The sequence below is a fragment of the Bufo bufo genome, chromosome 1 (genome assembly GCF_905171765.1).
Source record: "Bufo bufo chromosome 1, aBufBuf1.1, whole genome shotgun sequence".
NCBI lineage: Eukaryota > Metazoa > Chordata > Amphibia > Anura > Bufonidae > Bufo > Bufo bufo.
The window spans coordinates 143,510,331-143,582,419 of NC_053389.1; the positions used below are offsets into that span (position 1 = coordinate 143,510,331).

The following is a 72,089-nucleotide window of genomic DNA, read 5'->3' on the forward strand; positions in this document are numbered from 1 at the left end:
CTGACAAAAGACTGAAAGTAAAATGGCGACCAGATCAGGTCTATTTATAAGGTAGGGGGTATGTTCATGTGCTAAAACTTTTCAATTGGCTGTCCTGCACCACCTGATGGATGTGTCATGGGTCAAAGTTCTTTACAATGTAAAAGAATATGGCAGGCGCGAATATCGCCATATGTTCGCATGTTCGGCGAACAGCAAACACGCGAAATTCGCCGTGAACCGACTGCCGGGCGAACCGCAAGGCCATCTCTATTTATCATCACTACCTCCCCAAGTCGGGAGTGGGTAATTGCCACGTGCCTGCTGCCTTCCTTGGACGCTTGTCCTTTAATAACTTGTCCCACCCTCTCTGGGTGGTTCACAATTAGGAAAAAAAAGGGGCAAGGCAACAACAGCCAATCAGATTTCAGCTATTGACCTCCCTTTAATGTGGTATCCCTTTCTCAGGCTTCCTCTCCAGCATCGAACCCTGATTCCCCGTTACCCGTGATCACCATGGTAGGCGCAGAAAAGAACATCAAAAGCTGATAGGGCAGACATCCAAATGGATCGTCACCATCACGGGGACGTGCAATCGCCCAGAGGTTATCTAGAGTCACCAATGCGGCAGCAGGCCCTCGTCCCTAAGGTTTTAGATGGTCAGATCAGCAGGACCTTGCTCCAAATGATTTGGAGCAGGCCATCAATCATCATTTTTCAAGGGTGTGTATGATGTCCTCCTTTATATGTAACAAAAGGTGTTTTGGAGTGCCAGTTCCTTGTAATTTTTGGCAGCCCTTTCACTTAGTGCATAGGCTTTATGAGTGTAAGAGTCCCACTACCTGACCAATTGTACCACAATGTAAATGAGGCCCTCCTTTATGTGATATACAGGCTGTTTTGGAGTGCCTCTTGCTTGTAATTTTTTGCAGCACTTGCACTTTATATACAATTTAATATATAGGAAAGAACAATTTTTCATGTGAAATAGATTTTTTGGGGGGTTTTGTGCGTATTTTTTGTCTGTAAAAGTGTCGTACAACTCGGACAACGTGCTCGATCATCACTAATATCTATACATAGTAATTGAATCTCTCCTCAGTTGTCTTTTTTCTAAAGTGAATAACCCTAATTTTGAGAATCTTTCAGGGTACTGTAATTCCCTCATTCCCGTAATTACTTTAGTTGCCCTCCTCTGAACCCTCTCCAGCTCTGCTATGTCTTCCTTGTTCACAGGAGCCCAGAACCGTACACAGTACTCCATGTGTGGTCTGACTGCAGCGTCCCACTACGTGTGTATGGGCACTGCTTAAAAGCACTTTTTACATTATTAAAAGCATTAGGTTGTAATGTATAACTTTGCATTTGTGTATCTGCAAAATCCCTGTTAACAGGCCTATTAGGTGTAATTTATACATCCCACCACTATATGGGGATAAAGTTCAGGTCCTATATATATATGTCCAGGTCAGGCCTAGTGAGAGAGATTAGTCCAGATCCTAGTTGGAAAGATGTAGTCAGAGGAGAGAGCAGATCTGAGTAGTTCAGATCAAATTAGTGGGAAGAAAATGTAGAGTGAAGACTTCGCAACACAGATTAGTGAGTGGAGCCAACTTCGCTAGTAGGTGATACTCAGATGTGAGGCGCAGAAGAGCATTTTCCTTCTGTGGCCGGACTATAGACTTGCATCCCTGACCAGTAGGAGAAGAGTTTGCCTCCCTGGAAAAGAAACAAGCATTCCTAGGAATTCATCAGTGATAAGAGCCATTATTGAGGGCCACAGACACCTTTGCATGGTGGAGGTTTTATAGCTTCAGGCAGCCACACCAAACTTCTAAGAGACAGTTGAATTTTCCTGTCCAAAATATTCAGCTTGTAGGGAAAGACAAGGAATAGGATCCAGCACATCTAAAGAAACCAGGTACACCTAACCCACTGCTCCAAAGCCAGGAGACCTAAACAGCCTAAAACAGTGGATTTGCAGAATTAACTCTGTACCATGTAGAGACTACATATTTGTACTGCTGCAACCAAAAGACATCCAAAGTAAAAGTTGTGAGTTGCATCTTACCACTGTCTACCTCATTATTACTACCTATGGTTGTACCACCATTAACGGTACTGGCGTCATGACAAAAACCATCAAGGGACTCAGCCGCAACAAGCACCCTAAGCACCCCTAACATTAAGGGCGCCTCAACCACCATCTTGGCTGATGCTTCCTACCACAGAGTGTGCCCCGGAGGATTTCGTGCTGTCCACCTCAACACTGTGCTGCCAGCCCAGGGAGGCTTTCTGCTAACCGTGAGTAAACTGATGAACTGTGTGTTATATCATTTGGCCTCTCATCGGTCCACCGTGCACCTCACGTGCTGCCCCTGCAACTGGCTGGCTGCATAACTTTTTATTGGCGTCATGAACAGGATATTAACCCTTGCGCCATATTTGAGAGACTGTCGCATGTGAATAAGCCCCTTTATTTGCTTGAGAGACTTTTGCTTAATGTGCGCTGTTTTGGGGTCCAGAACTGTTCAAATTGATTGCAAAGTATATGGAGGTGCTATACAAGTCCCCAGCATCAAAACCGCAGTGCCAAAAGTGAGAAAATTCAACATGCACTGTATGGAGTTCGGCGCCATCACCTTTCCTGATATTAATCATCCAACAGAGTTTTGTGACTTTTTATCACTAGAAAACAGCTGTGGCAGATAATGAAAAATTCTCCCATCATTTTTTTGCTAAGTAGAAGGTAAAACCAATTCCCCCAAGGAAAATACACAGTTCAGTGTTATATATTCATCTTTATTACAATGTTGATTTAAAACACATAACTAGAAACCTCATAATATGGCATGATGTCCCATGTAATCAAACCAGGTATTGGAGCTGTTATCAGTCCATAGAATCATTCAAGATTCAAAGAACCAAATAGCCAATTGTTTAACAATTTTTTTTTTGTAAGGCCATATTCACACGACCAGGGGATCTTCAAAGCCGCAAAACATGGGCATCGTCCGTGTACACTCCGCATCGCGGACCTATTTACTTCAAGGGGTCCACAATTCGCAAGATGCAGTGAAAATTAGAACATGTCCTATCTTTTGTGCATGGACCCAGAAGCACACAGAACTCACGGAAGCCCTTCCATTTGCTTCTGGGTCTGTGCCTCAGTGCCACAAAAGATAGAACATGTCTTCTTTTATAAGACCACTTAGTCATGCCTTTGTTCTGAACACTGTTGATTAGTGTCTAGAGAGACAATATCATTAAACTCTTACTCAATAAATTTTTGAGATAAAACAAAGTATTTTCAAAGATGGACTGTCCATTAGTTTTAAAACAGTAAGTAAATTAACAGGAGCTTCTTTCGAATTCTATTGGTCAATAAAGTAAGCCTTGTTTGATTAGTCAATCGGTTCTCCCCTTGTTGGTATGTGAAAAAATTAGTTTTTTGCTTCTGTCAGGGTAGTACAGTATGCATTGCTAAAGTTAACTATACTTTTCTATGTCTGTGAAGGTTCTCATTTATCCCCAGAGAATTCTTGTACATTCACTCAGAATTGAGAAAGCTCATGGAAGAACGAGTGAAACGTTTTAAAGAAATCTACAGTAAGTCCAGTTGCCTTGATTTATTCTTTACAGATATACTTTTCTATGAACATTTTATTTTCAACATTGAAAGCTATGTGTGATGCACAGTATGCCGTTCTATGTCTTACAGTGGCATATATCAGAGCCCTCCATTAGAGGTATATGTTGGGAAATCCTCCAGATTAATACCTCTAATGGATTGCTCAAATGGGAGTACGGGCTCATGCACACAAACGTATTTTCTTCCTGTGTCCGCTCAGTTATTTTTCCGGACCATATGTGGAACCATTCACTTCAATGGGTCTGCAAAAAAAACGGAAGTTACTCTGTGTGCATTCCGTTTCCGTATGTCTGTATTTCCGCATTATTGTCCACATTACGGATAAGGTTAGTACTGTTCTATGAAGGTCCCACTGTTCCGTTCCGCAAAATACGGAATGCACACGGATGTCATCCTTATTTTTTGTGGATCCTGCGCACCACAAAATACATATGGTCGTGTGCATGAGCCCCAAGTTGCAACTCAGACCTAGTTCTTCCTGTGAGCGGCAATAAATATGACGCCCTTATGGTCAAGTAGGTCACTCACAGATGTCCTCTCCCTAACCTTACAGCAATCAATAACAAACCCTTCTCCCTCTAGAGCTTTCCTGACAAAATCCTCATTATAGCAGAAAGCATGGAACTTCTCTGTCCCAACTGTAAAATATGTTATTTCTAAATCCCCAAATAATATGAGGCGTCCGCCAGGTTTCAGTAACTTTGTGAACCTCCTGAGATATGTGATGTAATCATTTTGGTCTCTGCTGATAGCATCTAAAAGCCACACACTGATGATGCAATCCGCAGGTGGTAAGACTATTGGATCCGTCATATTTTCTTTAGAATAATCACATTTAACTACATGTTGAAGTGCCAATCTCACTTTTTCTTCTTTGTCTTGCAATGGTTCACTGCAGAAAATAGGAAAAATGGGTAAAGTGTCCTACAGTCAACATCAATAGGACAACATAGTCCAGACAGTAGTCTGGACTATTGTCCACCAGTACTAATAGGCTAGAATTCAACCAAGGATAGTGAAGAAGTATCTTGCTTATAATAGACCCTTTCAATTGCATCCATAAATATACAGGACTTTATGGATGATAATTAATGTTGAGCCAAGGGAAGCATCCGAAGTGGAATTAAGTCTGAATTTTAGGAAAAATGTGATTCTAAATGAAGCTGAATTTCCTTGCTCTTTGTGGTAACGTATTACCACTTTTAACGGCTGCTAGATGGGTGAAGTTCTGTCTAAACAGTAGTGTTGAGAGCAAATATTCAAATAGCGAATATTATTCGCGAATATCGCCACTTCGAGAATTCGCAAATATTTAGAATATAGTGCTATATATTCGTTATATTGAATATTCAGCATTTTTTTCCATCTGGCTGCCGTGCCAACCATTTTCTCCAGTCTCAAGAGAAACTCATGAAACTTCTAGCAGCTTGCAAAATCTAGCCAAAGTGACCCACGCCTGTATTTCGCGTTACGAAATTGCATTTAACGATTTATACACTGCATTTTTTTCGCATTCAATAAAATAATCTCGAATTCTCGAAATTCGCGAATATATGACAAATATTCAACAAAATATTTGTGAAATACCGCTAATTCGAATATAGCCCCTGCCGCTCATCACTACTAAGCAGCTGTTAAAAATGGTCCCATTGATTGATAGGCTGAATGGGGTTTTAGCAATTTGTGACAAATTAATTCTTAACTAATCATCTATAATGATAATATAAAAGTAGAGATGTCGATTTTTATAATGATTCTATAAACTGATCATGAATAGACTACCATTTGAAAAATGAAGGTACTTAGAAGGTACATTGCCTAAGCGTTTCTTAGATCTGCTGCTTCTTACTGTATCTCTTGTATACAGTCAGGTCCATAAATATTGGGACACCACAATGGATTTGAAATTAAACAAACAAGATGTGCTTTAACTGCAGACTGTCAGCTTTAATTTGAGGGTATTTACATCCAAATCAGGTGAACGGTGTAGGAATTATAACAGGTTGCATATGTGCCTCCCACTTGTTAAGGAACCAAAAGTAATGGGACAATTGGCTTCTCAGCTGTTCCATGGCCAGGTGAGTTATTCCCTCATTATCCCAATTACAATGAGCATATAAAAGGTCCAGAGTTCATTTCAAGTGTGCAATTTACATTTGGAATCTGTTGCTGTCAACTCTCAAGATGAGATCCAAAGAGTTGTCACTATCAGTGAAGCAAGCCATCATTAGGCTGAAAAAACAAAACAAACCCATCAGAGAAAAAGCAAAAACATTAGGCGTGGCCAAAACAACTGTTTGGAACATTCTTAAAAAGCCAAATGCTTCAGAACTCATTGGACGACGCTTCATAGTGTAGATGGACAATGACCCAAAGCATACTGCAAAAGCAACCAAAGAGTTTTTTAAGGGAAAGAAGTGGAATGTTATGCAATGGCCAAGTCAATCACCTAACCTGAATCCGATTGAGCATGCATTTCAATTGCTGAAGACAAAACTGAAGGGAAAATGCCCCAAGAACAAGCAGGAACTGAAGACAGTTGCAGTAGAGGCCTGGCAGAGCATCACCAGGGATGAAACCCAGCGTCTGGTGATGTCTATGCGTTTCGGACTTCAGGCTGTAATTAATTGCAAAGGATTTGCAACCAAGTATTAAAAAGTGAAAGTTTGATTTATGATTATTATTCTGTCCTGTTACTTTTGGTCCCTTAACAAGTGGGAGGCACATATGCAAACTGTTGTAATTCCTACACCGTTCACCTGATTTGGATGTAAATACCCTCAAATTAAAGCTGACAGTCTGCAGTTAAAGCACATATTGTTCGTTTCATTACAAATCCATTGTGGTGGTGTATCGAGCCAAAAATGTTAGAATTGTGTCGATGTCCCAATATTTATGGACCTGACTGCAGATACAATCAGGGGCGTAACTACCATGCGACTGCTATGGGGCCCAGGGCAAGAGGGGGCCCAGTCATAGTATGGATTATCTCCTCTTCTACTGGAGGTGAAAACTTGATCTGGACTCTACCCTCTAAAGGAACAACTTTTAGCAAATAAGGCAGTGGACAAAATGGTCCAAGGGTCATTGAAAAGGGTGTAGGCAGAAAGCCTTCTGTCCTGTGTTGGGGGCCTGGTTTGATCCTTGCTATGGGACCCTTACTTTTCTATGTACGCCACTGGATACAATGATAATGGTAGTAGGAGAAATACTTCACCTGACTTCTTCTGTGTCTGCGTGAAGTTTTGTGGCATGGCCCCAGTAAAATGCCCCTGTACGTGTGTCAGCCCATCTTTTCAGCTCCATGATGCATCTGTTACTGGCCTTCAGCACTATGATGTTATTGAAAAACTCACAGGCTGAATATAGATGATGAATTACAGAACCAAGACTAAGGTCAATCAGTATATCACCTTTAATATGACCTGTAGAAAAAAATTTCCACATATGAAATACTAATATGATTATCTCACATAGATATTCTAGATTTCAAAGTATTGTTAAAGTAACTTGTAGTAAAATATGAAAAAATGGGTTGGTCAATAATCAAAAATTTGAGAACAACAGCACAGATATTACTCAAATGTTATGTGAAGGTTAGTTATTGTGCATACAGTCAGGTCCATAAATATTTGGACATCGACACAATTCTAACATTTTTGGCTCTATATACCACCACCACAATAGATTTGAAATGAAACGAACAAGATGTGCTTTAAGTGCAGACTGTCAGCTTTAATTTGAAGGTATTTACATCCGAATCAGGTGAACGGTGTAGGAATTGCAACAGTTTGCATATGTGCCTCCCACTTGTTAAGGAACCTAAAGTAATGGAACAGAATAATAATCCTAAATCAAACTTTCACTTTTTAATACTTGGTTGCAAATCCTTTGCAATTAATTACAGCCTGAAGTCTGGAATGCATAGACATCACCAGATGCTGGGTTTCATCCCTGGTGATGCTCTGCCAGGCCTCTACTGCAACTGTCTTCAGTTCCTGCTTGTTCTTGGGGCATTTTCCCTTCAGTTTTGTCTTCAAGTGAAATGCATGCTGAATCGGATTTAGGTCCGGTGATTGACTTGGCCATTGCATAACATACCACTTCTTTCCCTTAAAAAACTCTTTGGTTGCTTTTGCATTATGCTTTGGGTCATTGTCCATCTGCACTGTGAAGCGCTGTCCAATGAGTTCTGAAGCATTTGGCTGAATATGAGCAGATAATATTGCCCGAAACACTTCAGAATTCATCCTGCTGTTTTTGTCAGCAGTCACATCATCAATAAATACAAGAAAACCAGTTCCATTGGCAGCCATACATGCCCACGCCATGACACTACCACCACCATGCTTCACTGATGAGGTGGTATGCTTAGGATCATGAGCAGTTCCTTTCCTTTTCCATACTCTTCTCTTCCCATCACTGGTACAAGTTGATCTTGGTCTCATCTGTCCATAGGATGTTGTTCCAGAACTGTGAAGGCTTTTTTAGATGTCGTTTGGCAAACTCTAATCTGGCCTTCCTGTTTTTGAGGCTCAACAATGGTTTACATCTTGTGGTGAACCCCATGTATTCACTCTGGTGAAGTCTTCTCTTGATTGTTGACTTTGACACACATACACCTACCTCCTGGAGAGTGTTCTTGATCTGGCCAACTGTTGTGAAGGGTGTTTTATTCACCAGGGAAATAATTCTTCGGTCATCCACCACAGTTGTTTTCCGCGGTCTTCCGGGTTTTTGGTGTTGCTGAGCTCACAGGTGCATTCCTTCTTTTTAAGAATGTTCCAAACAGTTGTTTTGGCCACGCCTAATGTTTTTACTATCTCTCTGATGGGTTTGTTTTGTTTATTCAGCCTAATGATGGCTTGCTTCACTGATAGTGACAGCTCTTTGGATCTCATATTGAGAGTGGACAGCAAAAGATTCCAAATGCAAATAGCACACTTGAAATGAACTCTGGACCTTTTATCTGCTCATTGTAATTGGGATAATGAGGGAATAACACACACTTGGCCATGGAACAGCTGAGAAGCCAATTGTCCCATTACGTTTGGTCCCTTAACAAGTGGGAGGCACATATGCAAACTGTTGTAATTCCTACACCGTTCACCTGACTTGGATGTAAATACCCTCAAATTAAAGCTGACAGTCTGCAGTTAAAGCACATCTTGTTTGCTTCATTTCAAATCCATTGTGGTGGTGTATAGAGCCAAAAATGTTAGAATTGTGTCAATGTCCCAATATTTATGGACCTGACTGTATATTGGTGGCAGGGCCGGTTTTAGACAAAGTGCGACCCTGGGCAAAATTGAAAGTGGGCCCCCAAATCCTGAAATATTGGACTAGCAGTTTGACAGAACTTTGTAGGCACGGACAGCGGTTGCAACCACAGCAGCTGAGTATAGAATGCCACATCAACTCTCTTTAGCCTTTCCACTGTAAACTGCTGGTCCTACAGCCTCTTTGGGTATGTTCACACAGAATATTTTCTGTGCTAAAAAAAACCTAATGCAGAATCTGCATCAGTTTTTTTTTTATGTTTTTTTTTTTACTGATCTTATAAAACACTTTTTGATGCAGTTTTGGCGTGGATTTGTATTCCTTCCCATTGAAAATTCTTGACATGGACTCTGCGTTATGAATGGCCAGGGCACTTCTGTTTTTCCATGGTGCAGTATATAAAACCACAAGCTGAAAAAAAGGGGTTGTCCCGTTCGGGCCTCTGAAGTGAGGGGAGAGCACAGTGTGCATGCATGGTCATCCTCCATTTTGCTATGAGTGTTCTGATAATAGCTGATCACTGGCTCTCTTATTTTTCGAAATCCCATAGCAGTGAATGAAGATAATGCTGCGCATGCACACTGTTATGGGGGATCTGTGGAGGACACACTGTTATGGGGGATCTGTGGAGGACACACTGTTATGGGAGATCTGTGGAGGACACACTGTTATGGAGGATCTATTAATGACACACTATTATGGAGGATCTGTTAATGACACACTATTATGGGGGACCTGTGGATGACACACTGTTATGGGGGACCTGTGGATGACACACTGTGCCCTGGAATCAGACGGAGAATGGACACAAGGAGTTCACAGAGAGGCACAGGGGGTCACACAGGGGGGCCACAGGAAGCACACACAGCAGGAACAGGAATCACACACAGAGGGGGCACAGGGAGCGCACACAGTGGGCACAGGGAGCTCACACAGCGGGCACAGAGAACATACACAGTGGACACAGGGAGCACACACAGCAGGCACCGAGAGCACACACAGTGGGCACAGGGAGCGCACAGGAGGGGGCACAGGAAGTGCACAGGAGGGGGCACAGGAAGCGCACAGGAGGGGGCACAGGGACCGCACAGGAGGGGGCACAGGGACCGCACAGGAGGGGGCACAGGGAGAACACATGAGGGGGCACAGGGGAAACACAGGTCAGTGACCATCGGTAGTTGAGGGCAGTGCAGGGCTGCTACAATGACATTGTAACTCCAGCAGCCCTGCACCCCCTCCACAGACACTGCTGCATGCTTCTTACTAGATGGACTTACCAGGTGCTTTAATAGGAGGGTCACTTTTATGGAGTTTCTACTCTAGGGGTGCATCAGGGGGGCTTCAAATGGAACATGGTGTCAAAAATACCAGTCCAGCAAAATCTGCCTTCCAAAAACCGTATGGCATTCCTTTCCTTCTGCGCCCTGCCGTGTGCCCGTACAGCAGTTTACGACCACATATGGGGTGTTTCTGTAAACTACAGAATCAGGGTCATAAATATTAAGTTTTGTTTGGCTGTTAACCCTTGCTTTGTAACTGGAAAAAAAAATGTAATGGAAAATCTGCCAAAAAAATGAAATTTTTTAATTGTATCGCTATTTTCCATTAATTCTTGTGGAACACCTAAAGGGTTAACGACGTTTGTAAAATCAGTTTTGAATACCTTGAGGGGTGTAGTTTCTAGAATGTGGGTGGTTTCTATTATGTAAGCTTCACAAAGTGACTTCAGACCTGAACTGGTCCTTAAAAAGTTGGTTTTTGAAAATTTCTGAGAAATTTCAAGATTTTCTTCTAAACTTCTAAGCCTTGTAACGTCCCCCAAAAATAAAATGTCATACCCAAAATGATCCTAACATGAAGTAGACATATGGGAAATGTAAAGTAATAGCTATTTTGTAGGTATTAATATGTATTATAGAAGTAGAGAAATTGAAACTTGGAAATTTGCAAATTTTTCCACATTTTGGACAAATTTGGTATTTTTTTATAAATAAAAATGAATTTTTTTAATTCCATTTTACCAGTGTCATGAAGTACAATATGTGATGAAAAAACAATCTCAGAATGGCCTGGATAAGTCAAAGCGTTTTAAAGTTATCACCACATAAAGTGACACTGGTCAGATTTGCAAAAAATGGCCTGGTCCTGAAGGTGAAAATGAGCCCGGTCCTTAAGGGGTTAAAGGGAAATTCTCAAAAATGTGCCCTGCTGTAGCCTAGGAAAATTTTTATTTTAGGCCACGGGAGTATGGGCCATAAAAATTAGGCATTCACCTGACATAAAATAATTTGTGATTATGTGGCTCGAGGTACATTATGCGGTCATTGGATATCAATTTTACTGCAGGCCAGTGGAGTACAGGCCCCAAACATTAGGCATTCACCGGACAGAAAAGATCAAGTGATTATGTAGCTGGAGGTATATTAGACGGTCATTGGATATCAATTTTACTTCAGGCCAGTGGAGTACAAGCCCCAAACATTAGGCATTCACCGTACAGAAAAGAACAAGTGATTATGTGGCTGAAGGTACATTAGGCCGTCACCGTATAACAATTTTACTGTTGGCCAGTTAGATTACAGGCCCCAAAAAATTATGCATTCACTGTACAGAAAAGATCAAGTGATTATGTGGCTGGAGGTATATTAGACAGTCATTGGATATAAATTTTACTGCAGGCCAGTGTAGTACAGGCCCCAAACATTAGGCATTCACCATACAGAAAACATAGAAGCATAGAATGTGTCGGCAGATAAGAACCATTTGGCCCATCTAGTCTGCCCAATATACTGAATACTAGTGATGAGCGGCAGGGGTCATATTCGAATTCGCGATATATTTTGCTAATATTTTATAGAATATTCGCGAATTTGAATATTCCTTATATTCTATGATTTTTTTTACTCGAAAAATCGACAATGTAATGATCGCGTAATATGCAAATTTTCGTAATGCGAATTTTTATAATGCTAATTTTTATCGGAAATTTTTCAATTGCCGAGAAAATACATGATTCCTCCCTGCTTCTTGCTTGTGGGCCAATGAGTCATAGCACTATATCGAATATATTAGTTTTTTAAAATATTCATAATATTCTAAAACAAGAATATATAGCAATACAGCGAATATTCAAAAAAACAAATGTAGAGCAATTTAGCTAATATAGTGCTATATTCTATTTTTTTAATAGTAACTATTAGACAAAGAAGATTATAGCACTATATTAGCAAAATTGCTCTATATTCGTTTTTTTTTTTGAATGTTCGCTATATAGCTATATATTCTTGGTTTTAGAATATTCCGAATATTCAAAAAAACTAATATATTCGTTTTTTCGAGTATTCGGAATATTCTAAAACAAGAATATATATCAATATAGCGAATATTCGGAAAAAAATAACGAATATAGAGCAATTTAGCTAATATAGTGCTATAATATTTTTTTTCAATAGTTGCATTTTTTTTCCAATCTGAACTTCACATGAGAAAAAAAAGATTATAGCACTATATTAGCTAAATTTGCTCTATATTCGTTTTTTTCGAATATTCGCTATATTGCTATTTATTCTTGTTTTAGAATATTACGAATATTCGAAAAAACTAATATATTCGATATAGTGCTTAGATTAGTTTTTTAGAATATTCATAATTTTTCCCATTTAAAGTCATGATTCCTCCCTGCTAGAGTTGAGCGAACACCTGGATGTTCGGGTTCGAGAAGTTCGGCCGAACTTCCCGAAAATGTTCGGGTTCGGGATCCGAACTCGACCCGAACTTCGCCCCGAACCCCATTGAAGTCAATGGGAACCCTAACTTTTCGGCACTAAAAAGGCTGTAAAATAGCCCAGGAAAGGGCTAGATGGCTGCAAAAGGCAGCAAAATGTAGGTAAATCCCCTGCAAACAAATGTGGATAGGGAAATGAATTAAAATTTAAAAAAAAAAAAATAACCAATATCAATTGGAGAGAGGTCTTCATGTCACCCACCAATGGAACAGGCCACTTTCAGATATTTAGGCCCCGGCACCCAGACAGAGGAGAGAGGTCCCATAGCAGAGAATCAGGCTTCATGTCATAGCAGAGAATCAGGCTTCATGTCACCCAACTCTGGAACAGGCCACTGTGAGATATTTAGCCCCCGGCACCCAGACAGAGGAGAGAGGTCCTATAGCAGAGAATCAGGCTTCATGTCATAGCAGATAATCAGGCTTCATGTCACCCACCACTGGAACAGTCCACTGTGAGATATTTAGGCCCCGGCACCTAGACAGAGGAGAGAGGTCCCATAGCAGAGAATCAGGCTTCATGTCATAGCAGAGAATCAGGCTTCATGTCACCCACCACTGGAACAGGCCACTGTCAGATATTTAGGCCCCGGCACCCAGACAGAGGAGAGAGGTCCCATAGCAGAGAATCAGGCTTCATGTCACCCACCACTGGAACAGGCCACTGTCAGATATTTAGGCCCCGACACCCAGACAGAGGAGAGAGGCCCCATAGCAGAGAATCAGGCTTCATGTCACCCACCATTGGAACAGGCCAGTTTACGATATTTAGTCCCCTGGCACCCAGACAGAGGAGAGGTTCATTCAACTTTGGGTTGCCCCGCAATGTAATGGTAAAATTAAAAAAAGAGGATTGAATGAAGAAGTGCCCTGGAGTACAAGAATATATTGTTAAGGAGAGGTAGTTATAAATGTCTAATCTGCACAAGGGATGGACAGGTCCTGTGGGATCCATGTCTGGTTCATTTTAATGAATGTCAGCTTGTCCACATTGGCTGTGGACAGGCGGCTGCGTTTGTCAGTAATGACGCCCCCTGCCGTGCTGAATACACGTTCAGACAAAACGCTGGCCGCCGGGCAGGCCAGCACCTCCAAGGCATAAAAGGCTAGCTCTGGCCACGTGGACAATTTGGAGACCCAGAAGTTGAATGGGGCCTGTAACGGAACGTCTAGCACCCCGACAGGGTACCTCCGTCGATATATGCTCCTAGTGCTTCCAGAGGACTCCAAGCACTCCACTTGACACCGTACGCACTGCAGACCCCACGAACCGCCGAAGCTTGGTGGAGGTCTCGCCGTCTCCTACCCACCCTGGACCTACGACAAGGCTCCAGGCTCCAGTGGGTGAACCTCTCCTAAATCCAGAGACAGGAACCAGGAGCAAGCTCTTACAAGAGCTTATACTCAGGGGAGTATTGTGATATAGCGTGTAGTTATTCCATCCCCCAAACATGAGCCAAGACTTCATGAAGGTATAAAACAGCAACTCATTTATTGAGGGCTACCCGCCCGTATTTATGCAGGTCCCCATCTGGTGGACACACCCCTAGTGGACCAGAAGGAAGACTGCGACACAGGACAGATATGCAGAAACTCAGGATACACAGACACAACACATCCCCACAATGCATCATGGTTTCCTCCTCTCTGCCCTGGAGACACCCGAGGAGTAATCCAATTATCTCTCAAGACAAAGGGAAATCGCCAATACACATGTGGGGACAACCGGACAGAAATCACCACCCAAACACACAATGTCACACCCCCACAGCAAACACAGACATTTAACATATTCCCAGATAGCTCAAGTCTGAGTGCATATCATTAGGTGAATGGCACTCAGAATACACAAATACAATACAATTAGCTATCTGGGTACCCTCACATAACAAAATACAATTGCAAAGACAGATTTAAGCTGTGTCTGTCTGCTTCCTTAAAGTTAGCATGGGCCATAATCCTGAGGCAAGAGGCTGATAAACAGGCCTCTCCAAAACCCAGTGGCGAGGTTGGTTTCGCCACACATCTCCCCCTCCCAGGGAAGACTAACCAGATACCTGACCTCACGGTCAGTACCTGAGTTAGTCTGGCAGTCCAACCACAACCCAATACTGGACCTGTTGAATTTTGGGGCCTGGCTCTGTTTTGTATGTCCCCAGCTGTTGAGTGGGCATCTGCGACTCCTTGCTTCCTTGTGGTTCTCTAGCTTGGAGCTGTAGGTACTTGGTGGGCAGAGGCCGACTGCGCTCTGCCAGATGCCAGCTCTTCCGCTGGGGTAGCCAGTGGGAAGTCCGGCTCTGGAGAGGAGGATAGGGGAGGGCCGAGGCCAACTGTGTTCTGCTCAGATGCCAGCTGTTCCGCTGGGATGGGGTCAAGGAATCCTACCCCCAGGACCTTGTCGCGGATCAGCTGTGGAGAGGAGGGATCGCTTACCTCCTCCTCCTCCTGGCATTCCTGCGGGGTTGGTGGGGACTCTGTACCGGCCGGCCAGCATCCCGGTAGGTCTGGTGCAGAGACTGCGGTCCCATCTGCACCATTGGAGTTAGGGGTGCTGTCCCCCTGTGGTTGGGGAGAGAGACCGGTTGTCTCCTCTCCCTGCAAGGTACACTGCCGCTGGGGAATGGAGACGATGCTCTCCTCTCCCTGCAAAACATACTGCCGCTGGGGAGCAGGACCAACTGTCCCAACTCCCTGAAACTCCGACTGCCGTTGGGGATCTGGGCCGACTGCCCCGCATCCCTGTAGAGCCGGTGGAGAGATCTTGGTCCCATCTCCACCTGCCATATGGGTTTCCCCCCAGGACCAGTCTATGAGGTCCCCTACCTCTGTAGCTGGTATTGAAGCAGGGGATACTTCAGTCGGGTCTTCCCAGCTGTAGGGTTGTAGGTCTGGGACTGCCACCCAGCTCTCTGGCAGTGTATATTGGGGCCGAATTGAGCTGAAGAGGTATTGGTAATCCTGCTCCAGCTCCCACTCCTTTGACACTAGAGATGCCAGGTCTTGTCTCACCTCTCTCGCTGTAGCCCAATCATGCATAGCCTCCCTGTGGTCAAAGATATCCCAGAACCGGGACTCTCCAGCATCTCCAAACTCCGGTTCTGCGAAGGCCTCAAACAACAGGCCAGGGCCATCATAATCCCCACCCTCGGGTCTGTCGTGCTCAGCCATCCAGGGGGAGTGCCGAATCACCTCCCACCAGAGTGCCTGGTAGGCGTTGTCTAGCCAACGCTCCTTCCATACCAGGCTCTCCAGTTCTGTCACCCACTCATCCAGGGGCTTCTCTCCCAGAAGGGGCATTCGCAGCGCCACTCGCATCTGCAACTGCTGCTCCTCACTGGGGAGACTCTCACCTCGCCGCCGCTGGGCATTTTCCAGGGCATCATACCAGACTTCCTTTCTGTCTGCATCCCTGTAGTCCGCGGCTGCCTCCTCCTCCTCGTCATAGAACGCTGTCCGAAGACTAGCCGATTCCATCCTGCTGTAGCCAGGGGCGCTGTATGGATACTAGCGTTGCCCTCAATTTAGTAGATCCACAAACGGTGTCTCCGAGCTGCTTCTCCTCACACTAGGACGCCATCCCACTGCTTGCCACCAATGTAACGGAACGCCTAGCACCCCGACCGGGTACCTCCGTCGATATATGCTCATAGTGCTTCCAGAGGACTCCAAGCACTCCACTTGACACCGTACGCACTGCAGACCCAACAAACCACCGAAGCTTGGTGGAGGTCTCGCCGTCTCCTACCCACCATGGACCTACGACAAGGCTCCAGGCTCCAGTGGGTGAACCTCTCCTAAATCCAGAGACAGGAACCAGGAGCAAGCTCTTACAAGAGCTTATACTCAGGGGAGTATTGTGATATAGCAATCCCCAAGAGTGTAGTTATTCCATCCCCCAAACATGAGCCAAGACTTCATGAAGGTATAAAACAGCAACTCATTTATTTAGGGCTACCCGCCCGTATTTATGCAGGTCCCCATCTGGTGGACACACCCCTAGTGGACCAGAAGGAAGACTGCGACACAGGACAGATATGCAGAAACTCTGGATACACAGACACAACACATCCCCACAATGCATCATGGTTTCCTCCTCTCTGCCCTGGAGACACCCGAGGAGTAATCTAATTATCTCTCAAGACAAAGGGAAATCGCCAATATACATGTGATGACAACCGGACAGAAATCACCACCCAAACACACAATGTCACACCCCCACAGCAAACACAGACATTTAACATATTCCCAGATAGCTCAAGTCTGAGCGCATATCATTAGGTGAATGGCACTCAGAATACACAAATACAATACAATTAGCTATCTGGGTACCCTCACATAACAAAATACAATTGCAAAGACAGATTTAAGCTGTGTCTGTCTGCTCCTTTAAAGTTAGTATGCGCCATAATCCTGAGGCAAGAGGCTGATAAACAGGCCTCTCCAAAACCCAGTGGCGAGGTTGGTTTCGCAACAGGGCCGAACCATCAGTCAGTACATGGAGGGGTGTGCACACGTACTGTTCCACCATGTTAGTGAAATGCTGCCTCCTGCTAACACGTTCTGTATCAGGTGGTGGTGCAGTTAGCTGTGGCGTGGTGACAAAACTTTTCTGCATCTCTTCCATGCTAACCCTGCCCTCAGAGGAGCTGGCCATGACACAGCTGCGTTGGTGACCTCTTGCTCCTCCTCTGCCTTCGCCTTGGGCTTCCACTTGTTCCCCTGTGACATTTGGGAATGCTCTCAGTAGCGCGTCTACCAACGTGCGCTTGTACTCGTGCATCTTCCTATCACGCTCCAGTGCAGGAAGTAAGGTGGGCACATTGTCTTTGTACCGGGGATCCAGCAGGGTGGCAACCCAGTAGTCCGCACACATTAAAATGTGGGCAACTCTGCTGTCGTTGCGTAGGCACTGCAGCATGTAGTCACTCATGTGTGCCAGGCTGCCCAGAGGTAAGGACAAGCTGTCCTCTGTGGGAGGCGTATCGTCATCGTCCTCCGTTTCCCCCCAGCCATGCACCAGTGATGGGCCCGAGCTGAGTTGGGTGCCACCCCGCTGTGAACATGCTTCATCCTCATCCTCCTCCACCTCCTTCTCATCCTCGTCCTCCAGTAGTGGGCCCTGTCTGGCCACATTTGTATCTGGCCTCTGCTGTTGCAAAAAAAACTCCCTCTGAGTCACTTCTAAGAGACTGGCCTGAAAGTGCTAAAAATTACCCCTCTTCCTCCTCCTCCTCCTGGGCCACCTCCTCTTCCATCATCGTCCTAAGTGTTTTCTCAAGGAGACATAGAAGTGGTATTGTAACTCTGATAACGGCGTCATCGCCACTGGCGATGTTGGGGGAGTATTTGAAAGAGCGCAACAGGGCACACAGGTCTCGCATGGAGGCCCAGTCATTGGTGGTGAAGTGGTGCTGTTCCGCAGTGCGACTGACCCGTGCGTGCTGCAGCTGAAACTCCACTATGGCCTGCTGCTGCTCGCACAGTCTGTCCAGCATGTGCAAGGTGGAGTTCCACCTGGTGGGCACGTCGCATATGAGGCGGTAAGCGGGAAGGCGGAAGTTACGCTGTAGCGCAGACAGGCGAGCAGCGGCAGGATGTGAACGCCGGAAGCGCAAACAGACGGCCCGCACTTTATGCAGCAGCTCTGACATGTTGGGGTAGTTGTGAATTAACTTCTGCACCACCAAATTCAGCACATGCGCCAGGCAAGGGATGTGTGTCAAATCAGCTAGTCCCAGAGCTGCGACGAGATTTCGCCCATTATCGCACACCACCAGGCCAGGCTTGAGGCTCACCGGCAGCAACCACTCGTCGGTCTGTTGTTCAATACCCCGCCACAACTCCCGCGCGGTGTGGGGCCTGTCCCCCCAAACATATGAGTTTCAGAATGGCCTGCTGACGTTTACCCCGGGCTGTGCTGAAGTTGGTGGTGAAGGTGTGTGGCTGACTGGATGAGCAGGTGGAAGAAGAGGAGGAGGAAGCCGAGTAGGAGGAAGAGGCTACAGGAGGCAAAGAATGTTGCCCTGCGATCCTTGGCGGCGGAAGGCCGTGCGCCAAACAGCTCTCCGCCTGGGGCCCAGCCGCCACTACATTTACCCAGTGTGCAGTTAGGGAGATATAGCGTCCCTGGCCGTGCTTACTGGTCCACGTATCTGTGGTTAGGTGGACCTTGCCACAGATGGCGTTGCGCAGTGCACACTTGATTTTATCGGATACTTGGTTGTGCGGGGAAGGCACTGCTATCTTGGAGAAGTAGTGGCGGCTGGGAACAACATACTGTGGGACAGCAAGCGACATGAGCTGTTTGAAGCTGTGTGTGTCCACCAGCCTGAATGACAGCATTTCATAGGCCAGTAGTTTAGAAATGCTGGCATTCAGGGCCAGGGATCGAGGGTGGCTAGGTGGGAATTTACGCTTTCTCTCAAATGTTTGTGAGATGGAGAGCTGAACGCTGCCGTGTGACATGGTGGAGATGCTTGGTGACGGAGGTGGTGGTGTTGGTGGTACATCCTCTGTTTGCTGGGCGGCAGGTGCCAACGTTCCTCCAGAGGCGGAGGAAGAGGCCGAGGCAGCAGCAGAAGAGGTAGCAGGGGGAGCCTGAGTGAGTTCCTTGTTTTTAAGGTGTTTACTCCACTGCAGTTCATGCTTTGCATGCAGATGAATGGTCATGCAGGTTGTGCTAAGGTTCAGAACGTTAATGCCTCGCTTCAGGCTCTGATGGCACAGCATGCAAACCACTCGGGTCTTGTAGTAAGCACATTGTTTGAAGAACTGCCACGCCAGGGAACTCCTTGAAGCTGCCTTTGGTGTGCTCGGTCCCAGGTGGCGGTGGCCAGTAGCAGACGAACTCTCTTGGCGGCGAGTGTTCTGCTTTTGCCCACTGCTCCCTCTTTTGCTATGCTGTTGGCTCGGTCTCACCACTGCCTCTTCCTCTGAACTCTGAAAGTCAGTGGCACGACCTTCATTCCATGTGGGGTCTAGGACCTCATCGTCCCCTGCATCGTCTTCCACCCAGTCTTCCTCCCTGACCTCCTGTTTAGTCTGCACACTGCAGAAAGATGCAGCAGTTGACACCTGTGTTTCGTCATCATCATAGACGTTCTGAGGTGGTATTCCCATGTCCTCATCATCAGAAATGTGACATGGGGGGATGATGGCTGACATGGGGGGCTGATGGATGGGGGCTGATGACTGACATGGGGGGCTAATGGCTAACATGGGGGGCTAATGGCTGACATGGGGGCATGATGGCTGACATGGGGGCATGATGGCTAACATGCGGGGCTGATGGCTGACATGGGGGATCTGATCTGAGGCATTGGGGGTCTATTTTTTTTCTTATTATCCTCCTCTAAAACCTAGGTGCGTCTTAGAGGGTGAAAAATACGGTCCTTAAACCAGCGATTGTCTGAATCAGAGAGAAGATACCAGGACCACACAGAGGAGAAGCCAGCTGCTGCAGACAGGACCAGGGCCAGGGGAGCTGCGAGGGGGGGTACTTCTGCATGCGTTCTGTATTTTTCTCACACCCATCAATTGCAAGGGCTGTTATCGTCTGAAAGTATGAAAAAGAATAGGACTTGCTCTGTAATTTGCAGAACAGTTGCAAAAATGCAGCCTCAAAGAAATGAATGGGTCAGAAAATGGCGGTTGTGTGCATGCGCTATTTGCCTTCTTATGGTTCTTCATAGATTTTTTTATTTTTATTTTTATTGTGCCTTTTATTTTGCTTATTTTTAAGCCATATTTACATAAAACATGAAAACCTCTCACTTGGCCGAACTATTGGAGCATTATAGCGTCTGTATTATAGCTGCAACAAACGGACAACAATGGGTCAACTGAACCATAGAGTTCAACTTCTGCGGTGGGGGCGCCAAAATGTAGCTTCACTTGTTTTGGCAAAAATCCTTGCACCGACCCTGCATTCAACGTACAGAAAAGATCAAGTAATTATGTGGCTGGAGGTATATTAGACGGTCATTGGATATCAATTTTACTGCAGGCCAGTTGAGTACAGGCCCCAAACATTAGGCATTCACCGTACAGAAAAGACCAAGTGATTATGTGGCTGGAGGTACATTAGGCTGTCACCGTATAACAATTTTAAGGTGGCCAGTTATATTACAGGCCCCAAACATTATGCATTCACTGTACAGAAAAGATCAAGTGATTATGTGGCTGGACGTATATCAGACGGTCATTGGATATCAATTTTACTGCAGGCCAGTGGAGTACAGGCCCCAAACATTAGGCATTCACTGGACAGATAAGATAAAGGGATTATGTGGCTGGAGGTACATTAGGCGATCGCTGTATAAACATTTTACTGTAGGCCAGTACAAATACATGTCAAATACATATGTTTAACAGAACTAAAAATATAAAATTGGATTAAAAACATGGCTAACAAATCCCCCCTCTTGAATAAACCCCAAATGATAATAGGTGAAATTCGATAACACGTGGTCGTCACAGGTGTTGAATTTCACCGAGGCCCCAACAATTAGACATTCACCGTATAGAAAAGATCAAGTGATTATGTGGCTGGAGGTATATTAGATGGTCTTTGGATATCAATTTTACTGCAGGCCAGTGGAGTACAAATTGGTACCCGCACCTGTTTCTCTGTGGGTGGAAATTCCTCTGCCAGCGCCCGCAACAGCAGAATGCAGCATCTCTCGCAGCAAGGCCTGGAAATGCTGCATTCTGACAGCCCTCTGTGATGCTGGTAACATGTCTGACATTTTGTGTTTGTACCGGGGGTCTAAGTACGTTGCCACCCAGTACAGGTCCTTGCCCATTATGCTTTTTATACGGGGGTCACTCTTCAAACACTGGAGCATGAAGGCCCCCATTTACACTAAATGGGAAGCGGTGGAGCACCCTGGTTCCTGCTCATTACCCAGGAGAATTTTGTCCTCGGTCTCCTCCCCCCAGCCACGGACAACACAAGGGATCCCAGTCCCCCTCATAGCCTGCTCTTCTTGCTCCTCCTCCTCTTCCCCCCTGCCACCATCCTCTTCTGACTCCTCTGCATACTCCTGCTGACTTGTCTCAGATGGCGTAGCCCCCACTGAGAATTCATTAAGCATTGCAACTTCCTCATCTTCCAGCTCCTGCTCCTCGACTGTTTGATCAATGACACAACACAATGCACACTCCAGAAAGAAGGCGTAAGGTACGATGTCACTGATGGTGCCCTGGCTGCGACTGACCAGTTTGGTGATCTCATTAAATGGCCGCATAAGTCTTCATGTGTTGCGCATGAGCAGCCACTGGCGTGGTAAAAAGAAACCAAGCTCCCCAGAACCTGTCCTGCTGCAGAGTTCATACAGGTAGTCGTTAATGGCACGTTGCTGCTGGAGCAGCCTATCAAGCATATATAAGGTGGAGTTCCAGCGCGTCTGGCTGTAACAAATCAGACTTCTGAAGGGCAAGTGGTGTCGCCGCTGAACATCAGCAAGGCGAGCCATGGTCGTGTAAGATCTTCTAAAATGGCCAGAGATTTTCCTGGCCTGCAGCAAGACGTCCTGGACCCCAGGGTATTTGGCAAAGAATCGCCGCACGACTAAGTTCAGGATGTGTGCCATGCACGGCACGTGTATCATTTTGCCCTTTTTCGGCACGCTCAGCAGATTGGCACCGTTGTCGCACACCATTTTACCAACTGTAAAATTGAGCGGGGTTAGCCACTGATGGGCCTGTGACCGCAGAGCTGAAAGCAGTGCAGGACTGGTGTGGCTCTAGGCTTCCAGGCACAACAGCCGCAGCACAGCATGGCAACGTCTCAACTGGGACATCGAATAGGTTCTGGGGAACTTGGGGGGCGCAGCAGAAGAGGGGGTAGCAGTGGAAGAGGAGGAGTCAGCCGAGGAGGACAAGCAGGATGGAGTAGGAGGAGGAGAAGAAGAGGCAGGACTGCATGCAATCAGTGGCGGTAACACCAAATCCATACGGGTGCCACGGGTTACATGCTTGACAGCCATCAGAAGGTTCACCCAGTGGGTAGTAAAAGTTATGTACAGTACCTTCCCTGCCTGTGTTTTCTAGACCACATGTCTGTGGTCAGATGTATCTTGGCACCAACACTGTGTGCCAGAAATACATTCACTTGCCACTGAACATGGCCATATAGCTCTGGGATGCCCTTCTGGGAAAAATATCCAGCGTCATCAACTTTTTATGTTCGAACATTTGGGCCACGGAAGCCTGCTATTTGCCAGATGATTGCGACGACGGCACAGTGGAAGGTAGAGTGGAGGACAAATGGGAGGATAGAGGAGAAGATGTAGGACGTGGAGTGACGGGAGTGTGGCTTTGTTGGTTCTGACGGTGTTGCCTGCACTGGGCTCTGTGATGGGAGGCCAGGTGCCTGTCACGACCATGGTTATGGTTGTGACTCTTTGGTCACATGCAGTTGTCAGCCGTTTGTTCTATGTTGTCAACCACAGGTGAGGGCTCTAGGTTTGTTGCCTCACGTGTGGTTGCCATTGGCAACATATGGTTGTTGGCAGTGTAGCAGATGGAGCTGGTGGCTAGGCGGCTCGTTGCCTCTGGCAACGTGTGATTTTAAGTGTTCACTTTCTATGTTTGGTGTTAGGGAGTTTGTTCTGTGTACACTTCTCCCTTAAGTGACACTTACCTTGTATGGTGATGAAAGGGTTAACTCCTTTCCTGGTGTGTGAGGGTGTGGCTGCTTGGGCTATTTAACTCCTGCTGGAAGCCAGAAGTCTGAGGGGTACTCCTGCCATGCTTTATGCTGGAGTCATCCTCCTGGTTCATTTACCATCTGTCCAGTGAGGGCCACCCTTGTGGTCATAAAAGTTATGCATGATGTTAAGTTGATGTTGTTTTCCTTTCTATGTTTTTTTGCAGCTATGGATGTCCTGGTTACCTGTGTGATTTGTGGTGTGTGCTGTGTCCTTAGTGTTTGTGTGGACAGCAGTACTGGTGCATGGGTTCCAGTCAGCGAGGCTGTGGCAGGTAGGTTTGGAACTGGTGTAGTTCACCTGCCATATCCATATGTCTGTATATGTCCCCCCTTCCTTGCAGCTTGGCCAGTGAGACTCCTGTTCGTCCGTGTCTTGGAGGAACAGGTCGTCTTACCCTGCTCCTAGTCCAGGGATATCCTGAGGGCTAGTAGAGACCCTAGGTTCCAGAGTATGAGCCCTCCTACCATCTGGGTTGGCTCATACAGTTAGGAGTCAGGGTCAGTATTAGGGAAGCAATAGGAGGTGACCTGCTCCCTGATCCTGTGGTCCTGGCCTAGCAGCTACCCTATTCCATAACATTGCACGGATAAGGGTTTCCCCCACTCTCATCCGTGACAGTATGACCACAATGGCTCCTTGCTTGGATCAACCTTCGAAAGAGGGTGCAGCATGTCAAATTCAAAAAAAGGGCCGGGTCCTTAAGGTGAAAAATGGCAAGGTCCTTAAGGTGTTAATCAGGGTAAATAAAAAAACATTCACCCTATTCATTTGCTTGCGGAGAGGCCGTCACGGCCATCTTGATTGAAGAAACTGCGCAATATCTTGCATGATGACGTGATGTCGTCATCAGCTCCTAACGCTGGCTGGGTGCAGTGGTGTGGTGATGTCACATGTCACTGCGCACAAGATTTTTTTTTTGTTTCTTCAATCAAGATGCTAACGACGGCCTCTCCGCAAGCAAATTCGGATTCATGGCAAATTTTTCCTGAAATTCAGATCGAACTCAATACACTTCGCTTCAATTCACTTAAGACTTGTTGTAAGGCACATAAATATGCTATTTTCCTAACCTTAACCACTTCACATCCGGGCCATTTGCCCCCTTCCTGACCAGGCCTAATTTTGCAAATCTGACATATGTCACTTTATGTGGTAAATTGGTAATAGCTTTGGAACGCTTTTACTTATCCAAGACATTCAGAGATTGTTTTCTCGTGACACATACTTCTTGATATATTTGAGTCATAAATTTGAGTCAATATATTTCACCTTTATTTATGAAAAAATCCCAAATTTACCTAAACTTTTGAAAAATTCACAATTTTCCCTGCTTTTAAACCAGAAAGTGATTCCTCATAAAATATTTATTACTTAACATTCCCCATATGTCTCCTTTATGTTGGCATCATTTTGTAAATGTCATTTTATTTTTTTTAGGATGTTAGAAGGCTTAGAATTTTAGAAGCAATTCTTTTAATTTTTAAGAAAATTGCCAGAACCTACTTTTTAAGGACCAGTTCAGGTCTGAAGTCACTTTGTGGGGCTTACATAGTGGATACCCCCCATAAATGACCCCATTGTAGAAGCTACACCCCTCAAGTTACTTAAAACTGATTTTACTAACTTTGTTAACCATTTAGGTGTGCAACAAGAATTAAAGTAAAATGGAGATCAAATTGTAAATTTCACTTTTTTGGCAGATTTTCCATTTTAATAAATTTTTTCTTTAACACATCGAGGGTTAACAGCCAAATAAAACTCAAAGGACTCATTTTTTGCGGGATGAGGTGACAGTTTGATTGGTACTAGTTTGGGGGGCATACGCTTTTTGATCGTTTGGTGTTGCACTTTATGTGATGTTAGGTGACAAAAAATGGCTTTTTTGGCACAGTTTTTATAAAAAAAAATTTACGGGGTTCACCCGACGGGTTAGGCCATGTGATATTTTTATAGAAATGGTTGTTACGGACGTGGCGATACCTAATATGTATACTTTTTTAATTTATTTCACTTTAACACAATAATAGCATTTTTTAAACAAAAAAAATATGTTTTAATGTGTCCATGTTTTGAGAGCTATATTTTTTATTTATTTTTTGAGCGATTTTCTTATGTATGAACTCATTTTTTGTGGGATGAGTTGACGGTTTTATTGGTACCATTTTTTGGGACAAATGGCTTTTTGATGACTTTGTGTTGCACTTTTTATGATGGCTTTTTTTGACACAGTTTATAATTTTTTTTTTATCATGTGTATACGGATTGGGTGGATCATGTGATATATTTATAGAGCCGACCATTACGGACACGGCAATACCAAATATGTCTATTTTATAAAATGTTTCTATTTTTAACTTTTTTTTTATTCCTTACTTTTTTTTCTTTTTTTTTTTACATGTGAAACCTTTTTTTATTTTTATTTTTTTTATTTTACACTTTGCGTCCCCCATAAGGTCATACAAGACCTCTGGGGGACATTTAACTTCTCTTTTTATTTTATTTTTCCCACAATTGATTTCTCCTGTAACTGGGGCTGACATAGTAGCCCCAGTTACAGGGGAAATACATCCCCCCAGAGAGGCTGTACAGCACTATACAATGCTGTACAGCCTCAGTGCAGGGCTGATAGAGGTCTGTAGAAGACCCAACAGCTCCTACACTCTCCCGTCATAGTGCTTCCTGATCTGTACACACAGCGCTCATTGAGTGCTGTGTATACAGCGATCTAGAAGGCAGTGACACCTGGGAACTGTCCCTGCCTTCTCTCTGGGTTGCCCTGCTGTTACTGACAGCGGACAACCCGCTCTGCAACTGCACGATTAAAGTGCAGCTGCCATCTCGGAATGGACGTCCAGAAATGTCAATTCAGAGATAGAGATCCACCTCCCGGATGTTTATAGTCAACGGGCAGACGGGCAGACGGGAAGTGGTTAAAAAAAAGAACTGTCTGGAGATATCTTGACAAGGATTTCAGACTAGTAGTTTATATTTTCACTAAGATTTCAAATGCTGTCTATTCTCTGGAATGTAAAACATGTGTTGTACAGCTTTGATCTTATTCCACCCTGCGCCCCACAAAAAAAAAAATATTTGTGTTAAAATGGCAGAAAAATAAAAGAAATGATGTTGCAGATATCTGATTTTCATGTTTTGTAGCAGCTGTAGCTGTGTTTTAAGGCAGTAAGTGCAGCTAGAATGTACTGCCAGGCGCACTCAGCTACAGCTCCTCACTTCTCACTCCCTGGATGACAGCTTTCCCTGCCTTTCCCCATTCTACACAATTTATTCATTTTTTTTCCAGCTTTTCCCTTTTCGGAAGTTTGTAACTAATAATGTACAAACTAATTAACTTATCCACATATTAATATCTCTGTCATTAATGATACATGAAAATAAAATTATAATTGGTGGATTATTTTTTTTTAAATAGATATTTGTCATTGAACAGTAATTTGTTGAAATTTAAGCTCTAAATGATCAAAAACAGAGAAGAGTTTAGACAGGTCAAAAAATGACAGTAGCACCAAACAGAAATTTGTAAATAATAATTTAAACATAATTGCCTACGCATTTGAAACTTTCATGTTTTCTGTAGTTCTGGAGATTACAGAATGGAAAACAATAATCCTACTAAACTCTTAGACCCTATAACCATCATTATATTCAATGACCAAAGCTTTACTCTGCTCTCTCTAATTGATTCACTGGGGCAATATAGTTAACCCTCCTGATATCTCTCATCCCACAAGATTGTTTGTCTCATTTGTTTTTAGCTATTTAGAATTCTGTAAAGTTAATTTATATACTGTGAAAGCAAGAAAAGTGTTTAGTATGAATATAGCTATGCATTAAAAGTAAGAGAAAACAAGAATTGAAAAATACATACCCTCTGTGAATGTTTTTTTTAGATTTTCAATGGGAAATACTAAGGAATCCTCTGCAAAGATCATTTCAGGACTATCTGAAAAGTAATTCTCCAGATATGATCTGGAATCAAAATCATGTTCATGACAGAGTTTATAGTTACAGGAATCCATAATCTAATCTTGTCACAGACTTATTCTACACTGCTGTTTAAGGGCTTTATATAATGATGAAGAATCAGTTGACCAAATATGTAGAGTAGGAATGATTACTTATCACATGTGACACAGTGAGAGGTTTGGTCTGGTAAAACAGGTATTTTCCTCCCAGCATGTGCTGCTGGGCTGATTTACAGCCAGGAAGGTCAAATACCGGACCAGATTTAAAATGCTCGGAAGCCATGTCTCTGTGTTGGTATCTGGGAGCCTTGTGTCTGGATGAAGGCTTGTTACCTGTTTGGCATAAAAACAGGTTGGTGCTGCTATGAGCAAAGAGACTCTTTGAGGCAGAATTGCCGCATGATGTGAATTACCACCACCACAAGGTGACTTTTTGTTTGAATATGACTACTTGTTCTGTCACTTGCCTAAAGTTTGAATAAAACACTGAACTGTTTGATCCAAAGAACTTGTTGTTGCCTCTATGCTGTGTCCGCTAATCCTCTCTACCAGAGCAAGTCCCCACACACATCATGAGTTTTCTTCATGAGACAGTCATGGTAATGTGAAATAATGGAACATCAATGTTAACATAGTAACATACAGTTAGTTCCATATATATTTTTCAAATTTTTGTTCTGTGCATTACCACAATGGATTTTGAACAAAACAATTCAGATGCAGTTAAAGTTCAGCTTTAAAGGGAACCTGTCACCGGGATTTTGAATATAGAGCTGAGGACATGGGTTGCTAGATGGCCGCTAGCACATCCGCAATACCCAGTCCCCATAGCTCTCTGTGCTTTTAGGGTCTATTCACACGTCCGTTTTTTCTTTCCTGATCTGTTCCGTTTTTTGCTGAACAGATCTGGACCAGATCTGGACCCATTCATTTTCAATGGGTCCTGAAAAAAATCAGACATTGAGCTGTCCGTTTTTTTCCAGGACCCATTGAAAATGAATGGGTCCAGATCTGGTCCAGATCTGTTAAGCAAAAAACGGAACAGATCAGGAAAGAAAAAACGGATGTGTGAATAGACCCTTATTGTGTAAAAAAAACGATTTGATACATATGCAAATTAACATAAAAGAGTCATATCTTACTTGTGTGACCAGAGAAGAGTCATATTTTCAAGCTCTGACTCATCTCAGGTAATTTGCATATGTATCAAATCGTTTTTTTTTTACACAATAAAAGCACAGAGTGCTATGGGGACTGGGTATTGCAGATGTGCTAGTGGCCATCTAGCAACCCATGTCCTCAGCTCTATACCCAAAATCCCGATGACAGGTTCCCTTTAATTCAGTGGGTTGAACAAAATTATTGCATAAAAATGTGAGGAACTAAATAATTTTTTAAACTCATACTCTTCATTTCAGGGGCTCAAAAGTAATTGGACAAATTTAATAATTGTAAATAAAATTTTAATTTCTAATACTTGGTTGAAAACCCTTTGTTGGCAATGACTGCCTGAAGTCTTGAACTCATAGACATCACCAGACCCTGTGTTTCTTCCTTTTTAATACTCGGCCAAGGCCTTTACTGCAGCGGTTTTCAGTTGCTGTTTGTGGCCCTTTCTGTCTGAAGTTTAGTCTTTAACAAGTAAAATCCATGGTCTATTGGGTTCACATCAGGTGACTAACTTGGCCATTCAAGAATATTCCACTTATTTGCTTTAATAAACTGCTGGGTTGCTTTGGCTTTATGTTTTGGGTCATTGTCCATCTGTATTAAGAAATGCCGACCAATCAGTTTGGCTGGATTTGAGCACACAGTATGTCTCTGAAAACCCCAGAATTCATCAGACTGCTTCTGTCCTGTGTCACATTATCAATAAACACTAGGGACCCAGTGCCACTGGTAGCCATGCATGCCCAAGCCATCACACTGCCTCCGCCGTGTTTTACAGATGATTTGGTATGCTTTGGATCTTGAGCTGTACCATGCTTTTGCCATACTTTTTCTTTCCATCATTCTGGTAGATGTTGATCTTGGTTTCATCTGTCCAAAGAATGTTCTTTCAGAAGTGTGCTGGGTTTTTAAGATGTGTTTTAGCAAAGACCCATCTAGCCTTCTTATTCTTGAGGCTTATGAGTGGCTTACACTGTGCAGTGAACCCTCTGTATTTACTTTCATGCAGTCTTGGAGAGTGTTATTGGCTGTTGTTAAGGGGTTTCTCTTCACCATGGTAATTATTCTGCGATCATCCACCACTGTTGTCTTTAGTGGGCGTATAGGTCTTTTTGCATTGTTGAGGTCACCAGTGCTTACTTTCCTTCTCAGGATTTACCAAACTGTAGATTTTGCCACTCCTAATACTGATAGAGGGGATTAATATACTTACTTACACCACATATTGATTGAGGCCTGCGATACACCGGCTTCCACCAAATATTAATTAAGGGTTTTGAAATACCAGCTTCCAGCAAATACTTATTAAGGGGTTCTATATAGCTGTTTCCACAAATACTGCTCTTCTTTTTTGAAAATGAAAAGCAAAGGAAGAGGCAGGCCATTCCGCAGGGGTGGTAGGGGTCGGGCAGGTGCACCAGGCCGGAGCTTAAGTGGGAAGTTGGAGAAGGTGGGTGCAATTACGTCGAAGGATGCACCAGAGTTGGTTGAGTGGCTCACTCAGCCTTCCGCTTCTGCACCCTCCTCATCCTCTGTATCTGCACCCTCCTCACTCTCTGCTGTGTGCACCACCAAAGACACCACCACCACCATAGCCCCACCACTCGAGTCAGAGGAATTATTTTCCCATCTTTTCCAGAACCTTACAGATGCGCAGCCATTCTTCGCTTCGGATGAGGAAGAGGAGGTAGCAACGGCCGCCACCCAGCGGTCTGACGACAGTACCCAGATCAGCCCAAGGATGGAGGTCCCCGCTGTTGCGGGTGCTGGCAGAGGAATTTCCACCCACAGAGAAACAGGTGCGGGTACCAATCCTACCGTGCATGCAAAAAGAGGGCGGTTTGAAGATGTGTTGGTCACTTCGGATATGAGATCATTCTTGCAGCCTCTGGGAACACCTAGCCCCAGAGGTGTCCGACTACATTGGGTTAACAGCCGATGTGGACGCTCTAAGAAGTAGAGAAACTTCTTGACTACTGGTTGTACAGGCTTGACCTGTGGCCAGAGCTGGCACAATTTGCCATGGAACTCTTGGCTTGCCCCTCGTCGAGTGTCCTGTCCGAAAGGACATTCAGAGCAGCAGGGGGGATCGTGACCGATAAGCGCACTCGCCTAGCTCACGACAGTGTGGACTACCTCACATTTCTGGTCCCTGTCTTATGTAAATACAGCAGCATAAAAGGCCTTTTCTGTCCAGTGAATGCCTAATGTTTGGGGCCTGTACTCCACTGGCCTGCAGTAAAATTGATATCCAATGACCGCATAATGTACCTCATGCCACATAATCACAGGTGTCAGGTGAATGCCTCATTTTTATGGCCTGTACTCCCGTGGCCTAAAAGAAAAATTTTCTTGGCTACAGCAGGGCACATTTTTGAGAATTTCCCTTTAAGATGCATAAAAATGGCCCCTGATTAAAATACCTAATTTTTGTGGGTATTTTTGTCATTGATCCCCCTCTAGTATGTCACTGCCCATGTTGTGGGACTATTTGTGCATCCCTAGTAAGTATTTGGTGGTTGAAAATATGACCTGAAGGTTTTTCAGGTTTGCCTGCCATTAAAGTGAATGGGGCCCGCCGAGAACTTGCGGTTTGTGAACATTTGATCGCGTTCGCGAACCGTCCCAGCCGATGTTCGTCCACCACTATCAGAGGAAGGTAAAATAAAATAAAAAACTGTGAGGTAGAAGCAATTTTCCCCATTTTAGGGGAAAAACATTTCTTCCCGACCCAATAAGGCAGTCAGAATAACTCCCTGGATCAACAACCCTTCTACAGAAACCTAGTTGCAATAACGTCCATAGTCTCACTGCTCTTACAGTAAGTAATCCCCTTCTATGTTTGTGTACAAACCTTCTTTTCTCTAGACGCAGAGGATGTCCCCTTATCACAGTCACTGTCCTGGGAATAAATAGATGATGGGAGAGATCTCTGTACTGACCCCTGATATATTTATACATGGTTATTATATCTGCCCTTAGTCATCTTTTTTCTAAAGTGAATAACCCTAATTTTGATAATCTGTAGTCTACCCATTCCAGTTATTACTTTAGTTGCCCTCATCTGAACCCTCTCCAGCTCTGCTATGTCTGTCTTGTTCACAGGAGCCCAGAACTGTACACAATACTTCATGTTTGTTCTGTGATTTGTACGTTAGCTTACCACACCACGCCAGCATCCCTGTTGTCACTTGCCAGCACAGGAGCCGCACTTTTCACTTCCCTCAGTGCTGAACCCTGTGCCAGCTTTCCTGTCCTCTTCCTGTGTCTTCTGTGTGCCGGTGTTCCCCCCTTTTGTGTTACTGTTCTCCCTGCTCTGCCTGGAGCATGCGCTCCGTGCCTGTTCTGTTACTGTGTATTGGCCGCACGCGTGCCTCTCCTCCTTACGTGAGGCAGAGCGCACAACCTTAATCTTCCCCAGCCTATGGCTAGTCATCATTATGTACCTGTATTTAAAGAGGCCTCCTTCAACAGGAGACTAGGTTCCTAGCTTTGTTTAGTTCTTGTGTGAGCAAAGGTGTTCTCTGTTTCTTGTCATTACTGCGCACCAGACCTTGGATATTATTTAACAAACTCTGCTTGACTACCACATGCTCTGACCTTGTATCTTGCCTATTGTCCTTGCTATATTTCCGTCTGCTTTGCGGTGATGACGCCAGCCCCAGACGAAGGTTCACCGAAACGCACGTCAGAGTTGGCACCATCCCGGAGGAAACAAAGCATGGGTGATATGTCCTGCCTTTGATATTTATATTATTTGTATATTTTCACTTGCACTTTACCTACTTATTGTCACGGTGGGGAGTGGGGAAAAACCCCCACCGTACAATGTCACCAAATACTAGGCCATAGGCAGGGAAAAGGGAGCTGGTCACCTCCTAAAGCTTCCCTAAAATAGCCCTAGTCTCCTGGCTGTACGGGCCACCTTCAATGGTAAGGGGCTTATACCCACAAACCTAGAAGTCTAGGAATCCCTGCACTGCCCTCAACATCGTGACAGGACAGAGACCTCCTGTTCATCCATCACCACGGATGAAAGGCATCTCCAGTGGCCCAGTAGCTGACAGGGAGAAAGACAATGCAGCAACTGCACGGCAGGTAAGAACACAGTGTAACAACTGAACATCACACACTTACCTGTTGCAGCAAAGATGGAAAAACACCAAAACAACCTGGACCCCCATGCGGACACCAATGCAAGGTGGCTCCAGGCAAGGCTGCATATATCTTTAGGTTCACCCCTCCGGGAAGCCAATGGGACCCACTTTCGGAGGTAACACACATAAAGGGAGACATCTTGCACACATGCAGGCACAAACACCAACAACATCCCAGACATGCAACCACAAACAAGATGTTCAACAAACCTCCAACTCAAACCCACACCATAAACGGCACACCAGGAGGGGAAGGAAGACATGGAGGAAACACACAGTATGACATCGCAGATGACATTGCTAATAACCTTGATGTCAAACTTGAATGGCCCTCAGATCTCATCCAAGTACAGATCAAGCATCTCTTATGCAAGGCAGACAAAACAAAACTGATCTCAGTCTCAAGGCCAAAGTATATAAAGAGACCTGAGACCACACCCAACTCCCCACTTTGCTCAATCCAGTGAATTAACCCCACACACAACACACAGCAGGGAGACACTACTTAAAGGGGAATTGCGCACACAAGCAAAAAGGCAACAGGTTCCGCAGACAACAGCATGCGTGGCCAGCAAGTCACGGCGCACACTGCCACAACATGCCAAAACAGCAACATGTTGCCACCGGCAACAGCAGGCATGGCAACAGTGTCACGGTGTACACCATAGGCCATGACACTTATAAACTTGGGGAAAAAGTGAGGATATTACCAGCGTATTCTCCCTCTGTGATGTCGCCTTGTCCCTGCACTTGTTTTTGTTTTGTGATGTAATTTATTGTATGTATAAAAAATCTTTTGTATTTCATGCGGTCTGGTAACTCTTTTGTAGGTTATATGTATTGTATTTTTACCATAGGCATGAGTTTAACGAGATAAAAGCAATAGGTTATTTAGTTGCGGTATTGGGTTTTCATTATTGCTGTAGTATATTTCTGTCTGCCCTGATCTTGGACTTAGTACTTTGACGTTGCCTCGCCACCATCTGATCAACCTCTGGCCTCACAGTGCATTCTGAGTGTACCGTATCCATCTGAAGATCAGTCCAGTAGGTCCATACCCAGGTCCCAGTTCCCTCGTGTCTCAACCCCCCTCAGAGGTAGCACCTGGTACAACCCTCGGGAAAATCTATCCTCATCATCAGAGGTATTATGAAGAAAGAGGGTTGTGTATTTAGACATCGCCCTCTGGGGAAGTTGGTCACCTGGAACAGTGGGTTTACTGAACATAACATTGTAAAGTGGCAGGACTATCTTCGCATCATGTGCATCTATGCCCCTTTTGATGCAACCCAATTATCTTATTGGCCTTGGCAGGAGCTGCCTGACACTGGTTTCTACAGTTTAGTTTGCTGTCCACTAAAAATCCTAAGTCCTTTTCCATGTCAGTGTTATCTAGTGTTTTACCATTTAGTATGTACGGGTGACTTGTATTATTCCTTCCCATGTGCATAATATTACATTTGTCAGTGTTAAACCTCATCTGCCACTTCTCTGCTCAAGCCTCCAATTAGAGATGAGCGAATCGAAGCTGACGAAGTAGAATTCGATCCGAATTTCAGGAATTATTCGATTAGCACCGAATCCGAATTTCCTCACACTTCATGGTAACGAAAAGCATTCTTTCCTAAAATGGCTGCTGTATGTGTGAGGACATGGAGCAAGGAACTCTGGGAAGGCGGGATCACCCATAATGCCATGCATGCAGCCAATCAGCAGCCAGCCAACCCTGTGATGTCACAGCTCTATAAATAGCCTCAGCCATCTTGGATTCTGCCATTTTCCAGTGTACTTAGTGCAGGGAGAGACATCAGCAGGTGCTAAGGACAGTGCTATAAAAAAACTTAATTGTGCTAAAAAAACGATTTACAAGTGCAGGGAAAGATTATTCAAGGTGTAGGGAAAGGATAGGGAGGAATGATTCCACAGCATTTATGTTGAACAGGGTTCAGTAGGGGAGGTTACACCTTGCTGCACTGACTGGGGATCCAAATTGCCATTATACAGCTCTGTAATTCTAGCAAATCGTTCTTGTTATTGGGGTGCAAGTGCTGTTTGATACAGCCATTAATAGGGTTTATTACAAGGAAATATTTCTACATCTTATTTGCCCTTCTGCGGTGCAGTTATATGTTCTAAAGCATTTTTTGGCTTGTATTAGTGGCAAAAGTAAAATATATTTGCCGTTCAGCTGTGCAGTTATATGTTCTACAGCCCTTTTTGTCGTGTATTAGTGGCAAAAGAAAAATATATTTGCCGTTTAGCGGTGCAGTTATAGGTTCTAAAGCCTGTTTTGTCATGCATTAGTGGCAAAAGTAAAATATATTTGCCGTTCAGCTGTGCAGTTATATGTTCTGAAGCCCTTTTTGTCTTGTATTAGTAGCAAAAGTAAAATATATTTGCCGTTCAGCGGTGCAATTATACTGTAGATAATTTTTTTTAATTTTTTCTCTGAAGTAGGCGGCTAGATCTGTATTAGGTGCCTGCACATTTGAACTAAGGAGGGGGTAAAATGTGCCAAAGAATGTTTTTGGATTATGGGCTAGTGAGTAGATCAGGGTCGTGAAGTAAATCTGTTTGACAAGGTGGAGGGCAGAGTTTTAAGAGGTCGGCATAAGTTTATAATGGAGGAAATCTTGGAGTCTGCGAGTTTTTCTCAATAGGCGTTTAGTGCTTCTGAAGCATCGTTGGAGAAAGCGAGTTTAAAGTGTAAGCCAGGGTTGCCTTTGTCTTGAGGCTTTCAGTGTAGTGGGCACTACTTCATCTAGGACACTTCTGAGGGTGTAATTATAATGTTTTACAGCCAGTTCTGGAGGGGGAAGTGATTTTGAACAGTGATGACTGTACAGAGTTTGGAAGTTTTTTAGTGTGATTAGTGGGAGTGTGCTTAGATGGATGTGGATTTGTGACAGTGAAGGAGAGAAGGTTATGGTTAGAGATGACAGAATTTTTTGGAAAAATTTGGTTTGATCCAAACTTATTTGTGGCAAATTACATTAAAAAACGGCTATTTCCCGGCTGCAGAGAGCCTTTATAGTGGTGTAGAACACTGTGCCTTGCAGTAACACGCATATGGAGTCTGCTTTGGTAGTGCAATAATACTGTGAGTACATTTGACATGCAGATGACAGGCATCGCTCTTAGAATCACTGCACACTTCACTTATTTGGGCAGTCACGGGGCCAAAACTGACCAAATAACTCAAGTAGGAACTCAGCCTTACAGGTCGATGTTAGCGCCAAGAAGAAGTGCACTCCTTTTACACCGTCGTCAGCTGATTCCACATAGATGTCTACAGAACCTGTTCTATTAAACACTTATACAAGTAGAACCCCTCGACAGAGTGGAGAGGGTGTCAGCTGTAGGTTTGTGTTGACATCACTGATTACTTTGCCTTTCCTCTGATCCATCAGAACAATAACCCACAAAAACGGATCCTGTCTGTGGAGCATCTGCCTTCACTCAGTCAGCATTTGGTCAGTAATCCATCAGTATTGCTAATGCCAAAAAAACAGGAGTAGATCCAAAACAAAGATGACATGTGAATGGAATATTTGCAAGTCTTCTGTGTTTTGTACCCACTCCTGCTTTTGGCTACCAAATCACAAGCCAATTCTGATGGGACCATACAGGCCTTACAGCTGCTACACAGACATGATCCATTGTACGTCTCATTTTACCTTCCTTCCGACAGATCAGAAGAAGGGTCAAATAAATGATGATGTCAGCCAAGCCAAAAAGGCTAAATAGTGTCCCAGTCATGAAGTAGGGAGGGTGGGAACAGCATGAAAAGTAAAAAAAATGGCCCTATGACATAGTGGTGAGGTGAAAGCAGCATTAGGGGACCACAGAGTGGCACAATGACAGAGTCTGTAGGTGGTGCAGCATCAGGAGGCCACAGAGTAGCAAGGTGACACAGTGTGAAGGTGGCAGCAGCATGACGAAACCACAAAGTGGCAAGGTGACATAGTGGAGAGGTGGAAGCAGCATGAAAAGACCACCTACAGAGTGACCCAATCACAGAGTCTGTAGGTGGCAGCAGCATCAGAAGGACGCAGAGTGGCACAATGACAGAGTGTGGAGGTGGCGGCAGCATTAGAAGACCACAAAGTGGCAAGGTGACCTAGTGTGGCGGTGGCAGCAGCATAAGGAGACCACAGAGTGGTAAGGTGACATAGTGTGAAGGTGGGTGGCAATACCAGTACCCGCCGAAGATGGTGGGTGAAATAAGGAGCACTTGGCATCAGATGTGTGGCATCAGGTGGGTGGCAGCATCAGAATAGTAGGTGAGGCAGGTAGCCAGAAGAAACCAGTCTCTTTTGTCAAAGTGTTAGTGTGGCACCATGGATGATCTAGTCTGATGCATCAGGCACTGGTGGGTGGAAATCCTGGCTGATCCACGCCTGATTCATCTTGACAAAGGTCAGTCTCTCCACATTTTGGGTGGACAGGCGAGTTCTTCTTGGTGTAACTATGGCCCCGTCACCTTAAACATCCACTTTCATGTCACGCTACTGGCCAGGCAGGACAACTTTTCTAGGGCAAACTCAGCCAGTTGCGGCTACAAATCCAGTTTGGCTGCCCAGTAGTCCAGCGGTGTCACGGTACCATCTGTGACAGAGGTTAGAAGATCAGGGAGACTGACTGCACGTGAGGCTAACTGACAGTCTCTTGATTCTCAGTGTTGTTGTTTGGTAATGACCACACCTCTTGTCAGGTGCAGCTGGCGGTCATTACTGCTTTTAAAATATATAACAAAATATATAACAAAAAAAGGCGGCTCTCCACTGGTTTTCTGGAGAAGGTGCTCTTGCTCAATTTGACTCACCCTTGTCAATTATAAATAGGTTTAAAATAAAGTAAATAGTGAGCAGGCACTCTATTTATGGGTTCATGGAAGGCAATTTTATTAAATGTTTAAAAAATAGAATTATATAAGCATAAAAATATATACGCATAAAACAATGAGATATAAATAATTCTAGCAGCAATATACACGGCAATTCATAAATAACAGCGATATCAATTGATAAATAGCAGTTGGAGGATAGCAGCGATGATAGCAGCAATAAATAAATAAATAAAAAACAGGAATATCATTGGATTAGTGGCAATGGTTCCATGTAACGATCCCCATATAATATGTTCCACTATTTGTTTGGAGATTTTAAATGACTCTGGAGTGTAGTAACGATGTAGCAACAATGTTCTCAGTTGCAACAATGTAGCAACAATGTTCTAAATTGCAACAATTATTAGGATTCGGCTATTAATGTGAATAGCTAGGTGTCTTTTTTTCCTCCTTATGTAATAAGGATATTCAGATACAGTCTCGTTTGATTATACACATTAGCTGTTTTATTTACTCACGGTTCAGCTGTTTTCAGGTGCGGCGTCCCGCTCCTGTTCTGAGAACAGACAGACCTTAGTGGTTCGGCTCCTCCGGTCGCAGCTTGATTTAAAAGTCGGCGTGCCACATGTTATGGCGGCGTCTCTATTTGGTATTGATAACGCCCCTTCAGTGTTTAAATCGCCTTTCAACTTCTTTATTTCAGCTGCCGGGGTTCCGCTTTGTAAATATTAGTAAGTTCTTTAGGTTGAATTCCTCTTGGAGCACTCCAGCTGTATAGTTTCAGTCTTCATATGCTTGTTCACCCAAACATGTTTCGGAGCTCAAACTCGCTCCTTCCTCAGTGGTCAAGCATATTTCACAGCATGTTCCCCTTTTATCCTGTGTCGGTCTATCAGAAGAACCGGACTATAGTCCGGAATAGTATCTTTGTATAGTCCATTAAATGGATTTCCAATCCTCTGTTATAGAGATATTTTTCTTGATTTATTCTGCTTAAAGTGCTGTTATTTATAGATATTTTTCGATTTTACAGTTTCATATGCAGTCCTTTATGAAAATATTTATTAAAAACATAAAATATCACTATAAAATATCAGAGGGATACATCAATTCATTAATAATCAAAAACACATTTATAATCATGCAAATATAAAAAACGAGTTTATAAATATAAAAATACGTTTTCAGGACATCAGTTTTAAAAGATATAGATTTTCCAAAAATATATGTTTTCCAGAAATATATATATATATATATATATATATATATATATAGACCTCTGAAAAATTATGTTGTTTTATGGGGGACCCCTAGTTAAGGGAAGACGGGGGTGCTGATATAAAAACAGAAACCACCGTCGTCCGTCAACCAGGGGCACCTCATTTTACAGGAAGCCAAAAATCTCGAGTTCCGCATTCAGGCCATTGGGTTGAATAGAGTCGAACTCGAAGATTTTTCTTGACTCCTGTCGAGACATCCTAGATATATGGTCACCCCCCCTCCAGTGTTTGCTTATTTTTTCAAATGCTGCAAACACTAGGCCTGAGGGGTTCTGGTTGTGATATTGTTTAAAGTGTCTTGACAGGACATGTTTTTCATACCCTTTCTTTATGTTTCGCTATCCTGATTTTCAGAAGTCTTTTCGTACGACCTATGTATTGTTTGCCACAAGGGCATTGGATCACATATAATACCGCCCTGTATGTCCATATATGGAGTCAGGCTGTATTTCAGAAAAGTGTCTGTTGGGATTCGAACCCACGACCTTCTGTATCAGAGGCAAAGCATTTAACCACACAGCCATAAGAGCAGCCTTGCTACTGACTGAAAAAATATGAGACTTCTACTGTTATAGCTGGCTAAGTGTACATCTATACACATGACAGCTGCCCTAACACACCCAGCACTGCTATATCTCTATATGACAGCTGTCCCAGCACACTCAGCTCTGCTATATCTCTATAAATGATAGCTGCCCCAGCACACCCAGTTCTGCTACATCTTATACACATGACAGCTGCACCAGCACACTCAGCTCTACTATATCTCTATATATGACAGCTGTCCCAGAAAACCCAGCTCTGCTACATCTATACACATGACAGCTGCCCCAACACACCCAGCACTACTACATCTATACACATGACAGCTGCCCCAACACACCCAGCACTGCTATATCTCTATATGACAGCTGTCCCAGCACACTCAGCTCTGCTATATCTCTATAAATGATAGCTGCCCCAGCACACCCAGCTCTGCTACATCTTATACACATGACAGCTGCACCAGCACACTCAGCTCTACTATATCTCTATATATGACAGCTGCCCCAGAAAACCCAGCTCTGCTACATCTATACACATGACAGCTGCCCCAACACACCCAGCACTACTACATCTATACACATGACAGCTGCCCCAACACACCCAGCACTGCTATATCTCTATATGACAGCTGTCCCAGCACACTCAGCTCTGCTATATCTCTATAAATGATATCTGCCCCAGCACACCCAGCACTGCTACATCTTATACACATGACAGCTGCACCAGCACACTCAGCTCTACTATATCTCTATATATGACAGCTGCCCCAGCAAACCCAGCTCTGCTACATCTATACACATGACAGCTGCCCAAACACACCCAGCACTGCTACATCTATACACATGACAGCCGCCCCTGCACACTCAGCTCTGCTACATCTATACACATGACAGCTGCCCAAACACACCCAGCTCTGATACATCTATACACATGACAGATGCCCCAGCACACCCAGCTCTGCTACATCTATATATCTCTAAGTATTGCTATACAGTAGATAGATATATAGAGATATAGCAGTGCTGAGTGTGCTGGGGCAGCTGTCATGTGTATAGCTGTAGCAGAGCTGGGTGTGTTTGGGCAGCTATCATGTGTATAGATGTAGCAGAGCTGGGTTTGCTGGGGCAGCTGTCATATATAGAGATATAGTAGAGCTGAGTGTGCTGGTGCAGCTGTCATGTGTATTAGATGTAGCAGAGCTGGGTGTGCTGGGGCAGCTATCATATATAGAGATATAGCAGAGCTGAGTGTGCTGGGACAGCTGTCATATAGAGATATAGCAGTGCTGGGTGTGTTGGGGCAGCTGTCATGTGTATAGATGTAGTAGTGCTGGGTGTGTTGGGGCAGCTGTCATGTGTATAGATGTAGCAGAGCTGGGTTTTCTGGGGCAGCTGTCATATATAGAGATATAGTAGAGCTGAGTGTGCTGGTGCAGCTGTCATGTGTATAAGATGTAGCAGAGCTGGGTGTGCTGGGGCAGCTATCATTTATAGAGATATAGCAGAGCTGAGTGTGCTGGGACAGCTGTCATATAGAGATATAGCAGTGCTGGGTGTGTTGGGGCAGCTGTCATGTGTATAGATGTAGTAGTGCTGGGTGTGTTGGGGCAGCTGTCATGTGTATAGATGTAGCAGAGCTGGGTTTTCTGGGGCAGCTGTCATATATAGAGATATAGTAGAGCTGAGTGTGCTGGTGCAGCTGTCATGTATATAAGATGTAGCAGAGCTGGGTGTGCTGGGGCAGCTATCATTTATAGAGATATAGCAGAGCTGAGTGTGCTGGGACAGCTGTCATATAGAGATATAGCAGTGCTGGGTGTGTTAGGGCAGCTGTCATGTGTATAGATGTACACTTAGCCAGCTATAACAGTAGAAGTCTCATATTTTTTCAGTCAGTAGCAAGGCTGCTCTTATGGCTGTGTGGTTAAATGCTTTGCCTCTGATACAGAAGGTCGTGGGTTCGAATCCCAGCAGAAACTTTTCTGAAATACACAAGCACTGACTCCATATATGGACATACAGGGCGGGACACAGGAAGAGGCTGCATTGCATCGCTGACATGGAGTAGAAGTGTTTTTTTTTTTTTTTTTTTAATACCCAACTGGTACTGCCATGGGGGGAGCGGGAGGCACATGGGGGGGGGGGGGGAGATGGCATGGCACTATGATACTAGGACATGGGGGGGAGAGAGGCACTTGATACTGGCACTTTTGGGGGGGGGGAGATGGAATGGCACTATGATACTGGGACATGGAAGGGGGGAGAGAGGCATTTGATACTGGCACATGATGGGGGGGCATCTATGGGGACACTTACTGGCACATTATTGGGGGGCATTATGGGGGACACTAGGCCGGCAGCCTATCAGAGGCCGGACACTGAGGGCATCTACTGGCAGGGCCGTCTTTTCGAATGGGCACGCTGGGCAGTTGCCCGGGGGCCCCACTTGCCTGGGGGCCCGCCTGCCCAGTGAACCCACCAGCCAACTTCCCAACCGTCATTTAGCAGCGTTGCCGCCAGGGCCGTCTTTACCAAGGGGCAAAAGGGGCAGCTGCCCTGGGCCCAGTTGCTCCTGGGGGGGCCCAAGGCAGCTGCCTCTTGAGCCCTGCTAGCTACTGCCCCGGGTGTCAGGCTGTCGGCTACACAGGCATCATGATCGTACTGTGTTAATGATCTTAATTCTAGGACCTTAATGAGTTTTGATCTAGGACCTTAATGACATCATTACCATGTGACCAGTAACCTAGCAATTACTGGTCACATGGCTATGAAGTCATCACAGGTCCTATCAGGAGTGTTGCAGAAGTTAACTGTGGAGCTTTTCTGTGTAAAGATTACATCAGAAAAAGGTGACATGGGGTTGTTATTTTAATATACTGTAAACTACTGTATAGTGGGGTGCTGTGTACTGTGTGGGGGGCTGTATACTGTGTGGGGGCCTGTATACTGTGTGGTGGGCTGTATATTGTGTGGTGGGCTATATATTGTGTAATGGGCTGTATATTGTGTGGTGGGCTGTATACTGTGTGTGGGGGGGGGGGGGGTGGCCTGTATACTGTGTGGTGGGCTGTATAGTGTGGGGGGCCTGTATAGTGTGGGGGGCCTGTATAGTGTGGGGGGGGGGGGCTGTATAGTGGGGGGAGTGCTATACTGCTGTACTGTATAGTGTGGGGGGCTGTATACTGTGTGTGTGGGGGGGGGGGTGGCCTGTATACTGTGTGGTGGGCTGTATAGTGTGGGGGGCCTGTATAGTGTGGGGGGCCTGTATAGTGTGTGGGGGGGGGGGCTGTATAGTGGGGGGAGTGCTATACTGCTGTACTGTATAGTGTGGGGGGCTGTATACTGTGGGTGCGGTATAGTGTAGAGTGCTGTACTGTATAGTGTGGGGGGCTGTATCGTGTATAGTTTGGGGTGCTGTATACAGTGAGGTGCTGTATAGTGTGGGGGTCTATACTGCTCTACTATATACTGTGGGGTACTGTATAGTGTGGGGTGCTAAACTGCATACTGTGTGGTGCTGTATACTATAGGGTGCTATACTGCATACTGTGTGGTGCTGTATACTATAGGGTGCTATACTGCATACTGTGTGGTGCTGTATACTATAGGGTGCTATACTGCATACTGTGTGGTGCTGTATACTATAGGGTGCTATACTGCATACTGTGTGGTGCTGTATACTATAGGGTGCTATACTGCATACTGTGTGGTGCTGTATACTATAGGGTGCTATACTGCATACTGTGTGGTGCTGTATACTATAGGGTGCTATACTGCATACTGTGTGGTGCTGTATACTATAGGGTGCTATACTGCATACTGTGTGGTGCTGTATACTATAGGGTGCTATACTGCATACTGTGTGGTGCTGTATACTATAGGGTGCTATACTGCATACTGTGTGGTGCTGTATACTATAGGGTGCTATACTGCATACTGTGTGGTGCTGTATACTATAGGGTGCTATACTGCATACTGTGTGGTGCTGTATACTATAGGGTGCTATACTGCATACTGTGTGGTGCTGTATACTATAGGGTGCTATACTGCATACTGTGTGGTGCTGTATACTATAGGGTGCTATACTGCATACTTGGGGGTTTACATCCACTTTAATCATACAACTAAAAAAACGAAATAAATATAGATATATATATAAATGTACACACACTCTGGTGCTGGTGGGTAATGCTGGTGTGGGTACTGCTGGTGCTGGTGGGTATTAATGTTGGAGTGGCGTGTGTACTGCCTGGGTACTCTACATTGTGACATCACAAAAAAAAAAAATGTTTGGGTTTACATCCACTTTAAGTTATTAGTGCCCCTCAAGTTTTGACTGTAATATCTTATGTGTCCCCCTTATATAGCAATCTTAGAGTTGCCACTCGTTCGAGGAAGTGTAAAAAAGGTGAGGAAAAATAAAGTTTATTACGTGTTGGTGAAAATAACCTTTAGTGCAGAAATGAAACGTAATGTTTTGAGTGGAGCACAGAAGAGGAAAAAGGCTGCAGAGGAGAAAGAGAAAATGTGCAAACTTCCAAAACTAACATCTTGGCTCAATCCAGGTGCAACGTCAGCCAGTAGTTCTGCTCCTCCAGATGTAGCATCCACATCTACATGCACTCCAATTCCAGCAGAAATACCAATGGTATCATTACCTGATCCTACTGCTGGGGAAAATCCACAAGAGGAAATGCCCAATAAATATCGCCTTATTGATAATTTGCATTTTTATTCTAGTGCGTGATTGTGTAGACAGGGCCCCAGTGCACTGTATTGCCCGGGGGCCTATAATGCTCTTAAGATGGCACTGTCTACTGGGGCACTATATATGGGGCATTTTATACTGGTACATTATGGGGGGCACTAGCAGGAAGGGGGGAGAGAAGCACTATGGGGGAATTCACTGGGGGCACTATATAGGGGTATTTTATACTGGGACATTATGGGGGCACTATGGGGACATTAGCTCAACTGGGGGCATTACAAGGGGGTATTTTTTGCACTGTCACATTAAAAGGAGAATTATTTCTACTGGGGGAAGGAGGGGGCATTATGGTGGGCTTTATTACTCCCTCATGGTATGACCCCCTAGTAGCAGCACCAGCCTCACCCTGCTCTGCTATCCCTCTGCCCCTTCTCCAAATCGTTATTATGAAATCTTTCTCATTAGGATAAAACACAACATCAGCTCCGCCGAGCCCCCGGCCAAAGTGTTGAAGTGGCGTCCGAGATCCCCAAGGGCCGAGCCAAGTAACTACGTTTTTATGTGAAATATGTTTGTTATACACATATAGCATACTACACTGTGCCCCACAATATACAGTATACCGCTACACTGTGCCACACAATATACAGTATACCTCTACACTGTGCCCCACAATATACAGTATACCTCTACACTGTGCCCCACAATATACAGTATACCTCTACACTGTGCCCCACAATATACAGTATACCTCTACACTGTGCCACACAATGTACAGTATACCTCTACACTGTGCCACACAATATACAGTATACCGCTACACTGTGCCTCACAATATACAGTATACCTCTACACTGTGCCACACAATATACAGTATACCTCTACACTGTGCCACACAATATACAGTATACCGCTACACTGTGCCCCACGATATACAGTATACCGCTACACTGTGGAGTCGGTGCTTATAGAACAATTGTTTTGTGGTGGCGGACAGAAAATAATCTGGAAGTGCCCCTCCCGAGACCAGGCTCTGACTGCTAGGGAGGGTCTGCTGAGCTAACGGATGCCCCCTATGGCAGTAGCACCACCATAGCCCCCATATATGGCAAAAAAATTTGCTTCGGGGAGGGGGGGGAAGGGGCGACACCATTTTCTACCGCACTGGGTGACACCAGCCTTAGCAACGCCACTGGTGTGGAGATGACAGCATAAGGAGGCCACTTAGTGGCACAATGACAGAGTCTGGATAAAAGACTGAGGCCACAAATTGTTTAAAAAGATGCAGATGGAAAGAAATCTGTGGAGCTGTATGACGGTCACCTGCAGATTAATGCAGCCATCAAAATCAAGTTGGGTTTGTCGGTTCCACCTCAGCTCACCAGCAGTCCGACACCAAAAATCTTCTACTGGGTCAGCTCAGCTGCAGACCCGCAACTCAAATCTTTAACAGGGTCAGCTCACATGCAGGCCCTTGCATAGAATTTCTTAGAGGGTCAGCTCAGCTGCAGGCCCTCGCATATAATGTTTTATAGGGTCAGCTCACCCGCAGGCACTCACATATAATGTTTTACAGGTCAGCTCACCTGCAGGCCTGCAACTCAAATCTTTTACAGGGTCAGCTCACCTGCAGGCCTACAACTCATGCTGCCTTGCTTTGAAATAGTATCCGTTGCCATTTATCAGGCTCCCTCTCTGAAATCAAACAATGATTCCCCGTTACCGGTGGTCACCATGTTATGCGCATAAAAGATCATCGAAAGTTGATAGGGAAGATATCCAAATGGATCGTACGATCAGGCAGAAGTTATCGAGAGTCAACAAAGCGGCAGCAGGGCCTCTCCTGTATAACGTTTCCTCATCCAAAATACCGCAGTGACATTACCTGTAATTTTTTATTACTCATTCCAATAACAGGGCATCTTAAAAATCCTGTATTGTTATTTATGATCACTAACTCCATGAGTCGGGAGTGTGTGATTTGCGCTCCACCCGTTTGCCTTCCTTGGATGTGGTAGCCATTTCTCAGGCTCCCTCTCCGGAATCAAACACTGATTCCCCGTTACCCGTAGTTTACAATGGTTTTGAGCTGACAATTACATTGAAAGTTGATAGGCCAGATATCCGAATGGATCGTCGCCATCACGGGGACGTGCCATCGGCCTCAGGTTAACCAGAGTCACCAAAGCGGCAGCAGGCCATCGCCCATAATGTTTTAGATGATCAGATCAGCAGGCCCTTGCTCCTAATGTTTTTGAGGGTCACCAGCAGGCCATCAATCATCATTTTTAAAGGGTGTGTATGATGCCCTCCTTTATGTGTAACTAAGGGTGTATCGGAGTGCCTCTTCCTTGTAATTTTAGGCAGCACTTGCACTTTATATACAAGTAAATATTCAGGAAAGAATGTTTTCTATAAATTTTTCCTCTAAAAAAAGATTTTTCCCCCTTGGTCTTGTGCATGTTATTTTCATTATGTAAAAGTGGCGTACTATTCGGACAACATAGTTCCAAGCAGCGATCAGCGAGTCCAAGATGCATCCATACATCCTCCCCATGCTGTTACAGAACCATTTTGGTGGTGTTACCAACAATTTCAGACACTTTCTTATGAACCAGGCACCCTCCCCTCTTCAGAGCAGGGGTTACCTGGTTTAATGCTCGGGTTCTCCCATTGACTTCCATTATACTCGGGTGCTCGGTCGAGCACCCGAATATCACGATGTGTTCGGCCCAAGCCCCCGAGCACTACGTTGCTCAATCAATACTAGAGACGACACACAGTGAAATGAAGAGGAAGCAGTGCTCGCATGGAGTGCCGACTCCTCTTGAAACTGCTGATTGGCATGGGTACCAGACCCCTGCCATTTTGATGTTGATGACCTATCCTGTCCGCTGGCCCTTTAATAGCTAGAGAGAGCGTGTTCCATACGGGCAGAGAGAGGCCTAGCTGTCAAGAAGCAGGCCACAGCCTGCATGGAGGGACAGAACTAGTCTGGCAACTGTGCTTGCTAGGAACGAGGAGAGAGAGGCCAGTGAGTACCGAGAACCTAGAGGCCCATGCAAACTGTATCAGGACAAATGATATTGTTCATTCCCAATCCATTTTACATATTGTCAGCAACATATCCCTTGTTTACATGGGAAGTGTTGCTGCGGCAATGATGGTTTTTAGACCTACATTTGCTTCTTTGTTGATAGCTGCAATGTTTACAAGGGTTAACAATCAGAAATTAGGGATTTTATGAACACTTATCTGGCCTTCCCATACAGTACAGGTTATAGTTTATGCATGACTAGTCTGACAATAATCAGTCACATCTAAATAATGTTTCACAAGCCTCATAGACATCATTAAAACATTATTCTGCAAATCATCTGACTCAGTCTTACTATTGTACATATAGATGTATGGTCACAAGTGACTATATATTTTCTTATGATCAGATGAGAGAAGTCAACAAGCTAATATAATTCCTCAGCTGCCAACAGTAATGAACAATTCTCTTATGAATAGTCACTTGAACCTGTCATCTATATGCAGAGCCATAACTAGGCTTTTCTTCAACTGGGTCAAGAAATCATTTTATTTTGACCAAGGCAAAATAGCTTGCTGGTGCCTGCTGGCATATCCCCCAGTTTCTAGCTACACCCCTGCAGGTATGTTGGTGCTAGCTTTTTTCTTGTCTCTAGGGATTAAATCTTGCCAAAAGTGTAACTTCAAGTTTATGGGTCCCAATGGAAAACTTGGCTCAGGGTCCTTAGTTAACATGTACCATTTATAATATTGGTGTCTTATTATACAGCAGAGGGGACCTCTGGTGTGACTGTTGCCTTTACAATAGCAACACCTCTAATCTTTGTTTATAGCCATGTGGGTTCTCCCTTTATGACTGTCTTATGGTCAAGTATGGCCTCCATACATTACTATATATGTCCAATTGTGGCCTACTTTCATGACTACTTATGCCTCACTTCCTGATATTTCATGACCAGTTATGTTACACGCTAATATAAGTAGTGGGCCCAAGACAGAGTGGAGAGGGTATAAGCAGAAGGCTTGTGTTGATGTCACTGCTTATTTTTTCCTTCTTCTGATCCATCAGAAGAACAACCCCCTAAAAAAACGGATCCTGTCTTTTGAGCATCCGCCTGTATATGGTCAGTATTTGGTCAGTATTGGTAAGGCCATAAAAACAGGAGTGGGTCCAAAACAGAGATGAAACATGATGGGAATATTTGCATGTCTTCTGTGTTTTGGACCCACTCCTGCTTTTGGCTTCCAAATGATGAGAAAATCCTGATGCAAAATACTGACCGAGTGATAAAGGTCTTATGCTCAATTTGCATAAATTTTGGCCAATTGCCTCTGGAAAGCTTACCCAGGGCAAACTCGGCCAGTTGTGGCTGCAAATCAAGTTTGGCTGCCCAGTAGTCTTGGATCTGGGTTGTAGGGTGCAGTCCAAGTATGCCACCACCTGCTAATTCATGTTCTGCTCCATGTCCTGCTGCTGCTGGGTGGTTTCTTCAGTAGGCGGGTGAAGAAAAGTGCTCATTAGGTACTCCAAATTTCGTGGTTGATGACGCCGAACGGTTCCTCCGTGATGTGACTCAGTTCGCCCAAGCTGACCAGGTGTAGAACAGCGTGTCACTGCTATGCTCTGCATAGGTGGTATGCTTGAGGACCACTCTGAACTACAGTCCTACAGTGGAGGATGAGGACATGGTGGAAGATGAGGAGGCAAAGGAGGACATTGGCGCAGCAATCACTGCATGTGAATGTGGAGGATGCATTGCCATCACCTGGACAAGTTGCTGGTGTGCCTGGGCCGGAACCACATTTATCCAGTTGGACATAAGGACATATATTGTCCTTGACCATAGTTACAGCTCCACATGTCGGCACTGCCATGAACTGTACCAGACATCAACAGGCTCAAGAACTGGCCCACCTTCTGCTGTATGTACGTATGCAGAGCTGGTACAGCTTTTTTAGAGAAGTAGTGATGGCTTGAGACTCTCCACCTTGGCTTGGCACAAGCCATCAGTTCTCTGAAATGGGCAGAGTCAACCATATGGAAAGGGAGGGACTGTAGTACCAGCAACTTGACCAGGGGCAGGTTGAGCTTGTGCACTGTTGGATAAGTGCACGCATACTGTTGTCTCTTTGCAATCGTCTCAGTAATCGATGGCTGGTGAAACTTGTGAAGAAGAGTAGGGGGAGGAGGAGGAGCATCAGGACCAGCAGACGATGGAAAGGAAACACAGCTCCCTTCTGCTGAGGTGGTGGAGCCCTGACTGCTGAAGAAGGGGTGGGGGATGCTGGGAGATGCATCAGGTGGTACCACTAAATTAACACCACAGTTTTCCCAGGCCACGTTATGGTGACTCTCCACATGTTGAAGCAGGGCTGTGGTGCCAACATTGCACCCTGGCCTCACTTCACCTTCTTCCCACAGATCCTACATACGGCCACACTGACATCCTTAAGCAACTTGATGAAAAATTCCCACTCCGGTGAGTATGGCATTTTACCCCCACAACTCCAAGCTGACTGCCTGCCACTCCTTTTTGAAGCCGTGCACCGCTAGTTATTTCCAGACAGGTAGTCTCCTGAGTAGCAGTGTAACAGCGGCTGCTGTACACCGCTGTTCCCCTGCTTACCGCCGCGGTCCTGGACACCATGTTAAGCGGTGATCTGCTGCCATTCACCAATGCAGTCCTGGGCTCTGTCTGTGTAGGTACTGTTATTCTGAATCCGCTCCACAGTTTCCTCTCAGCCCTGGCCACAGCATGCTTGCTGCTTGTCTCCTGCAGCACTTCCTTAAGGGCCGGAGCGTGTCACTCCCTGTGCTTTATGGGTTAGGTCATGTTAAATCACTGACCAATTCTAGCCCTCCTCCATAAGTAGCTCAACCCCCTTCCCAGGTGCCTCTGTGTCAAGGTCTTTGTGTCACAGAAAAGTGGAGCAGAGCCGGCGGCATACATCACTTGCCTGGCAGAAGGAGCAGCAAAATAAATAGGCAGTTGCAGGACAGGTGAGGGGACATAGGTTTTTCCTGGGCCATGCCAACTAAGTGTGGTGTCAGAGGAACCTACCAACCTCTGGCTGTGGGTGTCTGATGTCAGATTAGATGATGTTGAAGACCGAGTCAACCATTCTAAGACAGCGGGATAGATCGTCAAAACATGACCACTGGATGACACTGGCAGCTCTGGCCTGTTGCTGCAGCTGCTATTTCCACCAACTCTTCATCTACTGCTACTTCTGCTGGCTCCAGCAACTATTTTGCCACTGCCAATTCCTTTGGAGGGCCCTGAATCCTCTTTGTTGGACATATTGCACGGTAACAGTAACTGAATTTGTAAAATAAATTATTCAATATAGATGTGGACACCCCACTAACAGTTATATCATGCAGGTCATTCACTCCAAATTGAGAATCGAGGCCTAATGGAATTGCTTATCTATTAATCAGGTGGACAACATTCTAACGGTTAAATTACACTGTTAATTCGCCCCAATATAAAAATCAAGGCCTAATGGAATTGCTTATCGATGAAATCAGGTGGACACCACACTAATGGCATAACAGATTTGCTTATCTAATAAACAAGGTGAACACCCAAATAACGGTTAGATTACACAGCTTTTTCACCCCTATTTGAGAATAAAGTCATAATAGAATTGATCCGTTCAATTAGATAGCTCTGTGCCCTACACAGGGGATTGATGCAAACTGCACTGTCTCCTAAGGATCCCTTCAGTTTACAGAGCCTGTACTGTGCTGCAGTCTCCCTATGATCTCGCTACACTGTCCCTTCACTGTCCCCACCCCAGATTATACTATTAAAAGGTCTGTAAAACACTTTCCCTAGCACTTGTCACATCTGTCCCTTTGCTCAGTTCACTGGAAAATGGCGGCTGTGACATCACAGGGGAAGGCTATCTGCTGATTGGCTGGCTACATGGCTGTCACGTTAGGATGGAGTGTGCGCGCCCTGAGCTCCAACTACACCTCTGTCCCTGCCTACTTGCATGGTCCGCCCTAGGCGACGGTGTACAACTTGGCGGCGGTCCCTAATCTGAGTAAGTGCAGGGCCTTAAAGGAAAGAACACAATAAAGGAGAAAACAACAAGCAAAGTGACAGGCAGGCACAGAGGGGTTAATCAAATATCAAGGTCAATACAAGCCGAGATCAGGAGCCAGGAGGTTACAACAATGCAAAAGGGAGAAACAAGATCAAGCCAAATACACGCTGGGGTCAAAGCCAAGAGGTCACGTCAAATGCAAGGAGGTAGCAAAAGCGAGGTCAAAATGCGGAGCCGAGGTCAAAACACAACAAACACTAACAGCCGATATGCAGGTGAATGAAGCAAGACCAATCACTGGCAACCTGTGGCTAGCAGGGTGCCTGTTTAACTAGCCCTGGCTGGTGAGTCACATGACATGGCTAGCATCACGTGACTCACAGTACACAGCCCAACACAGCCAAGCACCGATCATCATTGTTTTTGACCCTCTCCTTGCACAGGATGTCGGCGGCGCTGCGAAGGAAGCATGCGTCGCCGGCCCCTCGTTACAATGGCATTATGGGTGATACCTCATTCCTTTTTACTTTCACTTTATAACATGTGCAGCAGCCATTTTAGAAAAAAAATCTGATTAGTTACCATGAAGCGCGAAGAAATTCGGATTCATGGCAAAACAAATTTTCTGATCAGGATTTTTCCGGCATAGAGCCCCGACGACGGAACTCTATGCCGGAAAAGAACAACACAAGTGTGAAAGAGCCCTTAGTTTTGTGTTCAATTCGTCAAATCATAAAAAAAATATATAATTTGTGTCCTAACCAATTCTACCGGAATCAAAAGTGTTGCAATTGGCCTAAAAATTGGTATATCATACTCTAATGTCGCCTAAGACTAATATTTTATTTTCTCTCGTCTATCTTTCCTTTTTCTAGAGGTGGGACGAATTCAATTTTTTTCGAATCCGAATCCGAAAAGGTTCTCGAATCTATTGAATCTTTCGAATCTCGAATCCTACGAATCCTGTACATAAGAATTGTGTGAACGGTGTAAGAAACAAAGTGATCCAAACACTTATGGGGGGATCTGTGGATGACACTGCTATGGGGGGGATCTGTGGATGGCACTGTTATGAGGGGATCTGTGGATGGCACTGTCATGGGGGATCTGTGGATGGCACTGTTATGGGGGATCTGTGGATGGCACTGTTATGGGGGATCTGTGGATTGAATTGTTATGGGGGATCTGTGGATTTAACTGTTATGGGGGATCTGTGGATGGCACTGTTATGGGGGATCTCTGGATGGCACTGTTATGTGGGATCTGTGGATGGCACTGTTATGGGGGATCTGTGGATGGCACTGTTATGGGGGATCTGTGGATGGCACTGTTATGGGGGATCTGTGGATGGCACTGTTATGGGGGATCTGTGGATGGCACTGTCATGGGGGATCTGTGGATGGCACTGTTATGGGGGATCTGTGGATGGCACTGTTATGGGGGATCTGTGGATGGCATTGTTATGGGGGATCTGTGGATTGAACTGTTATGGGGGATCTGTGGATTGAACTGTTATGGGGGATCTGTGGATGGCACTGTTATGGGGGATCTGTGGATGGCACTGTTATGGGGGATCTCTGGATGGTACTGTGATGGGGGGATCTGTGGATGACACATATGCATCTTATGCTATGTGCCATCCACAGATCCCCCCCCCCCCATAACAGTGTCCCTGCAATGTGAATGACCCCCAACACAGGGGCTGGGGGCCAGCATCTGGATTAGTAATTCATATTCTGGAGAGAAACTAATAAAGAAGATCGCGGCACTCACCGGAGTGGATTCAATGTTGCTGCTTTATTCGGATACTTCGAGAGAAGTAGTGCATGGAGGATCCAGGGGCAGACACACTGTAGCAAGTGGCGATGGCCGTTTCGCGTGCGGGATCGCGCTTCTTCTGGCCGCTGTGCACGTCATCACGCTGACCTGCGCTTTATAGAGGCGGACTCAGAGCGGCCGGCACCATCAGCCACAGCTGTGCGCCCGTGAATTAATGACGTGAATTAAAAACATGGGACCAGCGTGGACAGGTACAAATACAAAAGTAGGGAGGCACAAAAAGAAGGTGTCAATGAAATCAACATTACATATCAGTGTCTATTAAGTATGGGCGCATGGTTGCAAACTCATGCACGCAAGACAAGGAAAATTGAGTATAACAATATAAATTCGAATGCAACTATAAATAGTGCAATATAAATATGGGTGACATTAGAGATAAATTCATACATGATATAAGTGTAGGAGGCCAAGTGTGGCTGCTCGCCCCCCTAAAATGAATGCACCCCGTTTACAAAAACACGGACATGTCATTTTTATCATTTAACTCTGCCGCTCCCATCTCCCCAGTTTGCATAACCCACCTTGCCTCCCTCTGCAGGAGCAGACGGTGCCGATCACCCCCCCGGGGATGGGTCGGACATGTTCTACCCCTGCAAAGGAGAGACAGCGCGGGTAAGCATCGTGGGCGGTGCGGATATGGTCAATGAGACGTGGGCTACCTCTGCCCGACCGTATAGAGCCAACATGTTCGCGGATGCGTTCAAATAGGGGGCGAATTGTTTTACCTATGTAGAAACATTTGCAGGGGCAGAAGACTACATATACCACATAAGGTGCACGGCAATTAATAAATTCACGTACAACGTGTTTAATTCCCCCTATCTGCAAGTCCTTACTACAGGCATTGAGTGTGCAAAATGAGCAATGACCACATTTGTGGTTCCCTCTGGGTTTCTTAAGCCAGGTCTTTTCTGGGGGCGTATTCAATACGCTTCTGACCAGCTTATCCTTGATTGTGGGGCACCTTCTAAATGTTGGGGGAGCAGCCCCACCGCATGTGGACCGCAGCAAACGACTATCCCCAGCAAAAAATGCATACGGTGGAGGATGTCGGCGCGGTCCACATGCACCACAAGGGCATCCTACACAAAACGGAGCATTGTGCGGATGTAAATACAATCATATAAATCACAGAAAAAAATCACCAAACGGATATGCCACTGACTATACTGGCTAGTCATAAATGCAGATATTAAAAGCTGAGACTTTCACCAATATATTCCTGTCAGGAAAATATCGGAGCCCATCATTGCACCACGTCACGGTCACTCAGCATGGCAAAGGGTCCTACCACTACGCTAACTATGGTGTGAACACGGTCTGAAGGTGATGTAATCCAGCTCGCAGCCAGGCTTCCACACAAACGCCTAGCAGGACAACTAGTGCAATGTGAACAAAGCCAAGACTGCAGGCGGTTGAGCCGCTCCTCCAGTATTGCCACTATATTTCTGTGTTTTTGTCTTGTTTTATATGTAGTGTATGTGCCTTTACCTGGCACTCAAACACTCTTTTGCACCTGGTGACCTCCATCACATGGTCTGATATGGGTGTGGCTTGCAGTCTTGGCTTTGTTCACATTGCACTAGTTGTCCTGCTAGGCGTTTGTGTGGAAGCCTGGCTGCGAGCTGGATTACATCACCTTCAGACCGTGTTCACACCATAGGTAGCGTAGTGGTAGGACCCTTTGCCATGCTGAGAGACCGTGATGTGGTGCAATGATGGGCTCCGATATTTTCCTGACAGGAATATATTGGCGAAAGTCTCAGCTTTTAATATCTGCATTTATGACTAGCCAGTATAGTCAGTGGCATATCCGTTTGGTGCATTTTTTCTGTGATTTACACCTTCTAAATGTAACTAGAGGTCGTTCGTTAGCAAAGCTGCTGAGAGAGGGGTCCCCCCTCAATAGATCCCAATTCTGATTAATGATCTGCCTAATTACATCAGCGGCAGGACTATATTGGAAGGAAAAGGCGAAGCGCAAGGGTGTGGCATCCATTTTCCTCTCCATAAGCAAAACGTTGCGGTCCAGTTTGGCAGCCCTGCGCAGGGCCGCTGAGACGCTTCTCCATGGATAACCCCTGTCCAGGAGCCTATCACTAAGTTCACTGGCCTGCTTGTGGAAGCCCGCATCGGTATCATTTATCCTACGTAAACTGACAAATTGTCCGTACGGGACTGCCCGCTTTACCGATGGCGGATGGAAGCTGGTCTGGTGGAGGAGCGAGTTAGTCGCCGTGGGCTTACGGTAGCCACTAGTGTGTACAACACCCTCTTTTATAGTAACATGCACGTCCAGAAAATCAAGAGACTCACCACCAAAATTGATGGTGAATCTCATATTCATCCGGTTACGTGCATTGAGGTGTTCAACGAACGCATTGCAGGACTCCTCGCTCCCCGACCAGACCAGGAAAACATCGTCCACGTACCTTAAAAACAAGTGAATGTGCCGCAGGAAGGGGTTATCCATCGAGAAGATGTTAGTAATGACAGCGGGGACTGGTGCAGTCCCTCTATTCTAATACACCGGCCCCGCTCACTGTTGTATAATCTTATTCTTATCCATCCTGTAGGCATTGTTAAAATATAATAATCATTTGTAATCCAGCTGTTTTACTTACAGCTAAGTTCCGTAGCAGGGAGGAGGGAGGAGGCAGCCCGGAGGACAGGCGGGCGATGCTTTACTCACTACATCATGCACCTGCGCCGCCCACTTTATGAATGAAGCAGGCGGCGCGGGCGCATGACGTAGTGAGTGACGCGCCAGCCGCCTGTCCTCCAGGCTGCCTCCTGCCTGTCATTAATAGCCGCAATCATCAGTGACAATAATAGAAGTAGCAGTTGTTAATAGCGGCAAATGTTGTTAATAGCAATAATTATCAGCGACAGTGGTTGTTAACAGCAACAGTCATCAATAGTAATCCATAAATGGTTAATAATGGTCTCCACCAATTTCAGGATTCAGTTATCCCTGCCACCCACAATTTAAGGATATGGATGCTGGTGGTTATAGTAGCTGTGATATATAGTGATCACAATGATTTTATAGCAGCATCTATTTTAGCACAGTTCAATAGCATAGAGTTCAATCTGTTTAATTCAACTCCTGATACTTCCTAGGAATTTGTTTTAAAAAAGCATCCGTGTCGTGGACATTGGTGAGGAGTATTTGTATGTTTAATACTCACTGTTTTCCTTGTTTTGTAGAGTTGCACTGGTTGGAGTGGCATCCCACTCGGTGTACAGTGTACTCACCCCCCTTAAACACGGTGCCTAAGTTGTCTATCCTGTTTAGTATCCACCTGTGCGCTTGTGCTTGTTTCTGCCGTGACTCGGCGTCTCACGTGATAATTGTGGTTACTGTTTTGAAATCCCGCGAGATTCAAAGGGCTGCTATAATATTCGTTGATAGCGAAAATTCTACTTATAATCGCTTTTAGTTATATCGCTTGCCAGAAATGTCCAAAAGCTTTTAATCGCTTGCCAGTAATGTCCGAAAGATTTTAATCGCTTTTTCGCAATATTTATGTGGGTGTTCCGGAATGTCTTCTAAACGCGTTTCGAGGTTCAAACCTCTTCCTCAGTAGCCATATCTGAAACCCCACAAAATCAGTCCTTATATAGCTGCTTGTCTGTTGTTTGGAAAGCCTGGAGTCAATTATGGGTTACGCCAAAGACCCAGAAAAGTAATTTAATAATTAGAATATAAATAAAACTCAAAGAGGTTAAAATCAAATAAAATCAACTAACAATACAATAGATATATATTGCTTAGCGTAAATTTTCGATATATAAAAAAACGCATATGCGATTTCAATGCGATTTTTGTGCGTTTTTCCAATATTTCTCAAAACGTTATTATAAAGGGTGTAATTGAATTGAGATATCGAATGTTGTCACATGGGGTTTCCAGTTTTTCACTGGAAATTATTGAGTGAAGCGTAAGAACATAGTGATAAAATGAATTTAGTTTTGGAAAATTTAAAATCAGTAAATATAATAAATATGAATGGGACTTTAATCATTGATATAGCTTTGTATGTATTTTTGATATATAGAAAAAACTTATAAGCGTTTTGCATGCGTTTTTTTGGGATTTCTCTTATTTTAGTTGTATTTTACTTTTGCATATGATTTCTATAATGTTTGTTCCTCTATGTACTATGAGTGATAGTATTCAGCAAAATTATAAGTAATTATTTCTACATTTTCATATGGTTCCTCTTCACATTTTGGAAAACAATATTGCAGAAGGTGTAGGTATATTGAGATGTAGAGATTCAGGTGTAGAAATTGGAAGGGTGCCCTCCTCCAAGGGAAGATCGGAGTGCTGGTAAAACAGCCTGACTCCGATATCCCATCGGCGAAGGGCCCCCAACCTACCTACACAAGAAGCCGAACTATTCAAAGTCTGAGTTTAAACTGTCTGGTAATAGGGTATTAAAGTCAAAAATTTGTCTGGCCTCCTGCCTTGACATTTTTGCAATGTGATCCCCCCCCTTTCCAATGTACCTCTATCTTTTCAAAAGCAGCATATATTAATTTGCTTGGGTCCTTGTTATGATGATATTTGAAATGTTTGGACAAAGAGTGCTTTTCATAGCCATTTCAAATTTTATTCATGTGTTCTGAAATTCGTGTTTTTAATAATCTCTTTGTTCTGCCTATGCACTGCTTTTTACATGGGTACTCTATTGTATAGAGGACATTGGTGGTATTGCATGAGAGGAAGGTATCTATTTCATATGTGAATGTATTACTTGTTGAGGATATATTTGTTGTTTTTTAGGGAACTTTGTATTTTTGCAATTACTGCATGTATTGCATCTATAAAAACCTTTAAAGTTAAATAGATTTTGGGAGGATCTATTTTTTTGTTTATTTTTAACTGTTGGTGCTATTTTAAAGGGTTTAGTTTGGTGCTCTAGTATATACGATTTGTGGTCCTCCAGTTAATAATGGACCGATCAATTTATCCGTTAAAATGTGGTGCCAGTGTTTTTTTTATAATTGTTTCCATTTTCCTATGTTCAGCATTGTAAGGTAAGATTATCCTAATTTTTTCTTCTTTCTCAAAATTTTTTGTTTTTATTTTTCTGTCTTCTGATTCAAAGAAGGATTCTCTTTTAATCTTTCTAACATCTGCCAAGGATGATTCCACAAGATGGGCAGGATAATTTTAAATTAAAAATTGTTCTTTAATATTAGCTGCTTCTTCTTCAAAATCCTTATCCACTGTACAGTTCCTCCTTAATCTCCTGAATTGTCCTTTGGGAATATTAAATAGCTACCTTGGTAGGTGGCAGCTGGAATACAGAATATAGCTATTCTTTGCTACAGGTTTTTGGAAAGTTTGACATATCAGATGATCCTCTTGTATTTTAATGGTTAAGTCTAGGGGCTGTTTCACACCAGCGAGTCCATTGCAGGAATCACGCTCCGTGTGTGAGTGCGATCCTCCGCTCTGGACTTGCAGGAGCGCACGGCAATATCATGATTTATAATGCTATGTGCCTCTGCTTGACCTTTTTTCCACAGAATCATAGTGACATAAAGCTGTCAGTATGATTCTATAGAAATAAGGTTAAGCAGAGACACATAGTATTATAAATCATGATAAGGCCTCATGCACACGACCGTTGTGTGCACCAGTGGCCGTTGTGCCGTTTTCAGTTTTTTTTCACGGACCCATTGACTTTCAATGGGTCCGTGGAAAAATCGGAAAATGCACCGTTTTGCAGCCGCATCCGTGACCTGTCCTATTTTTTTCACGGCCAACGGTTCACGGACCCATTCAAGTCAATGGGTCCATGAAAGAACACGGATGCACACAAGATTGGCATCGGTGTCCGTGATCCGTGGCCGTAGGTTAGTTTTTATACAGACGGATCCGAAGATCTGTCTGCATAAAAGCTTTTTCAAAGCTGAGTTTTCACTTCGTGAAAACTCAGAACCGACAGTATATTCTAACACAGAGGCGTTCCCATGGTGATGGGGACGCTTCAGGTTAGAATATACTAACAGAACTGTGTACATGACTGCCCCCTGCTGCCTGGAAGGTGCTGCCAGGCAGCAGGGGGCAGCCCCCCCCTGTAATTAACACATTGGTGGCCAGTGTGGCCGGCCCCCCCCTCCCTCCCCTGTAGTTAACTCATTGGTGGCCAGTGCGGCCGCCCCCCCCCCCCTGTAGTTAACTCATTGGTGGCCAGTGCGGCCGGCCCCCCTCCTTCCCCTGTAGTTAACTCGTTGGTGGCCAGTGGGCCCCCCTCCCTCCCCTGTAGTTAACTCGTTGGTGGCCAGTGGGCCTTCTCCCCTCCCTCCCCCTCCTAATTAAAATCTCCCCCCTATCATTGGTGGCAGCGGAGTGTACCGATCGGAGTCCCAGTTTAATCGCTGGGGCTCCGATAGGTAACCATGGCAACCAGGACGCTACTGCAGTCCCGGTTGCCATGGTTACTTAGCAATTTGTAGAACCATTATACTTACCTGCGAGCTGCGATGGTCTGCATCCGGTCGGGAGCTCCTCCTACTGGTAAGTGACAGGTCCGGCCGGGAGATCCTCCTACTATCTTGCGATGCACTGTCATCCGAAAATTGTGAGAAGAAGAGGGGGGGAAAAAAACAGCGACAGCCGCTATCCTCCCAACATCCTATATAGCCATAAAGTAGCGCTTGCAAACATATATTTAAGAAAAACAAAATCTAATAGATATGCAGCTGTCGCGGGATGAGTCGTGCATTTTCTAGAGTATCCACCCTCCTTTTGAGCGAACCATATCTTTCATGGGTCCTATAAGTGATAAAATAAAAAAATATATTATCCAAATATATTTAATAAAAGAAAGACAAATTCTTCATATATGGATCGGCAAGGACAAGACAGCGGAAAATCATATGAATAGCCATGGTTTATATTCAACATTCAAACCCCCGGGTTTAACCGTTTGTAGTTTAAAAATCCATTCGGATTCACGCTTTTTTAGCATTTTTATGCGGTTTCCGCCAGTTCGCGGTAATGGGACATGATCAAGGATCATAAATTTTAAGTCACCTTCAGCATGGCCCATATCCGCAAAATGATGCGAGACAGGCAAATCCTTTCGTTTCTTACGAATCGAAAAGCGGTGTTGATAATAGTCCCAGCAAGTGGACTGAAACGTCGCAAGGGTGAATAAAGATCCACTATTTTTCACCTACGGATGTGCTGCGGTGTCCTTCCTTGTTCTATATCATACACCTTGGTAAGGTGTTTCCACCGCTGGCACCCATCTGCGTGTCACCAGGTGTGCTGCCCTGATTCTACATAGTCTGCATTATACCGCAGGAGCTGGCACCCATTTTCTACCTCTAGCACTATTATTTCATACTATTGGCAGCTATGGATCCACTGCTCAATCAGTTTTTACCCGCTATTTTTTCGTATACTGAGGCCGACAAGGACAGGATCGTTGAGACCTGTGCGGGCGATGTGGACTTCCTTTCCGTTCCCTCACTGCTGGACATCAAAAAGAGGTATGAACGCGATGTCAAAAAATGTCTTACTTTGGAACTGCATTCCGCAACTTTAGTTGAATACGTTAAAACTAATCGTATACCCAGAGGCATGCGCATACAACCAAGATCTTCTATATACTCTCATGATTTGGAGTTTCGTTCACAATATGAACGCATCTCTAATAAATATTCTTTAGATCTGATGCTTCTTAACATTGAATTTATGCGCAAAGAATTGATGTCCGTTACAGTGAGTAAGATGGAGGAGGAGGCTTCCATAAAGGCAACTCTGTCCTCACAGGATTTGGATGAATACTTGAATAAGCTCCAACCCCATTTGAATAAGCTTAAAAGCGAGATTCAGGAAACAAAAAGAGGGAAATGGCAACGGGATACAATGGACTATACGACAGGTCACATATATAACTGGACTGACGGCAATCGACAAAACTTTAATCAAGGCCAAAAGAAAGGGAAGAAGCGCGATGAATCAAACACCTACAACACCAACAATTCTGCCACTTTTTTAGGACCTCAACTTACCAATATAAGAAAACCACAAGAAGGGGCGGTCGGCATAGAAACCGATACCGTAAAGACAAGAAGTCAGAAAACTCTGCGAAAGACCAACATTTGATCGAACGGACAGTGGTAAATATCTCTTCTCATTTGTTGACTTTGACACAATTACAACTGCTTGAAAAGGGTCTTAATTTCTGTCCAGCTAGTGCTATTAACTGGTACGAACTGGAAGCTGATCTACTATATTTCTTTAGATTGATCAAACTGAAGATTCATTTCCAGGATGTACAGAGTACTACTACTGTGTCTATGCATGAATTATGTCTGTCTAACTGGGGATTACGTGTGACAAAGATTTTTCCCCACAAATATCCTCTAAAGCCTTTGAGGTATTTTCAGATGCAGTGTTGAAAGACATACAGGAGTTAAAAAATTCGGGCCTTTTTGATCACATTCAACATCCAAATGTGACCAAACAGGATTTAGAGGCACTTGATCAGTTAATCCATGACCACTCTCTCACCATCAAGCCCGCTGACAAGGGCGGTGCGATAGTGGTCATGGATACTTCTATGTATTTAGCTGAAGCTACCCGCCAGTTATCTGACACTGCTGTGTACTTAAAACTCCAAAGGGACCCCAAATTTGACATACAGCGAGAATTAAAGTCACTTGTTAACAGATATATACAAATAGGCCTCATAGATGACCAACTTAGTGAGTTCCTATTGATAGATCATCCGGTTACCCCATTACTGTATTTATTACCTAAAATCCATAAAAACCTCCAGTGCCCGCCCGGTAGACCAATTGTTTCCGGCCGTGGCTCTTTACTTAGCAACGCTTCTATCTTCTTAGATAAAGTTCTACAGACCTATGTGGTCAATTCCAAATCTTACTTGAAAGACACAACAGATTTTTTGACAAAGTTGGCAGACGTGAGGATGCCTGAGGACGCCATATTGGCCTCCTTTGACATCGTCAGTCTGTACACTTCGATACAGCATGACTTGGGTATGACCGTGGTGTAATCTGCTTTGGAAAATTCTGACTACACTATAGAGGCACAAACGTTTCTTCTGGCTCTGTTACAAATGATTTTATATAATAATTATTTTCTCTTCGGGGATGATTATTATATGCAAATTAGGGGGACGGCCATGGGGACGAATGTGGCCCCCACTTACGCCAACATGGTCGTCTCCTATTTGGAGGACCACTACGTCTATGTGTCCCACCACTTCAGCCATGTGCTGAGGTGGTGGAGATACATAGACGATATTTTTGTTATCTGGACGGGCTCAGCATTGGAGCTACAATTGTTCCATAACTTTTTAAACAGTCTGATTCCCAACATACAATTCACGCTGGAGTATTCTGAAAATACAATACATTTTTTGGATGTCAATGTTCGACGCACGGGAAATGTGTTGAGCACTGAGGTTTATACTAAATCTACTGACCGCAACACCGTCCTACGGTTTGACAGTGCTCACCCTCGGACGATGGTGCGGTCATTACCGTATAGCCAGTTCACCAGAGCAAAAAGAATTGTCAGTGATCCTTCCTCATTAGACAAAACTCTTGACAGTATGACACAATGCTTCAAACAAAGGCACTATCCGACTTCTATATTACAAAAACAACTGAATCGTATCAATCAAAAAGAAAGAAGCGAATTGTTTCAGGGTACCAAGAGGGATCAAGCCCAGAAAATACCTTTTGTATCTACTTTTAGTGATGTAAGCCCTTACATTAGTAAGATAGTCAACAAACACTGGCCGATTCTGAGCACAGAACATAGAAACATCCCAGAATTCTCTACTCGACCAATCATGTCTTATAAGAGAGCCCGCAATTTAAAAGATAAGCTTGTAAAAAATGACATAGGCCCACAAAAAAGCACACGTCAATTACTTTTAGCTCCTAAAAAAACTGGCAGTTACCCGTGCCTTCACTGTGTAAACTGCAAATACATGGTGAAGGGGCGTGATTTCATTCATCCCCGTACAGGGGTCATTTATCCTATCAAATTTTATTTGACCTGTGATTCAAGCTTCATAATTTATGTTTTGTGGTGCCCATGTAAGTTATTGTATGTGGGCGAAACCACTTGTGATTTCAAGTCCCGTTTTAATCAACACCGCTTTTCGATTCGTAAGAAACGAAAGGATTTGCCTGTCTCGCATCATTTTGCGGATATGGGCCATGCTGAAGGTGACTTAAAATTTATGATCCTTGATCATGTCAAATCACCGCGAACTGGCGGAAACCGCATAAAAATGCTAAAAAAGCGTGAATCCGAATGGATTTTTAAACTACAAACGGTTAAACCCGGGGGTTTGAATGTTGAATATAAACCATGGCTATTCATATGATTTTCCGCTGTCTTGTCCTTGCCGATCCATATATGAAGAATTTGTCTTTCTTTTATTAAATATATTTGGATAATATATTTTTTTATTTTATCACTTATAGGACCCATGAAAGATATGGTTCGCTCAAAAGGAGGGTGGATACTCTAGAAAATGCACGACTCATCCCGTGACAGCTGCATATCTATTAGATTTTGTTTTTCTTAAATATATGTTTGCAAGCGCTACTTTATGGCTATATAGGATGTTTTTCACCTGATAGGGTTATCACATAGTGAAAGAGATGGGAGGATAGCGGCTGTCGCTGTTTTTTTCCCCCCCTCTTCTTCTCATATTTTTCGGATGACAGTGCATCGCAAGATAGCACGTCACCCGATACTTTTACCCGGGGTGTTAGATCCTGATTCAATAGCCTATACTTCTTATATATAATACGCTTGCGTTTACATTAGACGTCTTACTACAATAGACTGCTATGCGGTTTGTCAGGTGACGCCTCCCACGAGATCATGTGATTTCTCTGGGGATGACCTCACGGACATGCGCAGACACAGTTTCATATCTCGTAAGGGATCATGTGATTATCCCTGGAGTGACATCACGGACATGCGCAGCTCTAGTTCCGGGACGCCGTATCCATGCGGTGAAACCGCAATAGTGTATCCGCCAGCCATTGAGCCCACCTGATTCCTTGCCGGTCCTGCCCACACTTATACTTTCACAGGTGATGAGTATAACACTAGTTGATTATCACTTGTATATTATATTATGTTTTTTGATGAATCACAATACTATGATGTGTTTTATATGAATATCTGGATTGAGTATACGGTGTTCCAGACACAATGTTTTTCTCATTTATATATGAGATACTCTGCTGTATATTTTTTTATATATGCTGTTGATTACCACTTATGTATATTAATTTGATTTGATCACATAAATACCCACATGTTTGTATGATGCATTGCTTGATAATAGTCCCAGCAAGTGGACTGAAACGTCGCAAGGGTGAATAAAGATCCACTATTTTTCACCTACGGATGTGCTGCGGTGTCCTTCCTTGTTCTATATCATACACCTTGGTAAGGTGTTTCCACCGCTGGCACCCATCTGCGTGTCACCAGGTGTGCTGCCCTGATTCTACATAGTCTATATATATATATATATATATATATATATATATATATATATATTATTTTTTTATTATTAATTATTATTATTGTATTTATTTACTGGGCAGTCTATCAAGGTACTGTATGAAGCCTTTCAGCTACAAAACAAGAGATATGTAATGGCCAATTGTAGCAGATTCTAACAGCAGATTATAATATCAGTATATCATGGTACCATAAAAGAGAAATTGAGATTAAGTTCATAGGTCTCCCAGCAGTAATAAGAACGCTGCCGTAGACAGCTCAGATAACTATGTGAATGTAGACAGCTCAGATAACTATGTGAATAAGCCCCACAGCAATGCTTGGGGAGGTTGCGGGAAACAACTCAAATTGAAATCTATAGTTTCTTAAGCAGCAGCATCCAATTACTGTATGTCAACCACCTTGCTGGGCATTTGTAGGTTAAACCAGCGCTAGTTGTGCGAGCGCTTCACAGTTTATTTATCCAGGAAAGACGTCTAGCAGGCATGCAGGTTATACACTGTAAACCAGTCGGCCGTAACTTCACATACAATGCAATAAATCCAGTGCTCCAGGAGATATGCTGTTCATATGGTAACAATTCATGTACTGGCAGCAGTTAGCGGAGAAGGAGCGGTAAATCACTGATAAAGCCGGTCATATCAAGTGTCCTCCCTTTAAGGCTACGTCTACACGACGACATTTGTTGCGCGACATTTTGTTGCACTAATGTCGCGTGACAATTTTTATAATGGCAGTCTATGGTGTCGCACTGCAACATGCAACATGCTGCGACTGCGACGCAACAGTCGCAGAAAATCCATTCGAGATGGATTTTTCTGCGACTGTTGCGTCGCAGTCGCAGCATGTTGCATGTTGCAGTGCGACACCATAGACTGCCAGTATAAAAATTGTCGCGCGACATTAGTGCAACAAAATGTTGCGCTACAAATGTTGCAGTGTAGTTGTGCCCTATCTGTCGCACGACTTATTGTCCCACGACAAATGTCATCGTGTCGACGGAGCCTAAAGCCAGTAGCATAAGTTTTTATGAAGCAGTGAGCAGTGGTTTAAGTGATATAGTGGGTATGTGCACTTACTTCACCAGTTCTAATCTCAGATTACTTGTTATTCCACAGACGCTCCTTTTACTTGCTCCTCTGTACAGTAGATAACAGCTGCTAGTATATGAATTGTTACCATATGAATTGATATTAATAATATTTTTATTTTATATTTATTTTATATATAGTCCCATGCTAGATCTATATATAAATGGGTCATATATAAGACCTGTTAATGGATCAGTCTCCATACATACAATATCCATACCAGGTACTGGGGCATTAATGGCTATAACAGTTATATAAAAAAGTGCAAAAATGCATTACTCTTTAAGGTTTTATACTCTACTTTGTACAGGATGCCAGCGCTGACTACAGTAGTTGAAATCAGCAAGCCAGGGGCACGGTTCTTGCCTGGTTTATGATACTCCGCAATATTCAGAATTATATATACATTCACCCCAAAAATAATTTAATCATTGGCACAATAATTGATGAATAGGCACAAACTGTCTTTGAAAATAGCCTTTGTTCTGCTGCTTTGGTTTTACACACTTGATTTGCTGCCCCTCCCCCCAGCTAAAGAAAGTACTGTATGCACTACGCTTTTTTTCCTATGAGAACAATAGATGTTAATTGTGGGGGTTGGGATTAGTCAGGAGGAAGCTCGAGAACACACAGGGTAAAAAAAAAAAAAAGGCCTTGCTGTCAGTGAATGGACACAGTATACTTTACAGCCCAAGACTGAAATCAACCTCATTAAGACCCGTTCAATGACAGCAAGCAGCGATTTAAATAAAAGTCAGTACAATGAACAGTACAATAAATTAGCAATATAAAGTATATAAAGAATTATCTGGAGAGAAAATAGCATCCTTCATACGGATCAGCCTGTCAGCGCTGCAATAGAAGCAGGGGCGGGCTGGGCCGGGGGGCAGGGAGGCAATTGCCCCCCAGGCCGCCCGAAATAAACGGCCACTGGGCCGACCGTCTTAAAAAAATTTTTTTTTTTTTTTTTTTTTTTTTTTTTTTTTATTCTTCAGGGCCGCACCGCCGATCATCACCACAGGCGGCGCGGCCCTGGATGTCATTGCGGCCGTGCTGTGTGCTGTGGGGCAGGGGAGGGAGAGACGTGTCCCTCCCCTGTTCTTCTGATAGGCTGCAGGCACTAATGCCTGCAGCCTATCAGAGGCCGGCTCAGGCAGAGCAATGACGTCATTATCATTGCGACGCCTGAGCCAGCACACAGCAGGGACACAGGCCAGAAGAGGCTGCATCGCTGCTGATGGAGGTAAGTATTAGTGTTGTTTTTTTTTTTCTTCTTTGCAGGGGGCTGGCACTATTGGGGGGGATCTGGCACTATAAGGGGGGCTGGCACTATTGGGGGGGATCTGGCACTATGGGGGGGGGATCTGGCACTTTGGGGGAGCTAGCACTATGGGGGGGCACTATAGGGGGAGCTGGCACTATAGGGGGGGCTGGCACTATGGGGGGGCTGGCACTATGGGGGGCTGGCACTATAGGGGGAGCTGGCACTATGGGGGGCTGACACTATGGGGGGCTGTCACTATAAGGGGGCTGGCACTATGGGGGAGGAGCTGGCACTATGGGGGGGCTGGCACTATAGGGGGGCTGGCACTATGGGGGGGATTTGGCACTATGGGGGGATTTGGCACTAAGGTGGGGAATCTGGCACTTTGGGGGAGCTAGCACTATGGGGGGGGCACTATAGGGCTGGAACTATGGGGCGGCTGGCACTATGGGGGGCTGGAACTATGGGGGGTGCTGACACTATGGGGGGGGCTGACACTATGTGGGACTGGCACTATAAGGGGGCTGGCACTATGGGGTAGGAGCTGGCACTATGGGGGGGCTTGCACTATAGGGGAGCTGGCACTATGGGGGGGGCTGGCACCACGGGGGGGGGGCTGGCACTATGGGGGAGCTGGCACTATAAGGGGGCTGGCACTATGGGGGGGGCTGACACTATGGGGGGGGGGCTGACACTATGGGGGACTGGCACTATAAGGGGGCTGGCACTATGGGGGGGGGCTGGCACTATGGGGTAGGAGCTGGCACTATGGGGGGGCTTGCACTATAGGGGAGCTGGCACTATGGGGGGGGCTGGCACTATGGGGGGGGCTGGCACCACGGGGGGGGCTGGCTCTATAAGGGGGCTGGCACTATGGGTGAAGTGGCACTATGGGGGGGCTGACACTATAAGGGGGCTGGCACTATGGGGGGGGGCTGGCACTATGGGGTAGGAGCTGACACTATGGGGGGGCTGGCACTACGGGGGGGGGCTGGCACTATGGGGGAGCTGGCACTATAAGGGGGCTGGCACTATGGGTGAAGTGGCACTATGGGGGGGCTGACACTATAAAGGGGCTGGCACTATAAGGGGGCTGGCACTATAAGGGGGCTGGCACTATGGGGGGGGGTGGCACTATGGGGTAGGAGCTGGCACTATGGGGGGGCTGGCACTACGGGGGGGGGGGGCTGGCACTATGGGGGTATCTGGGGGCTCTAAAGGGGCTTTTTTTTTTATTATTGGCACATTCTGGGGGGCACTATAGGGGAGAGCAGCACTATGGGGCATCTGGGGTTACTATAGGGGCATTATTTGGGGGCACTATGGGGAAGTGGGGGCTCTAAAGGGGCCTTTTGTATTGGAACATTATGGGGGGCACTATGGCATTTGGTAGCACTAAGGGGGCATTTTTTACTGGCACATTATGGCAGGCACTATAGGGGAGAGCGGCACTATGGGGCATTATTTGGGGGCACTATGGGGGAGTGGAGCACTATTGGGGCATATGGTGGCACTAAGAAGGGAAATTTTTTTACTGGCACATTGTGGGGGAGAGGAGCACTATAGGGGCATCTGCTGGGGGTACTAAGGGGCATTTTTTTACTGGCATATTATGGGGGACACTATGGGGAAGGGGGAGAGGAGCAGTATGAGTGCATTTACTGGGGCACTATATAGGGGTATTTTATACTGGCATACATTATGGGGACATTAGCTCAACTGCGGGCACTAAGCGGGGGTATTTCATGTACTGTCATATTATAGGGAAAATTAGTACTACTAGGGGGTATTATGGGGAGCTTTACTACTACTGGGGGGCTATGAGGAACATGATTACTAGGGCACTATTGGGGCATTATTACTACTAAGTGTGCTCTGGCAGATAATTATTTCTATTGGTGGGATTTTGGGGGGCACTGTTACTTTGGGGGCACCCTAGCACAGTATCAGCTTAGCACAATTATTTTTGGGGGACATTATCTTTATACTATTAGTGTCTGGGCGCAGTTATTTTTTAGAGCACTGTGTGCCAATAATTGTTTAAGGGGGCACTATCTGTGTGGTAGTAGTATTCCCAGGGGTACTGTTTCTGCAGTATAGTATTGGGGGTGGCAGGAAACTAATGTCTGTTTCTCAATCTCTGCAGAGACGGGAGATGGCTGAAAAATCATCATGGCGGTCTGGTCTGAATGGAGAAGATGAGGAAAAAGAACGTCTACAACAAAGGTGACATTGGATGTAAGAGGTATGTGGTGCTATGTAGGAGAGGAGATGCTCCTCCTCCTGCCATTTGCAGAAGGAGGATTCAGAGCTGGGTGAGGATGACGAAAGGGGGCAGCAGGCCACGGGCGGGTGGCAGATGGTGGGGGGGAACCACAAGCCTTAAGCAGGATCAGGGGAGGGAGGAGAGCAGAGGAGCTTCCTGGCTGTAGCTTGTTGTATAAGCAGGCAGTGCAGCCAGGACAGGTCCTCCCCTCTTCGTATGATGTGTAGACAGGCCTCAACTATAGAATGTCAGCTGTACAGTGTGTGTTGGGAGTGGCCTATTAAATGTAGGAGGGGCTTTTAATAATGGGCGGGGCTAAAAATGGGCCACTTGACTGGATTTGCCCCCCAGGACTAAGGCTGCCAGCCCTCCCCTGAATAGAAGGGGGAGGGGGAAATACACAGTTTTATTTTATTTTCAACCTAGGATACATACAGTATTAGCACAGTACATGATGATATATGCTAAGTGAGATGTGTTTGCGCAAGGGCGCTCAGGAGGTAAAGCAAGCATACATCGCCCTTACAGTCACATGTGTCTGGATGGCAGCCGCCATCGGCCATCAACAGATCCATGTACTGTAATCCTGCCAGCCGGAGGACATCTTCTTTAGGGGGCGCTGAGAGGGGCGATTAAGCGGTACCAGTGTTAGCGACATTGTTAAACCAATGAAACCACACCTCTTGGTATAAATAGATCAAAATGAAAAGAAAATGGCAGTCCAAATTTACTGATGGGCCGGAATGCAGCAATTTTTTATTATTATATTATTGATCCTGGGTGTTCTGGAGCGTCCCTCTAAGGTTAACCCTAAAATAGATAGATAATAAAAATAAAAACTTGGCTGCTAATATTACCCTCGCTGCTCACAGTGTATTGCGATATGTTCTGGGCACTTGACTTGCTGCTTACTATCAGTCAGCGCTCGCCGGTCTGGACCTATGCTGGATATCTATATACTATATATATATATATAAATATATTTTTTTTACATATTTTTTTTTAATGATTTTTATTATCATATCACAGGATTAATTATATATATTGAAAAAAATTGATGTTTTCCAGGCAGAAAGTGCACTAAAACATTGCGGCTTGAACCCTAGTTGGTGGCGGAGAAGTCACGCAAGTCATCCGGCATGCAGAGATAAAATACAACAGCGTGGGGACCATTTTTAGCCCAAGGCATCTCATCAGGCCTTTTTTAGACAAATGCATCCCCCACTGTCAGTCCCTTCGGGATCCATGCCTCATTCATCTTAATAAAGGTGAGGTAATCTAGACTTTTTTGACCTAGGCGACTTCTCTTCTCAGTGACAATGCCTCCTGCTGCGCTGAAGGTCCTTTCTGACAGGACACTTGAAGCGGGGCAGGCCAGAAGTTCTATCGCAAATTGGGATAGCTCAGGCCACAGGTCAAGCCTGCACACACAGTAATCAAGGGGTTCATCGCTCCTCAGAGTGTGGATATCTGCAGTTAAGGCGAGGTAGTCTGAGTTCTCTGAGGGTGGCGATGCGTAGGACTTAAAAAGCTCTGCATGTCCTCCATCAACAACATGTCTGTAAAGCATCCTGTCCTTGCCGGCGTGGTCGTGGTAGGAGGAGGATTACTTTCACCTCTTCCCCTGTTAGATTCCCGTTGTGCTGTGACATCACCCTTATACGCTGTGTAAAGCATACTTTTTAACTTGTTTTGGAACTGCTGCATCCTTTCCGACTTCCGGTAATTCGGTAACATTTCAGCCACTTTCTGCTTATATCGGGGGTCTAGTAGCGTGGCCACCCAGTACAGGTCATTCTCCTTCACCCTTTTTATACGAGGGTCCCTCAACAGACATGACAGCATGAAAGACCCCATTTGCACAAGGTTGGATGCCGAGCTACTCATTTCCCGTTCCTCATCCTCACTGATGTCATTGAAGGTCTGTTCTTCCCCCCACCCACGTGCAACACCACGGGTACCAGATAGGTGACAATGAGCACCCTGGGATGCCTGCTGTGGTTGGTCTTCCTCCTCCTCAAAGCCACATTCCTCCTCTGACTCCTCTTCCTCAGACTCCTCTTCCAGCGTTGCCGCAGGTCCAGCAAGCGATGATGATGATAAGGCTGTTTCTGGTGGTGATGGTGACCACAACTCTTCCTCTTCACGCTCATCTACGGCCTGATCCAGCACTCTTCGCAGGGCACGCTCCAGGAAGAAAACAAATGGGATGATGTCGCTGATGGTGCCTTCGGTGCGACTGACTAGGTTTGTCACCTCCTCAAAAGGACGCATGAGCCTACAGGCATTGCGCATGAGCATCCAGTAACGTGGCAAAAAAATACCCAGCTATGCAGAGGCTGTCCTAGCACCCCAGTCATACAAATACTCGTTGACGGCTTTTTCTTGTTGGAGCAGGCGGTCGAACATTAGGAGTGTTGAATTCCAAAGTGTCGGGCTGTTGCAAATAAAGCGCCTCACTGGCATGTTGTTTCGCCGCTAAATATCTGAAAAGTGCGCCATGGCCGTGTAGGAACGCCTGAAATGGCCACACACCTTCCTGGCCTGCTTCAGGACGTCCTGTAAGCCTGGGTACTTATGCACAAAGCGCTGTACGATCAGATTCAACACATGTGCCATGCACGGCACATGTGTCAACTTGCCCAAATTCAATGCCGCCAACAAATTTCTTCCGTTGTCACACACCACTTTGCCGATCTCCAGTTGGTGCGGGGTCAGCCACTGATCCACCTGTGCGTTCAGGGCGGACAGGAGTGCTAGTCCGGTGTGACTCTCTGCTTTCAGGCAAGTCAACCCCAAGACGGCGTGACACAGTCGTATCCGGGATGTGGAATAGCCCCTGGGGAGCTGGGGCGGTGCCATTGATGTGGAGCAAGAC

General features: G+C 44.9%; 1 protein-coding gene across 1 annotated transcript; it reads right to left on the reverse strand.

Annotated features, from left to right (window-relative positions):
- Window positions 1–4,099: 4,099 nt before the first annotated feature.
- Window positions 4,100–27,447, reverse strand: LOC120995989 (nicotinamide N-methyltransferase-like). Its single transcript, XM_040425611.1, has 3 exons — window positions 27,297–27,447; window positions 6,849–7,056; window positions 4,100–4,523 (listed from the first exon to the last, which is right to left on the reverse strand). The coding sequence occupies exons 1-3, from the start codon at window positions 27,445–27,447 to the stop codon at window positions 4,100–4,102; spliced, it is 783 nt and encodes a 260-aa protein (XP_040281545.1).
- Between the last annotated feature and the right edge of the window lie 44,642 nt (window positions 27,448–72,089).

What these genes read in the sequence shown, in the direction of transcription:
- LOC120995989 (XM_040425611.1), bottom strand. Translation starts at nt 27,447, where the DNA reads ATGGATTCCTGTAACTATAAACTCTGTCATGAACATGATTTTGATTCC. An exon ending in AAAAAAAACATTCACAGAGG is followed by an intron (nt 7,057 to 27,296) that starts GTATGTATTTTT and finishes TTTTTTCTACAG; the next exon opens with GTCATATTAAAGGTGATATA. An exon ending in GCAGACACAGAAGAAGTCAG is followed by an intron (nt 4,524 to 6,848) that starts GTGAAGTATTTC and finishes TATTTTCTGCAG; the next exon opens with TGAACCATTGCAAGACAAAG.